Source organism: Salvia miltiorrhiza, chromosome 6, assembly GCF_028751815.1.
Source record: "Salvia miltiorrhiza cultivar Shanhuang (shh) chromosome 6, IMPLAD_Smil_shh, whole genome shotgun sequence".
In the NCBI taxonomy this organism is placed as follows: Eukaryota; Viridiplantae; Streptophyta; class Magnoliopsida; order Lamiales; family Lamiaceae; genus Salvia; species Salvia miltiorrhiza.
Window position 1 is genome coordinate 35339778 of NC_080392.1, and position 72089 is coordinate 35411866.

At 38.9% G+C, this 72089-nt stretch overlaps 3 protein-coding genes and 2 long non-coding RNA genes across 5 annotated transcripts; 3 read left to right on the forward strand and 2 right to left on the reverse strand.

Moving 5' to 3' along the window:
* Nucleotides 1-757: 757 nt before the first annotated feature.
* LOC130989259 (uncharacterized) lies at nucleotides 758-1407 on the reverse strand. Its single transcript, XR_009090547.1, has 2 exons — nucleotides 1371-1407; nucleotides 758-1150 (listed from the first exon to the last, which is right to left on the reverse strand). It is a non-coding gene; the product is annotated as an uncharacterized LOC130989259 (long non-coding RNA).
* Nucleotides 1408-28730: 27323 nt separating this feature from the next.
* On the forward strand, nucleotides 28731-34457 carry LOC130990826 (uncharacterized). The gene is given in 3 exon segments (XM_057915060.1): nucleotides 28731-29237; nucleotides 34180-34245; nucleotides 34338-34457. Coding segments are annotated over 3 exon segments (693 nt in total).
* An 830-nt stretch (nucleotides 34458-35287) lies between these two features.
* LOC130990827 (60S ribosomal protein L31-like) lies at nucleotides 35288-36682 on the forward strand. Its single transcript, XM_057915061.1, has 3 exons — nucleotides 35288-35390; nucleotides 35602-35653; nucleotides 36313-36682. Exons 1-3 carry the CDS (start codon nucleotides 35288-35290, stop codon nucleotides 36590-36592), a joined length of 435 nt encoding a protein of 144 aa, XP_057771044.1. The 3' UTR covers nucleotides 36593-36682.
* Nucleotides 36683-54662: 17980 nt separating this feature from the next.
* On the reverse strand, nucleotides 54663-55629 carry LOC130989260 (uncharacterized). The gene is made up of 2 exons (XR_009090548.1): nucleotides 55525-55629; nucleotides 54663-54932 (listed from the first exon to the last, which is right to left on the reverse strand). It is a non-coding gene; the product is annotated as an uncharacterized LOC130989260 (long non-coding RNA).
* Nucleotides 55630-63716: 8087 nt separating this feature from the next.
* On the forward strand, nucleotides 63717-65788 carry LOC130989261 (24-methylenesterol C-methyltransferase 2-like). Its single transcript, XM_057913217.1, has 2 exons — nucleotides 63717-64400; nucleotides 65010-65788. Exons 1-2 carry the CDS (start codon nucleotides 63924-63926, stop codon nucleotides 65613-65615), a joined length of 1083 nt encoding a protein of 360 aa, XP_057769200.1. The 5' UTR covers nucleotides 63717-63923; the 3' UTR covers nucleotides 65616-65788.
* Nucleotides 65789-72089: the final 6301 nt, after the last annotated feature.

Here is a 72089-nt window from a genome sequence, read left to right on the forward strand (position 1 = left end):
AAAATGTCCTCTCTTATTATACAAAGCATTCTATGCCCTATTATTTAAGTACCCTTTGATTTGATGGGTTTGCTTGGTTTTTTGTGAAAGTCTTACACATTTGATCGATTTGACAGCTATCAATCATAAAAGTCAACGATTTGACAGCTATCAGTCAAAAGTACATATGACCAGTGGGTGGTTAGATCATGTGTCTGGCCGGGCAGACACATAATTTCACCGGCCGGACACATGATTTTATCGGTCGGACACATGTCTGACCGATAAAATCATGTGTTCGGCCCGTGAAAAAATGTGTCCGGCCGGGCGGACACATAATTTCACCGGTCGGACACATGATTTTATTGGTCGGACACATGTCTGACCGATAAAATCATGTGTCCGGCCGGACACATGATCCGACCGATAAAATTATGTGTCCGGCCGGCCGGACACATGATCTAGCCACCCACCGATCATATGTACTCTTGACTGATAGCTGTCAAATCGTTGACTTTTATGACCGATGGCTGTCAAATCAGTCAAATGTGTAAGACTTTCACAAAAAACCAAGCAAACCCATCAACATCAAAGGGTAAATTAGGCACTTCACATATTTAGGGCATAGAATGCCTTCTATGATAAGAGATGACATTTTTCAAAAAACACATAAGGGATGGGGCATTTTTGCCCATTAACACTTTTCTTAAATGGGAAGGTAAATTTTTGACAGAGTACGTCTCAATAAATTTCTTGAATAATTGAAGTTTAATGTTACCAACAGAGAGAACAAAATTACTGCATAGTATATTCAATAAATTCACAATCAATACATATGTTTTGATAAATGCACACAGAATTGAACACTCTTAACGATTTGCTAGAATTCTATAAAAATACATTTGTGACAACCCTAGCTATTTTACAACACACAAATTTGAAACTAATATACACACGAATTAACAATTAATCATCAGAAGGTTTAACTTTTCCTTTATCTTTGTGGTCATTATAAACCTTAACAAGATTGTTTGAAGCTTTCTCTCCCAACTCAACATATTTCTTGACCGCCATTGCTGTGATCTTTCCTTTTTTAGTAAAACCACTACCTCCCTTCTTTCCTCCATTGCTGCTCCCTTCGTTGTTGGGATTCATCTTCAGCCTCTCAAATCTACAAACACAAAATAAAATAATATCGAAGAATTATAGGTAAATAAATTAAATTTTACTCTAGCATAAGTGGTGCAACTCATAAACGAGACACAATGTTCAAAGTCAATGACAAAATCATAGCAACTCAAGACAAAGTGATGGATTATATATTAAATCACCCAAACTGAAACAAGCAATATTAATAGGAGGTAAATTTGAAAATCAAGACAATATCTTACTCTAATGAGATTTATTCGATTGATTGATTTTTTTCTTGTGTTTGGTGTATATCTTTGAAGCTAGATTACCATATATGTATTTATAAGAGCACTGCAAAGTACCCCTACTCTTTTGTTTTAATCTTTCTTCTTTTCTTCATTTTCCTACTAATTTCTATGCGATTTCCGACATTTCAAAAATATAGAAAAAATAATTTGATTATTTATGTATTTAGATATGTGTGAATGTGTGGTACGGTACGTGTCCAATTCAAGCTTTGTTATAATTGTTGTATTTTTCTAAGTTAATAATGTGAAATTCCCTGCATGCAGCGTGCAACCAATTAATCTTGAGAATTTTGAATTGCATTATACAAAAAATGTATTCACCTACACATCTCTTGTGTTTTTGCACATGTGTGTCTGAGAGAGAGACATTAACTTTTCACACATACCCACACACATCACAGTTTCCACGAATTTGAAAGGAAATCATAAAAAAAAAGAGGTCTCGAACATGGACAAACATTATCAGTATCGTGGATGTTTTTCCACCTAAATGGAGTTATTACAAATTATTATTAGAAATAATCCTAAGGCCTACTAAGCTCTTTTATGAATCGCTAGATGCAATGTTAGAGTTTTTTTTTAATGGATACACATTTCAAAAAAGAAGAGGTTATGTAAATGAATCAAGCTACTCAGGAACTATTCGAATATTTTTTGTAAGCGTCTATCACTTTTAATCTTTTTTTTTTTTTTTTTGAAACAGAACTTTTAACCTTTCTTGTGTGCACTTTCGCTACCATTTCTACGTGATTTGACGACATTACATAAATATGGGTCGATGTTGCATGCAAAGACAAATTAATTTGATTTTATGAGTATCTAATTGTGTGTGAACATGTGTGTGGTATATTCCATTATCTTGGTTCTGATTTTCTTAGCTAATAATGTGAAATTACCTGTAGGGTGAAGTGCAATCTTTTGGTTTTTAAACTATTGCATCGCATTGTACGAAAATGTTGATAAGTACACATCTCTTGTGCTGTGTTGAGAGGGAGAGATTAACATTTTATATATGGTGAAAAAATAATACATCTTTCATCCACGAAAAGTGGGGCATAATTATTATTTTGACGTTCACGAAAAGTGGGACATTTTTTTTTTAGTATATGACCTCATATTTTATTCTTATATTTTATCTTTACAAATACCCCTTATTTACAAAAAAAAAAGAAAAAGAAAAGAAACTCACTTTTAATTTAATCACAGTTATTTATTCCATACAATGGTGAGACATTTTCTTCACTACATAAAAAAAAAAAAAAAAAAAAAAAAAAAAAAAAAAAAAAACTACCACTTTATTAAAATATGTGTCCAAAAAATATGCCCTATTTTTTATGGATGATGATGGAAGTACTTCAAAATTCACAGCTTTTATGAATTTTGAAAAAAAATCCCATAACTTAAGACCTTGGAGGTCTTGGACTCTCGACATGACGAGTACTATCGTTATCATGAATGCTATTTTCCCCTTAATATATAGAAAATTGCTTTAATTAATGGAATATTGCTTATAATACTCATATAATTTGATAATTCATATGTTAAAGTTACCCATTTTATAAAAGTATATTAAAAATACTTTAAATTACATGGACACCGCCAACGTTTCATCCATTTCATCACAAGGATTGAAGACTCTGTTCATGTTATTTACCGTGAATTCGGCTACGAATTTTACTTAGGATTAATAGTTGAAAAATTCATATACTTTATAAATTTTGATCTTTTTCATGATGTTTAAATTGTCGAAAAATTCATATTTTTAATTATATAATTACAGAAAATATCATCTATGATCTATCCATCGTGGGCAAGTATAATGTGTCCACTACTGATGTGGCAATCTTAATTAGAATAAGATATGCTAATTCACTTTTTTTTTAATTAAAATTACAACATCAGTGGTGGACATGTTATGAATGCCCATGATGAATAGGTGATCGATTCTGTAAATAATTAATCACTATCTTCTCTCTCGCTCTGTTGATTTTACTTTTAGGTGGTGTGTGTTTGAAGATAGGTCTGATATTTGTTTGGTGTTATTGTTAACTTTGTGTGTTTCATGTCTGGAAACAGGGGACAAAGATCGCAAAATTAAGAAGAGACCTCAATAATTCAATGAGTTGGCATGGAATAGCAACAGACAATTTTCTTATTATATTTGTCTTAAACAAAATCTTTTGTAAGAAAACAAACCAAAAAAAAAAATCTTTTATAAATACTAATTTTCTCCAAAATATTCTCAATTGAGGGTGAAAAGAGCTTATAAGTTTTCCTTTTAGCTACATTCTTATGCATGCAAATAACTTCATGTATTATTTTTTTCATATTAAAATAATACTTCATCCGTTCACAAAAGAACTCCATATCTTTCTTTTTTGAGATATCCAAAAAAAACTTCCTACCTATTTTTGGACTATACCCCAATATTAATTACTTTTCACTTATAATTACTTACTTTTCACTTTTTCACAATTCCCAATATTAATTATAACACATTTTCACCACTCTCAATACACTCAATAACTTTTTCTCCATTCTCAATATACTCAACAATTTTTTTCTTAAAACTCGTGTCACTTCCTATCACATTGGAAGTGGACAAGAATCTAGTGAATGAGTGCATCACTCACTTGATTCAGGCAGGGGAAGAAGAGAGCATGCAGGACATGATGATATAGCTGGGGTTTGAACATGAGGTGCTAGGCAGAGCACATGCATCCCAGAAATGAAGGGAAAATGCTGATTTTTGTAAAGTTTTTGTAAAGCCTTTGCAAAGCCATGGAAGATGCTGATTTTTGTAAAGTGTTTGTAATGCACACAAGGCTCTAGTGAAGATGGTTATTTTTGTAAAGCCTTTGCAAAGGAAGGGAAGATGCTGATTTTTGTAAAGTGTTTGTAATGCACACTATGAATGCAGAATATTGCAACCAACACAACCATACAAGCCTTGCCAAACACTTTAATACTGATTCACAAAATGGGCTACACAGATCGGCAGCCGCAAACACAGCTCATCAAGTTAGAATCACAGCTGTGTTTACTGGCCAAGATTGCAACTCATTTAAATTTGGAAATTTTTTTAGCATCACAGATGCAAAAAACACAAAAAAATCTCATCATCTTAGCCAAATAAATCCAATAAAACATATGCTCTTGCCAATTTAACATGCATACAATTTAGGGAATCACCCATCAAAAATTTAACAGAGCATCACCCATCAAAAATTCAGTAAGGGAATCACCCATCATCAACACATCACAGATGCTACATCAAGCAAGAAAAAGAAAAGTCCACCCATTTCAACATGGGAAAATAGATTACGGTGAATCGGTCTACAATGCATTGAAATTGGTAGGAAGGTGGAGCTTTCTACCAATGCATTGAAACCAGGGGGCTTAGCCCACTGGCCACCGGATCCTCACTTAAGTGAAGTGACCCGGGTTCGATCCCTCTTGGGAGCGAATTGGAGATTGGAGATATAAGGTGGATTTTGGTGAATGGAGAGATAAGGTGGTTCTTGGAGTGGATGGGGAACTAATTGCTAACTTTTAACATGACTTTGCCCGATCAAAAAAAAAAGGAAGGCGGAGCTTTCATTCTCGCCTCTTCCTCTGCGCCAGTCACCGCCTCTTCCTCTTCTTCAACCACCACGGCCTCCGGCAACTCGCTCTCCGGCAAATTCGAAGGTCTTCGGCCCTCTCGAACTGCCTTCCTCACTTTCTGTCGAACCATCTTCCTTCGATCTCTTCGAAAACGACATGGAATATAGCCATCGAGATGCTCAGAGAACTCAGATCTATTGGGTACTTGAGAGTCCGACACATATCTGCCGCTCAGAGGCCCGATTTTATCCGAATCAACCAACAATGGCTCAGATTTTGCACAAATCCGGAGGGACGTTCGAGTATACATCACGATGGCTAGGGTTTGGTGGTTGTCACAGAGGTGGGTTGCGGTTGAGGGGAGAAGAGGCGGAAGGGAAGAGTTACAGCTAGGATTTCGTAGTTGAGAGAGAGATTGAGGCGGAAGGGAAGTCTGGAGAATAAGTTTTTTTAGGGTTTTAATTAGGGGTGTATATCCCCTTTAATCAATACTTAACAATTTTAATTAGAGCCCTAATTATTTCTAAATAAAGACTGGGCCTATTGGACTGGGACAACCCAAAAAGAAAAACGAGCCTATTGGAGTGGAACGTAATGAGTAGTATTTAGTGTGTTAAGTGTGGTAGGTGAAAAAATAAAAATGTGAATAAATGATTTTTTTTTTGCCATATAAGAAAATGACTCAAGATTCGTAGACGGCCGAAAAAGAAAAGTGACTCAAGATTCGTGGGACGGAGGAAATATTAAAATAAGTTAAAATATTTTTTTATGAACATATCAGAATGACAAATTAGATCATCTTTTTGTGGACAGTATGGTACATGTTTGTTGGTTATTGGGGGATAACTTGACTTTAACCAAGACAAAAGGAAACACATCAGTTGTGGTAACTACTTTAAAGTCTAAACAACCAAATTTATTGTATTTCCCTAATCGGAAAATAATGGATAATGGTTATTGTCTTGAAAATTTTTCGCATGTTCTCTCTCTCTCTCTCGTAAATGATGTGTCGGGGTTGTTGTGCGCGCACAACCCCTACATTAATTCACCTATGATTGGAAATTTTTTTAAAAAATATTTTAAATTTTAATTTATTTAAAAAAATTAGTTTAAATTTAAAAAGAATTTATTTAGTTTTATGGTTATCTTCATATTGCAGTTTTTTTGTAATCTTTTAATAATTTATGTTAATAGTTAAAGCCAAAGAGAAATAAAATTACTCACGGTATATTAATTCACATTTGTCCAATGTCCAAAATTACATGAAACTAAACCTCATCATCAGCTAGCTAGCTACCAATGATCAGTTTCTATAATTATTACATTGATATTTTTGACGAACCCTATTTAAAAACAAGAGGTTAAGGAATACATAATGTGCACGTTTATATATATATATAAACGCACTCAAGATCCTTTGGTCGAGACCATGTCTCTAAAAATGAATCTTACCTACGTATAGTATTTAATTTCAGCTTTTCAAATATGAAATAAAATATGGAATCAAGTGTGGATAAAATTAAGCATCATCAGATGGTTTGATTTTTCCCTTGTCTTTGTGCTCCTTATAAACCTTGACAGCGGTTTTGACAGCACTCTTTCCAAGATCTCTCATTTTCTCAACCGCCATTGTTTTCACACTCTTCCCCTTTATAGGAATGATGAAGAGTAATATATGTAGAGCGGAGGAATCTCTTTGCCAGTGGAGTCACGGGGAGCAGCGAGGTAGATTTCATCAAAAGAATCGTACTCGCTGGAAGAATCATCCTCACCAGAGGAAGCGCATTCGCCAGAGGAACCATCATCGCCAGAGGAAGCGCACTCGCCAGAGGAACCATCCTCGCCAGAGGAATCATACTCGCCAGAGGAACCATTCTCACCAGAGGAATCTCACTCACCAGATGAATCTCGCTCGCCAGAGAAGTCACTTTCACCAGAGGAGTCTCGCTCACCAGAGAAGTCACTTTCGCCAGAAGGAATCAACAAAAGTGCGGTGAAATCTCCCGCGTAAAGACGAATTTACCATCATACCCTCGACCACGCAAGGCGCATGCGTGGGCACTGATTTTACTATTTTGCCCTCCCATGTAATCTATAAATAAACTAGGAGCTCGTGCATTGTAACCTACGTTATCTCAAATTCTCAATACAGCAATAGTTTTTCTCTTGAGTTCCTGCATTCCGACTGTTTTCTTTGTCTCTTTCGTTCAATCACACTAGGTATAGTCTACGTTTACTGCTCTTTAGTCTAGGTGTTGGTTCCTTGTTTCACCAACTGGCGCCGTCTGTGGGAAAATAACTGATTTAGGATGTGAGTTTGTGGTCGCCGGCGCATGCAGATCTGAAATTCCGATCGGGTTTGCGTGTGCCGGCACCGTTTGAGCCGATAATTCGGGCACCCAGATGAGTTCGATCCGTTAATTACGTTTTTCGGGCTGATTTGCTTTTAATCTTCTGCGATCTGTGTTTAGTTACATTTTTTGATGCATGGGGAAAGGTGGTGAAGGTTGTAAATCGTGAATTGGGGGGTTTTGTGGTTATTTACCGATTGATCGGTTTAATTGTAGGCGAATGCAGGGTTTCTTCGTAGAATTGGGGTTTTACTTACAGATCTGATGTTTATACCGGTGGATTGTGGGGTATCTATTTTTGGTTGTGTTAGGTTTTTGCTGTTGATTTACGGGTTTCGCACCAGTGAAAAGTTGTTTAGTACTATGTTTCTGTCATCTTGGGTTTTTGCTGTTGATTTACGGGTTTTGCACCGGTAGTATGTTGATTAACACTCCATTTTTGTTGTGTTGGGCTTGTGCTGTTGATTTGCGGCTGTTTTCCGTTTAAGGGTGATAATTATCGGTGTGTTCCATGTTTTTACGGCTAAATCTTCGTTTTATCCCCTGTTTAACGCGTTCTGTTAGTAATCCGGCTGATTGCTGTGATGATTTTGCCGTTTTTGGGTTTGGTGGTTATTTTACTGCACGATCGTGGTAATTATGGGCTGTGAATGTTCGTTTTTCCTGCATAATTCTCATTCTCTATCATGCCTAACGTATTGCGCTAACAAGTTTCTTGGTGGTTGCTCTGTTTATGTCTATCTTTGGGTCTCTTACTTTGGTTCTCTTGACACTCGGTTTCTTCTGCCGGATTTTAATACGAGTTCACAGGGGAAACTTCTGTTATTCGGGCTCTGTTATTTCAATTTATGCCCTGGGTTTATTTCCCAGTGTATAGAGTTATCTTGAGGGGAACTTTTAACGGCCTCTGCGCCAGTGTTCGGGATTTCATATTTCGGCAATTTCAATCAGTAAAGGAGGATCTACTCTTTCGTCGTCTGGATTTTTTCTCACTCTGTTCATGTGTAGGTACCATGGGATCTTCTGATGCTCACCGCACCTTGGAAAAGGAATTCGACTCCGCTGCTCTCACTACTGAGGTGCCTACCTCACTGTTCAACGGCCTGCAGGGCAACACCACCTTCACTGTGCCACCAGGTTTTCCGGCTATCCCAGCCACTCCGCTGACAGGGTTAACAGGCAACTTCCAGAGATCTGCTCTGGTGACACCGGGATCAGACATACCAGGCTTGGCCCCCACGTCTGGTGGTGGGCAACTCAACTTTGGGCTGACGGAACAGATGCTGGCGCTGCTTCACTACTCTGCCGTGCGTCAGGCACTGGGGACTCCCCTGTTGTCCACCGCCCCCGCTGTAACTCCCCTGGTAGGAGCGATCAATCTGCAGGGCATTGAGGCCCCACCTCCCGCTGCTCAGGAGGCAAACAATCCGGTAATCAACAAACAGGCTGCGGCAATTGGGGAAATACAGAAGCTACCCACCGAGAGGGCACAGGAGAGAGGGCCAGAGGGGAGTCGAGTTCGGCTCAATAGCGTTGTCATGAAGGAGAGGGTTGACGAGTCTGATAGTCAGTCCATCTCCCCCGTGTTCGAGGAGGAGAGGCCGAGGCAGTGGCGGATCCAGGATTTATTATTAGGGGGGACGAATTTTATTGAAGTACGACGTTTGAAAATATCTATACGGGGGTTCGGGGGCAGAAGCTCCCGAGTTAAATTTTTTTAAGCATTCCGTCAATTAATTTTTATATCCAACCAGAATCTTAATGGGTTTATAATTAGAATCAGTCACTTAATATACTCCCTCCGTCCCAACGAAAACGGTGCACTTCTTTTCGACACGGTATTTAAAGAGAATAAAATTGTAATGAAAACCGTATAAAGGTGTGTGGGACCATATTATTTGTAGTGTAAAATTATTATCAAAAAGGAAATGCACCACTTTCGTTGGGACGGCTCAAAAAGGAATACGCACCGCTTTCGTTGGAACAGAGGGAGTAGTAAATAGTTGTTCGCAATTTTAATTGAATGACAAGTACATTAAAAGCATATAAACACCTACTTCTATACGCTTTTTGAAAAAATGTTTTATCTTAAAAAAAACTAATTTCATTATTAATAATTCATAATTTCTTTAACTCGAGGATTAACTCAAATTCAATATTAAAAATTTATTAATTAGAAAGGAAAATAAGACAAAAATAACACAAACTTGACAAACTAATAGAACAAATAACTGTAAACTGTTAAACAATTAACGTGGATATTATAATTATTAAAATATTGTATTATATTTTTGTATATATATATATATAGTAAAAAAATATAAAAAAAATTGGGGGTACAATTGTACCCCCTTGCATCCATGTAGATCCGCCCCTAGGCCGAGGGAGAAAGCGCGACTGAAGGACCAGGTGTCGCAACTGAAGCACCAGCTTGAGGATCTGGAGGAATCACTGAGGGAGAAATCTCGGAGGGACGATAGAGGGCAGAGGTCAGGGAAATCGAACAGAGCAGAGAAGTCGTACTGGGCAGAGAGGTCCCATCGTTCAGAGAAATCACGTTACATAGAAAGGTCAGAGGGACGGGAGCCGGAGTACTCCTCTGGCAGACCAGGGCACAAGGGTCACAAGCGCCACCACGCTCACGACTCCCCAAAGGAAAGACAGGAACATGGGAGGTACAAGGAGGATAAAAGGGCCAAGACGTCAAGGTTCCACCCCATCAATAACCGCAGTCCGTTCTCCGACGACATTCTGGCGGATACTTTGCCCAGAAGCTACAAACCTATTTCGTTGGACTATGATGGTACCACTGATCCAGAGGTACATCTCAACCGATTCGAGGGACTGGTTACTCTACACATGTATACAGAGGGCATCAAATGCCGCATATTCTCCACCACATTGACCGGCCCCGCTCAGCTGTGGTTTGGGACGCTTGCCCCAAATTCCATCCATTCGTTTGAGGACTTACGAGTACGTTTTCTGAGACAGTTCGCGAGCTCGCGAAGGGTTGGGAAATCAGCCATCTCGCTGATGGACATTAAACAAGATCAGAACGAAACTTTGCGGGAATATACTGCCAGGTTCAATCTCGCCGCTCTGGAGGTGCCAGAGGCGGAATCCCAAATCAAGAATTGTGCCTATGTCAGAGGGCTAAAGCCAGGGCTCTTCTTTGATGAGCTGCAAATCAGACCGGCTAGGGACTTCGACGATATCATGTCTAGACTACCGGGATACTTATAGTTGGAGGATGCCAGGATGGCAAGGAAAGCTGAAAATGACAAACACAAGGCTAAAAAAGCCGAGAAAACACACTACAAGAAAACACGCGTTTAACGACCGAAATTAACGACCGAAATTTTCGGTCGTTAATTTTGCGGCCTTAACGACCGATTTACGACCGTTTAACGACCGATTTTATTTTTTATTTATTTTTATTTTTTAACGACTGAAAATTCGGTCGCTAATTATTTTTTTAATATTTTAATATTTAATTTTTCTTAACGACCGAATTTTCGGTCGTAAAAATTATTTTTTTATATTTTAATTATTTTTTTAATTTTAACGACCGAAAATTCGGTCGTTAATATATATTTTTTTTATTAAAAAATTATTTTTTTAAAAAAAAAAAAAAAAATTTTAAAAAAAATTATTTTTTTTAACGACCGAATTATTCGGTCGTTAATATTATTTTTTATTTTTTTAAATTTTTTTTATTTTTTTAATATTTTTTAAATAAAAAAAAATATTTTTTTAATCATTTTTTTTAAAGACCGAATTTTTCGGTCGTTAAAATTATTTTTATTTATTTTTTATTTTTTTATTTATTTTTTATTTATTTTAATTTTTTTATTTTTTTATTTTATTTATTAACGACCGAATAATCGGTCGTTAATTTTATTTTTTCAATTTTAAAAATTTTAAATTTCGTTTTTGTTTTTTGATTATATATAAATATATATATAAATATTTAATTGTTTTTTATTAATTTTCTATTTAATTATTATTTTCAAATTATAGAGAATATTTTGAAATGATTGTTATTTTCATAATATTATTCTATAAAAATAGATAATATTTATTATTAATAAAAATGCGATATTATTTGCAAATAATAATAAATTATTAGATTTATTATAATAAATTATTAGACTTATTATAATAAATTATTAGACTTATTATAATAAATTATTAGACTAATTAGATTTTCTAAATTATTAGATTCATTATTTTCAAAATATTAATAATTTTATTATTTTAAAATAATAAAATTATTTTTCAAATATTAATTTTATTAATATTGATTATTTGATTTAATATTGATTTTGTTGTATATTTGATTGTTATTTTTCATACTCATATTTTCTTTTCTTTTTTTTAATTACGATAATATTAAGTTTTTATTATTTTAAATTCGATCGTATATTTATCGTCAATGTTTCGTCGACACCACAAATCTTAGTTATTATCTCGACATATTCGATCGTATATTTATTAATATTATTATTTTAAAATAATAAAATTATTTTTCAAATATTAATTTTATTAATATTGATTATTTGATTTAATATTGATTTTGTTGTATATTTGATTGTTATTTTTCATACTCATATTTTCTTTTCTTTTTTTTAATTACGATAATATTAAGTTTTTATTATTTTAAATTCGATCGTATATTTATCGTCAATGTTTCGTCGACACCACAAATCTTAGTTATTATCTCGACATATTATAAGGTTATGAATGATTAATGATATTTTATATTGAATTAGAGTTTAAATGAATTAATAGGTACTATATATATCAATAATACGAGTGTTCCCTATTGGTGACTACTCGAAAAGAACTTCAAGGTTAAGCGTGCTTGACTTAGAGCACAAGTAAGATGGGTGACCTACTGGGAAGTTCGTCAAATGGTATGCAATTAAGGTCAAAATACATTATAAATACACTAAAAATACTTCTGGGATACAAAAAAAAAATATATATTTTTTTCGAAAAAAAAAACTATTTTTTTTTATTAATTTTTAACGACCGAATTTTCGATCGTTAAAAATAAAATTTCGGTCGTTATTTTAAAAAAATAAAAAAAAATAATTTTTTTATTTTTATTTTTATTTTTTTTCTCTTTTTAACGACCGAAATTTCGGTCGTTAAAAATAAAAAATCGGTCGTTAAATTTAACGACCGAAAAAACGGTCGTTAAAACTCGGGCGACGATGCAAACAACGATCGAAAAAAATGGTCGTTAAATCGATCGTTAAAAATATTAACGACCGATTTTTGGGTTTTAACGACCGAAATTTCGGTCGTTAGAGCCGCATTTTCTTGTAGTGACACCAGAGAGGCAGCAACATCAGGATAGGGCCCTTTCAGAGGATTACCCCCGTGGGTACCTCCCACCCAGGCAGAGGGACCACACCGCCAACAACGCACTGTGAATGAAGTTACTCGTTTCGACGAGTACACCCCTTTGAACAAGACGTCGGAGGAGATCTTCCATCTGATCAATAATCAACCGTTTTTCAAGGCGCCTGGGACTTACCGAGATGGGCAGCCCCAACAGGGACCTAACAACAAACTATGCGAGTATCACAATGCCTATGGGCATTTTACCAAACATTGCGGGCATTTGAAGCATCAGTTGGAGCTTTTGGTGCGGACAGGTAACCTGGATCAATTTATAGTCCGAAGGAACGAAACCCAGGCACAGAGGCCAGAACAGAGGCATGTTACTTAGATGACACGACAATTTGTAGACCGAATACTCTTTTTCCCCACAGAGGTTTTAACAAGGTTCGGGGCCATGATATCAATAAAATTGGATACATGGTTCTAGGGAATTCCCTGGTGTTGTCTAGTTCATTTTTTATTATCGTTTTTTCAAATTGCATATTTTACTTAACATGTTCATGCAGAGGCATTGCACATGTCACCAGAGGGGGGGAGTAGGGTGTATACCCGTAGTCCCCAATTTACAAATTCAAAATTGCTTCTGAGCAAGTTAAGGGAAAAGCAGAGGGATGCTATCGTAAGCCGCAAAAGTTGGTTGCACCCCCAGGGTCTTCCATGCTCCGCGCAGAGGGATGCTATCGTAAACCGCGAAAGTTGGTTGCACCCCCAGGGTCTTCCATGCTCCGCGCAGAGGGATCATGTTGTCACCAGAGCAGAGGGATGCTATCGTAAGCCGTGAAAGTTGGTTGCACCCCCAGGGTCTTCCATGCTCCGCGCAGAGGGATGCTATCGTAAGCCGCGAAAGTTGGTTGCACCCTCAGGGTCTTCCATGCTCCGCGCAGAGGGATCATGTTGTCACCAGAGCAGAGGGATGCTATCGTAAGCCGCGAAAGTTGGTTGCACCCCCAGGGTCTTCCATGCTCAGCGCAGAGGGATGTTATCGTAAGCCGCAAAAGTTGGTCGCGCCTTCCGGGCCTTCCATGCTCCGCGCAGAGGTTACTACTTAATCGTAAGCCGCGAAAGTTGGTTGCGCCGGCCAGGCCCTCCATGCTCCGCACAGAGTGTTCTCTTAACCGTAAGCCACGAAAGTTGGTTGCACCCCCCGGGTCCTCCATGCTCCGTGCAGGGTACTATTTCTGTTCAACCGTAAGCCACGAAAGTTGGTTGCACCCCCCGGGTCTTCCATGCTCCGTGCAGGGTATTATTCCTGTTCAACCGTAAGCCACGAAAGTTGGTTGCACCCCCCGGGTCTTCCATGCTCCGTGCAGGGTACTATTTCTGTTCAACCGTAAGCCACGAAAGTTGGTTGCACCCCCTGGGTCTTCCATGCTCCGTGCAGGGTATTATTCATGTTCAACCGTAAGCCACGAAAGTTGGTTGCACCCCCCGGGTCTTCCATGCTCCGTGCAGGGTATTATTCATGTTCAACCGTAAGCCACGAAAGTTGGTTGCACCCCCCGGGTCTTCCATGCTCCGTGCAGGGTATTATTTATGTTTAATCGTAAGCCGCGAAAGTTGGTTGCACCCCCCGGGTCCTCCATGCTCCGCGCAGAGGGTTACTATCTAATCGTAAGCCGCGAAAGTTGGTTGCACCCCCCGGGTCCTCCGTGCTCCGCGCAGAGTGTGCAAGCTTGGATGGGAAGCAGCGAAGGAATGCTTGGATGGGAAGCAGCAAAGGAATGCTTGGATGGGAAGCAGCAGCGAAATCCTCGCCAGAGGAGTCAGCAAAAATCCTCGCTAGAGGAGTCAGCGAAATCCTCGCCAGAGGAGTCAGCGAAAATCCTCGCCAGAGGAGTCAGCGAAATCCTCGCTAGAGGAGTTAGCGAAAATCCTCGCCAGAGGAGTCAGCGAAATCCTCGCCAGAGGAGTCAGCGAAATCCTCGATAGAGGAGTCAGCAAAATCCTCGACAAAGGAATCAGCGGAATCCTCAAACAGAAAACAGGGAAATCCCAGAGAAGAAGATCAGAGAAACGCTTGGAACGAGCACCACAGGCTAAACCAAAGACGTTCCCAGCAGAGGAATCACTCAGATTTCAACAAAGACAGAAATCAACATCAACATCAAAAATATACACCACAGTTGGAGATCTGGGAATGCAAGCTCAACATCAACAAGCAACAAAAATAACATAAAGCATGAAGGAAAGCAGGATCAGTACAGAAGATCTAAAGGCGAGGCAAGCAGGGAAGAAACTTCATTTAAAAGTGCCAAGGAGGCAGAGCTGTACATCAAACGCTAAAAATAAGTACTAAGTTTTTACAAATTAAAAAGTTACAAAAGTATTCGTAGTGACAGAAGGGAGATCGGGGCCATCAAGAGGGCGGAACGGAGGAGCCTTGAGCAGGAGCAGAGGAAGCTGGAGCAGAGGCAGAGGAAACCGGGGGAGGGACATCACTTGCAGAGACCTGGCCAGAAGAGGCTCCCTTTGTAAACACCTGCAGCGGGCCAGCATCCCTCACCTTAGGGAGACGGGCTTCCACGTCCAAAAGCTTCACAGCTTCTTGCACATATGATTTTTCGTCTCTATACAGGGCAAAAAGCTGATCCACCGCGGAGGAAGAGGAAGCAGAATCTTCGAAGGTTGAGGCCGCCAGACCAGAGGGCAGGGGAGGCTCCATGCTGTATTGAGAAAATACCCGGGTGTTGCTACCAGTTGGATCCCGCAGCCGGTTCACAAAGCCCACCAGGGAAGCAGAGAAGGCAGGCATATACATCGGAACAGCAGGCAATGAGTCAGACCCGACCCCAAAGGCAAAATAGGGAAGGACCTTCTCCAATACCGGATACCACCACTCCGGCTTCTTCGGGGAAGCCTCAGTGATCCCCATCAGCTTGTTCACGTCTTCATCCTTGATGTTCTCCATCAAGGCCGGCAGGTTTAGGGCATCAATTTGCTCCGGGGCCGCCCCCGCCATCTCCAACGCCTTTGTAGCGGACTGCTTTATCACATAGGCGAAGAGGGGCCTGAAGTCCTCTAGATACTCTGGAGTTTGCTTAAAGGCCGCCAAGGTGCCCTCCAACATCATCCCCAGGAAGTGCTGGCCTTGTGGAGACAAGAAATACTCCAGACGCTGGTCCCGTGCCCCCAGGACATAACCACGGTGCTGAGCCTCCACGCAAGTTTTCCTCCAGCCACGCTTGGCCTCCTTATAGTCATCCTCATACCTCGCCTTGAATTTGGCAAGGCTCTCGTGACTCTCCTTCATCACCCTCACCAGTTCAGAGGCCAAGGAGGCCTTCTCCACCTCTGCCTGGGCCAGTTGAGCCTTCAGCTCGGCAACCTCCACCTCAGCTTTGTTGAGACGCTCCACCACGCCGGCCACGTTATCATCACGCTTAGCCACCTCCGCTTGTTCTTTTTCTCTCTCCTTCTCCAATGCATCGTAATCTCGGATGCACTGAATGGCCCCCCAGAGTCGGGACTCCACCTGCAAGAAGTAAAGCGAGTACTGTCAGACCAGAGAAATAACTTTTGCCAGAAGAATGGTTTTAGTTAGAGAAATGGCTTTTCGCCAGAAAAATCAAGAGGTTAGTAATTTAATCTTCAAACAAAAATACAAAGTGCAGGATACCTGAAGAGCCAACTGGCCAAGATGGCTGGTCAGAGTCTCTCGTTTCCATTTCTCCACCACCTCCTTGTCCTTCGGATGGACACGGGCAGATAGGGCTTCAAAAAACTGCTGCCCCGATAGACGCGCAATCGGACCAGGAATGGCCACATCTGGCTCCTCTGCGGGAGGGGCTGCAACCTTGCCTTTGCCCTTTTTGCTAGCAGAGGAGAGAGTCCTCGAACCACCAGCAGACTTCTTCGCTGAATCTACAGACTTGCCGGCCTTCTTTAGGCTCTCCTGTTTCTCTTTTTCGCCCAAGGAGATCAGGCTCCTCTTCCTTTTCTTTGTGATGTCTTGGGCCGAGTCTGGGGAGGGGACTTCATCAGTAATGTCCACAACAGGGACATCTTCTTCACCAGCACCGGATACCCCACCGGCGCCAGAACGTCTGCGCCTATGAATAAGGCCACTGACATCAACCTCCGGATCCTCTGAGCTGAATGTGCGCAGGGCCTCCACATTCTTCCCCTTATCAGGGCGAAAGCCCTGGGAGGGGATGACCATCCCAGAAGTCGCTGTCACCGGGTGAGAGGTGTCCACCTCGGGCATGGTTGGTTGTTCTGAAGGGTCCGTACGGGAAGCAGAGCCTCCCGAGCCACGTTTCCCGCTGTGAGTGGAAGAAACAGCGGCAGCTAGATTGAGCTCACACTTGGTCCTCCAAGCTATGTCTGCAAATAAAAAATTCTACACTGTTAGAATCAGGGTAACCAAAGTCAATATATTTTCTAACACATTTTTTTTTACCTATTGATGCCTTTGGATACAGGGGAAATAAGCCATTAGCTGCCAAAGCCGAATTGTTTTCGGCAAGGTATCTACAGGATAGGGGCTCGACACCATTCATGGCATTGAGTCGGGCTATAACCCCTAGGTCAAACTCAGAGGGGGCGCCCGGAGAAGCTGGCTTATAGGTGGTCCGAGGGCTGTGCCATTCCAGCTCCAGAGCGCCATGATCGCGCCAGGAGCCAATAAGGGTGCGCACATAACAATATTAGTTTAAAAAACCTTTGTCAAAAGAATTTAAGGAAGAAAGGAAGGTAGTAGGATATTTTTGAAGACCAACAAAACTATACAAAGGGCTGCCTTGCATGCGGAGAGATTGGGTCTGGAAAAATAATTTGGCGGTGTTTCCAACACCGTGGGCGCGGCACAAAATGTGGAAGGCGTATAGTCTCCGGATGGCAGAGGGGGTAATCTGGTAAAAGGGAATGCGGTAATGGTTGGAGACATCAACCAGGAGAGCAGGGGGAGGAAGCCTTAGGCCAGCATCTATCTGGGCTTGCCAGATGGCCACGGTTTTATGATCACGAAGTTTTTCTGGGGGCGTAGAGGCTTTGGAGAAGGCTATGAATTCTAAGCCTTCGGGACGACGACACTTGCTCCTCATCTTTTCCATCGCCGCGACACTGAGGCGAGATTCGGGAACAGACTTCGGAGGTTGGGGTGCCTTTTTAGTTCTCTTTTTAGACCTGGAGGGACTTGGAGTAGCCTGAGAATCGTATGAGGCGGAGGGGGAAGGAAGGTTTACGGGATCCTGGGGCTGGGGAGAGGAAGACGAAGAACCTTGGGGAGAAGGAGAGGGCGACCGCGAGGGTTGGGGAACGGAAGTGGAGGCCATTGTCAGAATTTTTAAATCCTAGGGTTTCTAACACGCTCAATCAGAGCACCAACAAATCTCAAAACTACTTACACTAAACACAAAATATCGGGAGAGGAGGATACGCGAGTTACCTAGGTCAGAGAAAAATCGACGGTAAAGACTGGAACGGAAGGGTCATAGAAAATACGCCGGAACAGGGAGAGAGTCGCCGGAAATCGCAGATGAAGGAATTCAGAAAAAATTGGAGAAGATGAATAGTGGAAAATAAAAATTCAAATCGACTAAGTAAAGCGTACGCGGGCAACTACCAACATGCAGGATGAACGACACGTAGCATCCGGGAAATAATCGACGGTCGAGGATTTCTACGGGGAGGCGAAAGGACGCGAAGGCTGAAAAAGTAACCTTGGGATACGGAAAAAGCACTGTAGAAAGAGCAGGCATTTAATGCTGGTGACGTCATCCACGCGGGCGAATCCTCTGACTAGTTGCACCATTCCAGAGCGAACTGGTCAGACCAGAGGGGGGAGTAGCAAAAATTCCAAAGAAAAATTTACAGGGCTTACCTTCGCTTTCTTACAATATTAAGAACTTTTATGTCTTCATGATTTGCAGGGATCAAGGAAAACAGCACAGCGCTGGTTTTAACATTACTTCGCTGGTTGAACACGATGAATACCCAGTTTGGATAATTTTTTTAAATAAATATTTTAAATTTTAATTTAATTAAAAAATTTAGTTTAAATTTAAAAAGAATTTATTTAGTTTTATGGTTTTCTTCATATTGCAGTTTTTTTGTAATCTTTTAATAATTTATGTTAATAGTTAAAGCCAAAGATAAATAAAATTACTCACGGTATATTAATTCACATTTGTCCAATGTCCAAAATTACATGAAACTAAACCTCATCATCAGCTAGCTAGCTACCAATGATCAGTTTCTATAATTATTACATTGATATTTTTGACGAACCCTATTTAAAAACAAGAGGTTAAGGAATACATAATGTGCACGTTTATATATATATAAACGCAGTCAAGATCCTTTGGTCGAGACCATGTCTCTAAAAATGAATCTTACCTACGTATAGTATTTAATTTCAGCTTTTCAAATATGAAATAAAATATGGAATCAAGTGTGGATAAAATTAAGCATCATCAGATGGTTTGATTTTTCCCTTGTCTTTGTGCTCCTTATAAACCTTGACAGCGGTTTTGACAGCACTTTTTCCAAGATCTCTCATTTTCTCAACCGCCATTGTTTTCACACTCTTCCCCTTTATAGGAATGATGAGGAGTAATATATGTAGAGCGGAGGAATCTCTTTGCCAGTGGAGTCACGGGGAGCAGCGAGGTAGATTTCATCAAAAGAATCGTACTCGCTGGAAGAATCATCCTCACCAGAGGAAGCGCATTCGCCAGAGGAACCATCCTCGCCAGAGGAACCATCCTCGCCAGAGGAATCATACTCGCCAGAGGAACCATTCTCACCAGAGGAATCTCACTCACCAGATGAATCTCGCTCGCCAGAGAAGTCACTTTCACCAGAGGAGTCTCGCTCACCAGAGAAGTCACTTTCGCCAGAAGGAATAAACAAAAGCGCGGTGAAATCTCCCGCGTAAAGATGAATTTACCATCATACCCTCGACCACGCAAGGCGCATGCGTGGGCACTGATTTTACTATTTTGCCCTCCCATGTAATCTATAAATAAACTAGGAGCTCGTGCATTGTAACCTACGTTATCTCAAATTCTCAATACAGCAATAGTTTTTCTCTTGAGTTCCTGCATTCCGACTGTTTTCTTTGTCTCTTCCGTTCAATCATACTAGGTATAGTCTACGTTTACTGCTCTTTAGTCTAGGTGTTGGTTCCTTGTTTCACCAAGGAATAACACTACTTCCTCCATTGCTCCTGCTCCCGCTCCCTTCTTCATTGCGATTCATCTTCAACCTTTATTTTCTGCAAATATATATATATATATATATATATATATGTGTGTGTGTGTGTGTGTGTGTGTGTGTGTGATATTGATTCTAAAGTATCTAAAGATCTCTCTTGTTTGATTCTTTTTGTTTGTGTTTGGTGTGTCCTTGAAGCTGGATTATGGTGTATTTATAATGGAGTGCTACCCTTCTCTATTTTTTCTTTTTCATAAAAAAATGGGCAATTTCGATGCTACTTTCTACGTGATTTCAAGTGAGAAAGGAGCAATCTAGCTCGTAATTTTTCAAAGATATCAATGTTGTAGGAAGAAATTGATTTGATTATATTATACTCCATCCGTCCCCAAAATAAGTTCCTCTTTGGGGACAGCACGAGTTTTAAGGAAAAATGGTAAAGTATATTGATAGTGGATAAAAATATGTTATACTCCCTCCGTCCCAGCTTTTTGTATCCACTTTTAGTACTACTAAAAGTGGATACAAAAAGCTGGGACGGAGGGAGTAATTAGTATTGGGAGTGGTGGAAAAGTGTTATAATTAGTATTGTGAGTGGTGAAAAAGTGAAAAGTAAGAATAAATAAAGTATTATTAGTGGTGGGGTAGTTGTCCAAAAATGGAAAGAAAGAAAGAGGAATTTATTTGGGGGACGTCCCAAAAAAGAAAAAGAGGAACTTATTTCAGGGACGGAGGGAGTAATATAATTAATGAATTGCTTTTTAATTAATGTGAGGTTTTGATGATTTCAAGCTTTGTTATTGTATATTTCGTTGTTGGTAATGCGAAATTCCCCGGTGCTACCTTGTGATGTTCGAAATTGCATCCACCACGCCTTACACTGTACGATCAACATAGCCTTGTTTTGTTGGATTACAAAGATTTCTCCTTGTTTTGATTTTTGGTTGGGTATGAATATAATTGTGTGGTTTTTTACTTAATTTGTTGTTATTCCGGCGGCAGCGCGGATGAATACGATAGTTGCTGCTTAAGGAAGAGGACGCGCGGATGCCCAACTAATTTCTTGGATTCTACTCTAATTTTTTATTGCTTCAAATAATTTAAATCATTATTTTTAGTTTATGCTTTCACAAGAAATCAACCATTTTAACCAAAAGTCCAAAAGTTAAATGCTGCTGTGTTTTTGTCTAAATTGAGTCTGAGATGACTTTAATGTTACAGCACCCTAACCAAAACTTAATTTTGCTAATAAATAATAAAAAAAAATCAAATTTTATTTTCTAAATCCAACTTACTTAATATATTTCTCTCCAGCGAGGAGGGGGGGTGGGGGGAGAGGATAAGGAAGGCAGGCAGAATAAGAGGCGAATGACTGTTAACAAAGTGGTGGACGAGATTGCAAAATCCACATCGGCGGCGGCTGCTGGAGTGCAGCCCCGCCGGGATCAATGAGTTGTCTTGTTTGGAATGCGCGTGGTCTGGGAAATTCACGCGCATTCCACGAGTTCCCCGGCAGCTTGTGGCCGATTATTCCTCTGGGATCGTTTTTGTGTGTGAAACGAAACTCGTATCTAGCCAATGCACATGGTGGAAAAATACTTTGGGTTATGAAGGGATGCTGGTGGTGGATGCGAGAGGGCGGAAAGGAGGCTTGTTTCTTTTATGGAAGGAGAATTACTCGGTTAACATTATCTCTTACTCTCAGGGACACATTGATTGCTATGTTTCCCATGAGGATTTTAATTGGAGGTTTACGGGATTCTACGGGAACCCAGAAGTTCAACAAAGATGTTTCTCATGGGATTTGTTATGGAGGCTGAGCGATCATGTGCCTGCTGAAGAGATGGCGTGGTTAGTTGGAGAGGATTTCAATGAAATTCTTTCGGAGGCGGATAAACAAGGAGGAAAAAGTAGAGCTCCTTGTCAGATGAATAGCTTTCGGGATGCTTTATATTACAACAGGCTTCAAGAAATTGCGAGACCAGATAAGTCTTTCATGTGGATGAACAATCGAGCTGCAGATCCAATTTTTGAGCGGCTGGACAGGTTTGTTGGGAATGAGCGTTGGAATTCTGAGTTTCCTAACTGCACAACTATTGATTTGGATTTCTTCGGGTCGGACCATCGACATGTCTTGTGCCAGATGAACCTAAGGGATAGCAGTTAATTAAGTACGGAAAGGGAAGATTTCATTTTGAGGACAAATGGTTCATGGATAAGGAATTTGTGCCGGATTTCTTATGTCAGTGGTCATCCCTCCATTCTGTGGGCGATGCAACGAGAAGACTACGTCACTGTGCGGAGTTCTTTAAAGTCTGGTCGAAGAGCAAGTTTGATAAACTTGGGAAACGAATTGTGGATATGAGGAAGAAAAGAGAGCGGTTTTTGAAGGGTGATGGAGGAAAGACGAGCGGGCAGGAGGTGTTGGAGTTGAGCAGGAAAATCGAACAAGCAGTGGAGGCTGAAGCCTATCACTGGAAACAACGGGCGAGGGTAAATTGGTTGGTGAATGGCGATCGCAACATGGGTGCTTTTCATAAACAGGCGTCTAAGAGGCGGAAAAAGAATAGTATTAAAGCCCTTAAGAATGAAGTTGGCGAATTGGTGGAGGAGGAGCAGGAGAAAGCGCAGATTATTAAGAATTATTTTTAAAAGTTGTTCACTACAAACAGGCCAGATCGTGAGGAAATTGAGGCTGTTGTTAGTAACATTGAGGAAAGACTTTCGGAGGAGGACCAGAATTCTTTGGATCGCCCTTATGAAGCTGATGAAGTTAAAAGAGCTGTTTTTGAAATGCATCCAACCAAAGCACCTGGTCCGGATGGTTTCAACGCTCGTTTTTTCCAAAGATTTTGGCCGACGAAAATTTTGTCACGAGGGAGGTGTTGGATGCGCTGAACGGGAAGGTGGATTTGAAAGAATAGAATGGGACTTTAATTACTCTTATTCCGAAGGTTGAGAAATCAAGCACGGTGGCGGAGTTTCGACCCTTGAGCTTGTGTAACACGCTGTATAAAATTGTGTAACATGCGTTTGGTGCTTGGAAGAGTGATTGATGAGACTCATGAGTGCTTTTCTGAAAGGCAGACTGATCACGGACAATGTGTTAATCAGTTTTGAATGCCAGCATTGGATTCGGAGTCGGAAGAGTGGGAAAAAGGGATATGCAGCGCTTAAGCTGGATATGAGCAAAGCGTATGATAGAGTGGAATAGGATTACTTGGAGGCGGTGTTGAGAAAGATGAAGTTTCCGGACAGATTATGCTCTTTGATTATGAGTTGTGTTCGGTCGGTTTCTTTCTCGTTCCTTCTTAATAGAGCGGTGTATGGAGAGATTACTCCTACACGGGGCTTGCGGCAGGGTGACCCGTTGTCCCCGTTTCTTTTCGTTATTTGTGCCCAAGGGTTCTCATCGTTGTTCAATTATTTTGAGAAGAGAAAGATGTTATGTGGAGTCCCAATCATCCCAAAAGAGCTTAGTATTAATCATCTTTTCTTTGCCGATGACAACCTTATTTTCTTTCAGGCGGAAAAGGAACAAGCTGAGGTGGTGAAACGCATTGTGAGTTATTACCAACGGGCCTCAGGACAACTTATTAATATGGACAAATCGTCCATTACTTACAGCCCGAACACAACAAAAGAGAGCGAAGTGGAGGTGGGTAGGGTGTTAGGAGTGAAGGCGGGAGATGGGATTCAAAGATACCTTGGCTTGCCAGCTTTCTCTAAGGCAAAAAAGGCTTCAATTTGGATATTTGAAAGATAGAATGGAAAAGAGAGTACAAACGTGGAGCCAACGAGATTTCTGTGCAAGGGGAAAAGAAGTCCTCATTAAGTCGGTGGTGCAAGCAGTGCCGATTTATGCAATGCAATGTTTTCGTTTACCGGATTTGATTTGCGACGACATGCATAGGATTTGTGCGGCGTTTTGGTGGGGTGATAAGGAGAATGAAAGGCATTTGCATTGGAAGAGATGGGATAAATTGTGTATACCCAAAGACAAAGGAGGGATGGGCCTCCGTGATTTTAAAGTCTTTAATAAGGCTTTGGTGGCGAAGCGAATGCTGACTAGGCCGGATTCTCTGGTCACAAGGGTTTTTTGTGCGAAATATTTTAAAGATGGAGATCTTATGAATGCACCAGTCCCTACTCGTGCCTCATATGTGTGGAGATCCATGGCATGGAGCCGAGAGATCATAAAAGATGGTATGGGATGGAAGATGGGCAATGGACATAACATTTGCATTTTTGAGGATAACTGGGTTATGGGGCTGCATGGGGAGTTAGAGGGACGTGGAATGATGGGGGAAAGATCGAAGGTGGTGGAGCTGTTGAATGACCAGCGGGATTGGGATGAGCATAAGGTTGTTCGGGCGTTTTGGCCTCATGAAGTGGAAAGAATCTGGAAACTCCGATCGGGGCGATTCATGAGGAAGATAGGAGGTATTAGAAACATTCTCATGATGAAAACTTTATTGTGAAGTCGGCATATTTGATGGCCATGGGATATTACACGATGTCGGATAATAGTAGCAGGGAGGATCGTAAGAAATGGGGAAGGTTGGTGTGGAACACTATGATTCCACCAAAGGTCAAGATTTTTGTGTGGAGGGCGCCTCATAATATCATTCCGGCGATGGCGAATTTAAGGCAACATCACGTTCCGACAGAAGGAAACTGCGAGTTGTGTTACAGTCACTGAGGTACTACTGAACATATGCTTCTTTTTGTTCGAGAATAGCAGGTATTTGGAAGGGGACTCCATTCTGGGATGTTTTGAAAAGGCGAAGGGTATGAAGCTGATTGATATTGCTGAAATTGTGGTGGAGGTAGTGAAGAAAGATGATTATAATTTATGGTTGGGGTTATGTGTGTAGTTTGCGCCATAAGGCAGATGAGCATAACCATATGCCCGCTGTTGAAGAATGTCGGGCTGCGCTGGAAGCGTTTGAGGCTTCTAAACCGATAGCAGGTGTTGATCGTTGGCTGGGGATGAAGCTTGGGAAGAGAGAATGGGTGAAACCGAGGAGAGGTCGGTTTAGAGTGGACGTTAATTCTCGGTATGATTTGGAAAGAAGGGAGTATGCGGGAATCATTGTGTGTGATTTTGAAGGCAGAATTCTAGTTGCAGCTGCGAAAAAAACTTCGGCGACGACGAGCTCTATGATGGCGGAGGTGATGGCCGTGGTTCATGGCATTATTTTGTGCGCTGAAAAGGAGATAGCGCCGGTTGAGATTTTCACGGATTCTGTTCTTGCGGCGAGAGCGATGATGGATGAGGAGGAGTCAGCCCGATGTTTACCGGAAGATATTCAAGACATTCTTAAGGTGGCTCGACAGAATATGTTGATTGATGTTTACCATGTTTATCGTGAGGCGATCCCTTGCTCTTTTTGCTGGTAGATCACAGGTTTCTCAGCGTTGGTCTTGTAATTTCCCGGTGTGGCTTTGCGACATTGCCGCTGCTAATACAAGTTTGTTTCCTTCCCCTCAAAAAAAATATATTTCTCTCCTGCAGAATCCGTAACTTTCTACAGATAATTGATAGTTCACATCGCTAAAATAAGGTAAAAATAAAATACACAATATAATCGCAAGCATTTCTGCGTTTAACCTCTTGGTTGAGAATATTATGTCTTGGAAAAATTAATAATACTAACAGATACTGCTATAGCATAAGCTTGACTTTAATTTTATCTTATTGTTTCTTGTATAAATGGAACGCTAGTAAGAAACCGTATCCTACTTAGGTTTTATCAGTTAGTGTTATGAGATTGTCGTTTTTTTTAAGTAACACGTTGATGTATACTGTATTATGATTCTAATAAAATTATTATTTATTTTCTTAAAATTTTATTTATGAATTTAAAATTTATTAGTATTTGGAGCCCTGAAACATGCATGTCTCACTCTTGGGCGTCCCCAACCCTTCCAATCAGCATAGTCTGATTAACATAATTAGGAAATTTGATCAAAGTAGTGAAATTTTCATTCTTTCATTTTCTATTTTAAATTCCTAAATATCACGCTAATAAATCTATATTATTATCATTTACATATATAATTAGAATTGCCTATATACTACGTATGTGTAGAAATAATAAAATCATATGGATTTTTTTTTTACGCAAAACATAGAATATATCCATGATCCATATATTGATCAGTTTCAAGTTTTTGTTTTTTTATTTGTTTTTTTTTTTCTTCATTCTGTTTTGCGCCTAAAACTTAACTAAAAGATCTTAATCTGAAAAAACAAATCAATAATTAAATAAAGTGAAACCCCAAGTTTGATTTTGTTCGAAACATGAAAATAAATGTTGCATTTTTCTTTCCTTCCTTCCTTTGAACAAAGAGAATTAAAATCCATGCATAAATAAGTTGATATGGCCAATGCATATTAATTTCCGGAAATCTATAATATTTTCAACATATATCGTTATGCTCTTCCATAGCATATATACATGGCTAGATACATATGGATTACGAAATGTTAAGCCAATATATAGGTACACAATTAAATTCCAAAGTTAATATATACTACATGTATTTAGGTATACAATGATAAATTTACAACAAACTCAGTATGACGTGTTACTAATTACACAACAAATCTTGGCACCTCTAATCAGCATCCACAAATGAAGTAATAATTAATCTTGGATCACAAAAAATAAAAAACTTATTGGCATATATTTGATGATGATGAAGAGTCACTACTTTCCCTTGTTCTTAACAGCAGATTTGATAACTTTGAGCGCAGCTATTCCAATCTTCTTCCCCATCATTGTCGAAACCTTGGGCATCTTTTTCGGAAAAATACTTCCCTTGTTTCCTCCGTAGCTCGAACTCATCTTCGCTAGGTAGCTCTTGATATATTGATTCCTCAAATGTGTGTTTGGTGGTGTTTCATTGAAGATAGGTTTCGTAGTATTTATAGGGATTGAGATTTGGGGTTCGTTAATTTTTCTTGAAATATTCATATTTTGTGCGTTCCCGCTAATTAATTTCTGTGTGGTTTCAAGGAAGAAAGAGGAGATGTTGCTATTGATTTTCCGATGATCATATATATTTTGTGTTTGTATAAGTAAAAACACAAAAGTGATAATTTACATTTGTGTGGTTTATATGGACCTCGCTTGTGTATGTGTGTGTTTAATTATACATATTTTGTGTATTAATGTGTGTATATTTGGGTGACGAGAGTTGAATGAGTTGGCGCGTGAGACTAATTCGCAGGTTAGTTTGGTCGTGTCTGGAAACAGGGCACGAACAAAAGACTGGTCGTCCAACGCGCGGACTACATTTTCTCACAATATTGGACTTTGTCTTTAATTAACAAAATCGTTCCACCTCAAAAATATTCTCAATTGAGGACTGTCTTTATCTATATATACATGCATATTCTTATTCATGCAATTAAGTTCCTACATTGTCTTCCTATTACACGATACTAGTATTTGCATATATCCATATAATGCCTTGGAAAATTGATATAATGCCTCGGAATATTGAAAATAAAATAAAATAAAATAAATAAAGAAGATTTCAGAATTATAAAATTTGATATAATGAAAAGTTAAGAAATAATAAAATAATAAAAAGAATTAAAAAATAAATTTATTAAAGAAGATGAGAGAGGAGAGAGAATTTAAAATTTTAGTATTTAAACATATATATTTTTTACATTTTAATTTGACATGCATATTAAATATTTTATAATTAATGGGGTTTCACAATTTTGGAAAGAAATAAAATAAAAATAAGAAGTTAAAGAAAAAGAAAAAAGAAAAAAAGATGTTTTACAAATAATTAACCTTTAATTTTACACAAAAATTTGGGTACAACCGGGTTGACCCGCACTCAGACCCTGACCCGCATCTTGATCCAAATCCGCATCCTGACCAAAATCGTGTAAATGACACTATTCGGTTATACAAATGACACTGCATATAATTTACATTATTCGGTTATATAAATGACACTGTAACATTTTAAAATGTTATAGTGTCATTTTCAATCTTATAGTATCATTTACAATCTTATAATGTCAATTATAGGAAGTGTCATTTATATTTTTGAATAGTGTCAATTATACACAACGTCATTTACAATGTTATAGTGTCATTTATATGCAGTGTTATTTGTATAACAGAACAATGTCAATTACAGACAGTGTCATTTGTATAACCAAATAGTGTCATTTACACGATTTGAGTCAAGATACAAGTTCGAATCAGAATGCGGGTTAGGGTCTGGGTGCGCGGGTGTTATACGGTACACCCAATTGTACTCAAGACTACCTCTTAATTTTATTATAAGTACAAAATTGTCATTCAATTTTCAAATTAATTTGAAATTGATTTCAAATTGGAAGTTATCATTTTAATATAGGGGTAATTGTCTGTAAATCCATAACGTTTAAACGGAATTGGTTTTTGCTCTTATTTTAAAAAATCCGCCTCTAAATACATAATCTTTCATTTTTGTCTTGTTTTGTCAGGCGATCAATTTTTTATTGCGCTGAAAATGACACGGTGACAGCCGAAAATTGACACCTAAGCATATTATTGACACATGAAAAAAAATAATTAAAAGAAAAACAAAAAAAATCACCTTCTTCTTCCCCTTTCCCCTACCCCCCTTGCCGCCACCCTCTACCGCCGGCGTCGCCCCTGCCGCCGTCGCCACCACCACCGGCGCTACCCTCTGCCGTCGGCGACCCCCACCCCGCGCCCTATACAACACTCTCCATCTCCCAACAAAACACACACACACATGGAACACCATGCGTCGCTCACAACCATCGTCGCCCTCAAAACGACGAGCGGCTCCCCCTCAATTTCGCGCAAAGTGTATTCGTCCCGCCAGATTTGCGGACGCTGCATTTTCTCCCCCCGCATCAACGGCGGCCGCCTCGAGATTAACGGGTCCAGCATCCGAGGGGGCCAAGTTTGAGATCTACATGGGGGATCTGAAGTTGCTCAAGGGCATTTTCAGGAAATTCGATTAGAGCAACGACTGGGGAATGGAATGCAAGTGCGTGTTGTTGGAGATGGGAATGGGGTTGACCGGGCTCTTGAGCCAAAAGGTGGAGATGGTGGCGCCGGTGCAAGGGAGAAGAAGGTGTTGCGAGCTGGTGGAAATCCCGGAGGTGAGGGATGAGGTGGGATTCGGTGCCTGCTGCAGCAGCAAATGCAGTGGAGTGGAGGGGAATGGCGATGGCGGCGGAGATGGTGAGATGAAGGTGGATCTGGAGGGGGTGAATTCGCCGGTGGATGTGGGGATTTGGATGGTTTGTTGTTGCCGGAAAACTAGAGAGTGGCAGACGACTGCAAGCGCCGGTGGTGGTGGCGGTGGTAGGGGCGGCGTCAGCGGCAGAGAGTGGCGGCGAAGGGTGGGGGGTGGGAAATTAGGGTTTGGGAGTGGGGAGAGGTTGGGGAAGATGATGATGTGATTTTTGTTTTTGTTTTTTTTTATTATTATTATTATTACTTCCACATGTCAATATATATGCTTAGAGCATCCGCAATGGGCTTACTTGATAGCCTACTTGATAGTGGGGACCACATTGAGTAAGTAGTGCTGCATTGGGGTTACTTGATAGCCTACTTGATTGTAGTTTTCATTTTTATGTTTTTCATTTAAATTAATTTTACTCAAATTTAAATAACATATTTTTCTAATAGTTAAAAACGCCATTAAACTAAAACATCATTAAAAATTACATAAAAATTAAAAACACCTAAAACATCATTAAAAATTACATAAAAATTAAAAACACCTAAAACATCATTAAAAATTACATAAAAATTAAAAACACCTAAAACATCATTAAAATTACATAACTAAAATCCTAGTCTAGACTACGACGCTTGAGCACGTCGGCGACCATGGACGCATGCAATGCCCTTTGTGCGTCCGTCATGTGCGTCGTATCTGTGTTGAGGAGCTGCATATCGAGCTCCCTCTCCTTGACATCGTTCCTCCTGGTGTACTGGGCGGTGAATGCCCTCATCTGTTGGTCGGACCTGTCCAACCTCTCCACTATTTCGGGTGGAGGCTCCGAGCTCATCTGCGATGCCGACGCATTCCCTTTCCCCTCCGCCGCTTTCGCCGCCGCCTTCGCCGCCTTGTTGCCAATAGGCCGGGAAGAGGAGATCTCCTCGCCCGACGCCGAGGTGGTAAAGCCGCCCTCTTCCGTAGTCTTTGTCCTCTTGGAGGCATACACGTCTCCGGCGAGGTACATCGACTTGAACTTGGGATTGTTCCGGAGAACTTTCCACGCGTTCCAAAAGTTGAATGCGGCCTTTTGTGGGCTTCGCTGCTTGAAGAGGATTTGGGCCTTGTCACGGAGCATATCGTCCACCCAAATAGATTCCCAGAGACGCACATCCGCGCTCACTCGGGCCCAGTGGCCTTGAATTTGCCGAATTTTAAGCTCGACACCGATGATGGGGTTGACACGGTCGCGAATCCGTCCCCAATACGCCTCCCTCTTTTGATCCGTCCCACGGATGGCGTCGTTCGTCTCTTTGGCCCAAACTTGGACGATGAGATCCGTATGCTCGGGAAGATAAGTATGACGGAGCCTTCCTTCCGCCGCTGGCTTGTCGTGCTTGATTTTGTGGGCGATTTCCTTCCTCCGGCCGCCTTTCTTTGGTTTGGAGGCACTTTCCTCGGCACTTGCTGGGGCATCCTCGGCACTTGCTGGGGTCTCCTCCAAGTTGATCCCCCCATATTGGAGTCATAATCGGCGAAGAGATCGGGGCACCAATTAGGATCATAGTAAGGGTTGTGTGGATCCATGAAGAAAGAAAATATGAGGAGTGGAAGAAAGAAAATTGTAGATGAAGAAGATGTGTGGAGAATAAATGGAAGAGAAGGGTTTTTAAAGAGAAGAAGATGAAAAAAAAAAAATTAAACGATCAAGGCAAGAATTCCAAGAAAATAACAGTCAATTTTTTTCAAAATTCAATTTTTTTTTTAATTCAGGCGCGTGCATTGCACGCGCCATACAATCCCTTCCTCCGTGCATACTCGAACACTCGAGCAAGCCTCGAGTAAGGGCACCCCGCAATGCCTTACTCGAGTATAGCGATCGAGTAGAGCGTTGCGGGTTCTCTTAGGTGTCAATTTCGACTGTCACTGTGCCAACGAGACAAAAATGAAAGGTTATGTATTTAGAGACAAATTTTTTAAAATATGAACAAAAACCAATTCCGTGTAAACGTTATGGATTTACATGCAATTACCCCCTTTAATATATTACTAGCATTTGCGCCCATGCAATGCACAAAAAAATATTTTAAATTTTTATATTTATATAATTATTTTTATATTTGCTTTGTAGCATTATGTTATCATTTTTATTTTTTGTGTATGCATGTATTATAATTATATTGAATATATCAAAGAACGAAAAAATTGAAGGGAAAAAAATATTATTAATAGTTTTGTGGTCTCTATTTTGTTAATAAAATAATAATAAAAGTTTAGGGATATTACATTACGTCTACCTATAATAAAAGATGTATAGGAAACATCATGATATATTTTTATTAAGAGTTAATTGCTTGTAAATTCACGAACTTTCGTTATCTTCTAGCTTTTACCATGATATTTTTTAAAGATAATCAATTAATCCATCAATTAAAAATTCATTCTTAATGTTCCAAATAGGTATAATTATCTTCAAATTAAAGTCGAGCTGAACATCGAGATTACCAGGCCGATGGCGCGATTATATAAGGCTAGGATCGTTTCACTTGTAAGACGGTCACACATCTTAATTTTAATTTAGGGATAATTATTCTCGTGGAAACATTAAGAATAAATTTCCAGTTTTGAGGATAATTAAATTTGTCAATTTTAAATGTCGTGAAAAAAATAAAAATTTGATAAAAGTTCGTGAATTTATACAATGAGTTAATTGTGTGTAATATCATGAACTTTGCTCAAAATTCATTTTCCCCATGAACTTTAAAAAATCCAAATTATATCAAATACTTTGATATCTGTTCAAATTGCCCATGATTTAATTCTTGATTATTCAAAATTGACCCCCATTAAATTTGAAATATTCAGAATTGACTCATTCACAAAATAAATTACACAATAACTTCACCTTTTGAACTTATATATCAAAATACCCTAATGAATTTGTTCTTTTATAATTATAAAACATACACATCACACTCTCTCACGCTCTCAACTAAAATCGTATCAGATTATATTTTTATTGAGGAATTATATTATATTTAATTTATTTAATAATGAATTCTACGTGGGAAGAGACTTCAAAGAAAAATTATAGATCCGGATAATTATCCGAAATGTAATGTATACAGGCATCGGCGGAGCCAGACGGGGGCAGTGGGGTCACTGGACACCCCTGGAAATTTTCAAAATATCTAGGGGTATTTTTTTCATTTAACATATATTAATAAAAATTATAGTTTCTATTCTAATTTTTAACATGAAATAATATAACAATTTTTACATATGTATATTATGAGTTCTTTTTAGTACTATATTCTTTATTTTTATTTTTTGGTGTTTATACGGAATTAGGTTTTACTCCCTCCGTCCACGAAAGAATTTCCTATCTTTTCTTTTTGGGACATCCACAAAAAAACTTCTTACCTATTTTTGGACTATATCCCACCACTTATAATTACTTACTTTTCACTTTTTCACAACTCCCAATATTAATTATAACACATTTTCACCACTCCCAATACACTCAACAACTTTTTCTTCACTCTCAATACACTCAACAACCTTTTTCTTAAAACTTGTGTCACTCCCTCCTAAAAGTTCTTTCATGGACGGAGGGAGTATTTTTTTTTTTTTGCCAATTATGAGTTCTTTCTCAGAATATACTTATAAATGTTATTGTAATAATGAAGCTATTATAGAGAGGCTCTACGACATGAAAGATAGCAAAGAATACTCATGACATTATCACGAGTATTGAGTTTTATCAAAAACACATCCTAAAGTTAATATTGAAGTGATACAGAAGCATGTTGGACCTTATTTTATAATTTTATTATAGCTTTATAATTATATAAAACTTATGAGAGTAATTTTGTCTGAATAATATCATGTTGGAGTTCTTTTATTATTTTGTACAAATATTGAACATATGTGGGGTCTTTTTATAATTTTATATGAATGTATGGTAGGTTTGTAATTATCACAAAAGTTGACATGAGGAGTTTGAACAGTTTTGAAAGTATTGATAATTTGTGGATTTTTTTAAAGTTTGTGGGAAAAATGAATTTTAAGCAAAGTTCATGATATTACACATTCATTTGGAATATAAATATCAAATAAATGGTGTAAAATATTCTTTTTTTTATATATTATTAAAGAAAATTTTTCATCCATATAATAAATCAAAATTACAAACTATAAAATAAATAAATAAGAAATTTAAAAATAAAAAATAAAAACTAAAAATCAAAAGATTTCGATTTTTATAGAATAAGAAAATAATAAGGAGAAAAAAAATACGTGGTAAGAAAGAGAAAATAATTTTGGATAAAACTTTTATTTTGTATAATCTTAAATTATATTTTCACATAATATATTATCAAATTAAAATTCTTACCATGACGTTCTACTGAATATTTTATTATTAGTTAAATTGCATTATTTATTAAGAAAATGAAAAACTGAAGATAAATAGAGATAGAACATCGATCTATTATTATTATTATTATTATTATTATTATTATTAAAAAAAAAAACACCCATCATCATTCTTTTTGAACCCTAATTCCCCTTCTCCATGCATCTTCAATTCCAGAGTTTGGGGACACAACAACAGATTCAAGAAATGGTATTATGGAAGATGATTTCACCCTACATTTCTTTTTTATGGTGAAATATTGAATGATTTTTGTTGGTGTGATTACTGAACTTCATATTTATGCGTAAAATTGCTGAAATGACGTCTGAAATTGTCGCCGAAATCATGTTTATTTAAATATATCTGCATCTCCCGATTACTACATTCTCGCATAGCCTCAGCGCCTCCGCGCGTTGCCTTTCACCGACGAGGCGCGTATACACAAAAATCTTACAGAGGCGCACATTCCAGCGATTTTCACAACATTGAAGTTATATAGTCTGTGGCATTTGATGAATGAATAGTTGAAGACTTGTGGAGAGTAGATTTATATACTCAGTGCGCTGCCCATCTCTTGAAGGACATTCTTTTGTTTCAGACAACTCTTAATGACTCTTTTCTTGCTGACCTTGATGAACTGTCTGATAATGAAGATGATCTTCTGGTAAGTATTTCAGAGGGTATTGCTTGGCGTTGTTCATCTTCACTTAGCACTTCATGTTTTCTCTTTTTGCTATTTTCTTGGCGTGGCCCTAGTTTCATGGAGTAGTACTTTTCTTTGAGGAAGCAGATAATGACAATGCTGAGCACATGGAAGAAGATATAGATGGTGATTTAGCTGATATAGAAGCACTTAACTATGATGATATATCTTGAATCACTTGTTCATCACCCAGTTGATTATGCTGGGGTTAAAAAGAGTGTTAATAGGCAAAAATGCCCTTTTCTTATAAACACTTGTAAAAATGCCCTTTTTTGTAAGTGAAAAAGGGCATTTTTACAAGTGTTTATAAGAAAAGGGCATTTTTGCAAATGCCTCAAAAAAAGATTGGTAATGAAATGGACGTGACGCTTGTTGATCTTCAAGGACTTTTACCATCTGCCATTTATTATTATGGTTGTTTCTGTAACAGTATCAACTATCAACTACTAGTGGCAGGCCTCTTCCTTGCATAAGATCAACACGCTTGCTAGATTTGGCTTTATTCGAACTAGCAGCATGCACCAAATTCTATTTTCCGATGTCATACACACAAAATGTATTTGCCCTATTCAATTCAAAATACCAACCAAAGGACTATATATTATAATCATAAATTTTTTTTATATCAATAATTTCATTTACATTTACTGAATATATATGATTATTTTAGAAAAAATATATCATTACATATTAAGAAATGAAAAATAACTTATACTAATTGGGGCTTATAAATTCATCAATATAATAACCTTGCATTAATTAATAGCCTATTAATTCATCAACATAACCTGTGACTGTGATAAATAAATATTACCACCATTAATAGATGAAGTTTTGGCGGAAAAAGTTTTATATATATAAGACAAAGATATAAAAATAGATTTAGCACAAGATTCAGAAAGGGGCCACTATACAATAGGCCCAAATAAAATCAATTATCCCTAGGCCCATTGACTCAAGTAATATATTCTGAGCTTTGCAGCTTCTAGGTTCAGCAGCAACAATGGTGGAGAAGATTAACAAGCCAAGGAAAGAGGAGGTCGTCTCCACGGATGGTACTAATCCTTCTCTCTCTAGCCGTTATATCGAATCTGCGTTTGGTTTAGGTATTCTATTACTAAGGCAGCCTCTAGGTTTATAGATGAGAGGACTCTCTGGACGAGATTGGTCTAGGGGAGAAATGTTGGGAGAAGGTGGCTTGAAAGAGCCATTTGCTTTCTTCTTTCATTATCTTTTGAATCTGGACTTGTTTGATTCCTTTCATACTGGTATTTTATCATATTTTCATTATTTGCTTGTGATCGTGTATGCCTGAAGGTGATGAAATGTGCTCTTCTTTAAAAGATTGTAATTTGAAATGGTTTAAGTGGTTCATTATTTTTTTTTTCTCTCTCTTTTTGCTTATTAATGTTAAGAATATATTTTGGTATTTGTGATCAAGTCTTCCTCTTTATAGATATAATAATATGTACTTGAAAGAATTGTCAATTTGAATTAGTTATAGATTGCTTGTTGAGTTTCTATGGAGGCCTAGGGGAACTGTTATTGTAGAAGAATGGTTTGTTCTGTATTTGCTTATTTCGTCGGAATATCTGTGTTTTGATTTTAATTTTGGACCAAATTTACTTCAATTAGATGATCTGCTCTAAATTACTCCATGTTTGTTATAGTTGAAGTGAAACTTTGATTCTGTAACTTTATGTTGCTGCAAGTAGATATCGTTATATGCTAGTCTACATTTCTTTTGTTAATGATGATGATGATATACTATTCTAACCATTGCTTCTAGTTGAAGCAGTTTAGCTGTGATCCAAGTAATGTGTATGTTTGTATGGGAAGTCAACTTCTTGTTGAAATAGGTTAGGTGTGATCAAAGAGTGTTCATGAGTTCTAAACAAACCAAATTCTAGTTGAAGTAATTAACCTGTGATCTGAAGAGTGTTCATGTGTAGTTTGAAATGCTATTGTAAATGATTGTTATGTTGTTGACATATACTGAAGCTGACCTGTGTGAGGATTTTTATGCAGTACCTTCAAGAAGAAGGCACCGAATGCCATCAAGGAAATTAGGAAATTTGCCCAAAAGGCCATGGGAACAAATGACGTAAGGGTTGATGTCAAGTTGAATAAACACATATGGAGCCGTGGAATCCGGAGCGTGCCAAGAAGGATCCGTGTTCGCATTGCACGCAAGAGAAACGACGATGAAGATGCCAAAGACGAGCTCTACTCTTTGGTCACTGTTGCAGAAATTCCAGAGGGAGGGTTGAAGGGATTGGGAACCCAAGTCATTGAAGAAGAAGAATGAAAATTTTATTTTGCAAGTAATATTTAAATAGTTTATCTTTGTCGAGACAGTTCTCGTATTCCTTTAGAAGTAAATGAGTTAGTTTTCTTACTTACATTTTGTTCGTATTGCATATGTGTACATAAATATATAATGTGTAATGTATGCTAAATGCAGATATTGGAATAGTTTTTGTATTTATTGGATTAATGCAGCTGACATATAGCAATGGCGACGGTAGAGAAGATCTAATGCTTTTTGCGAACGGATGATGAATGATGAGTTCATCGGTATGGATGAAATCATTGTAGTGAAAAATCTATGGGATTAAGGGAAAAGTTAAAAGTGAATAATGTTTTATTTTATGTATCTTATTGCATTCATTTGCACACTGTCTAAAATTTTGTTTATCTACTTTCTTAAAGAAAAAAGAAAATATCAAGATATAACGATGAAGTGTATTATACTTGGGCCTTGTTTGATATAGCAAATAAGGCTTGGATAGGGCTAGGAATGTCAATGGCGGGTTTTAGTAATTTCATTTCATTTTTAATTATTTTAAACTTAAGTTTGACATGTGTTTTTGTATGAAACATACATCATCATCATCATCATCATTATTATTATTATTATTATTATTATTATTATTATTATTATTATTATTTTTAATCAAAACATAAAAAGTATTTTTTTGAATAAAAAAAAATATATTTTTAAATAAAATATTATCAACTTTATATAAGCAATAGTCTAATATATGGATTGAAATTGATGAAACACATTACATAATCATATATAATAAGATTCTACGTATTTATTCTATATAATTTGTTCTCCCATAATTCTATTTTATACATTTTCATTTCTTATTTATTGTACATCAACAATTACACTAACTAATTGATTTTTATATACTAAAAATATTGGATCCAGATCATTAAAAAATGTGTTGAGCTAAAGTAACTATTTATAGTATAACTAATACAATAAAAAATATAATTTATGAAATTTATAGATATATATTTTTATGATGAAATAATATTATTTTTAAATGATAATTGATATGATTACAGTTTAACTATGTATATAAAAATAATACTATGTGAAGTTTATGCTAAATTTTATGGACTCCTTAATAATATTTAGTCTTAACATAATTAAATATTAATTAATTCAAACGTATAAGTTCTATAAAGTTAAAGAGATAAAAAAAAATATAGAATTACAAATACTTAAATCTATAAGAAAAAAGTGTATATCCTATAGGACTATATATATATAGGGAAAAGTTCTATTTAACTGCGATTTTATAAAAAGAAAAAAGAAAAAATCTAAAAAAACCCTTGAAAGCACAAGAAAAGCAGACTAAGGGCCGAGCCTCATTAAAACCTTTTTACGGAAAACCCAAAGGGAAAAACTGTAAAAAGGAAAAAGAGCACTCATCTATAAAACGAAAAAAGAACAAAGGAAAGAGCGGAAGAGAAAGTTTCCGGAACTCCGGCCTAACCATCGTCCCCAAACAATCCCAGCTCTAATCCCACGAAAACCAAAACCCAAAAAGCTCGGAAGGCAAAAAAGGCCGGTGAGACGCCGTCGCCAATGCCAACCAGAAAAGAGCCCCAACCAAAAGATGGGGGGGTATACGGCCGGTTATACGCCGTCGCCATAAGCACCCCCACAACCAACAACCCAACCAAACCCCACAGAGAAGACCGAAGGAAGGGAGGTACACGGTCGGTTATACCCCGTCGCCGTAAGCACCCCTCTGCCTTAAACTAAGCCAAAAGAAGACGGCTCCACCCAACTAAACGTCACAGAGGAGTAAACAGCAAGGGTAGATATACGGCCGGTTATATGCCGTCGCCGCAAACCCCCCCTGCCTACCAAAAGCTTTGATCTCTACCAAGACCTCTGAGCTCTGATCTGACCAATGAGTATCTGGACTCTGCTCAGGCATTGGGACACTGTTCTGGCATTTGAGCAGCTCTGCTCTGAACTCTTCAATTAACTTCGTGTTTTTCGTTCTGGCATCAGCGCTGACCATTGCGATGCACAACTCTAGTCTCTGCTCTGGCACCTGAGCTACTCTGTTCTGTCCATTGTGCTGCTCTGCCATAGACTCTGCTCTGACCTCTTGGGTGTTCTGCTCTGGTCTCTGCTCTGACATTTTGTGCTGCTCTGACATAGTCTCTGCTCTGTCCGTGTGAGCTGCTCTGCTCCATTCTCTGCTCAGCCCTCTGGTCTGACCTTTTGTGCTGCTCTGTCATGGTCTCTGCTATGCCCGTATGAGCTGCTCTGCTCCAGTCTCGGCTTTGCCGTTGAGCTGCTCTGCTCTGCCGCTTAGCTGCTCTGCTCTGCCCTCTAAACTGCTCTGCCTTAGTCGCTGCTCTGACCTTAGAGTAGTGAAGCTCTGGCCTCTACCCATTGAAAAGTTCTACTCTGGTCTCATAACTTAACACGAACAGTGCTATGCGTAGACATGTCAAGAGACACCACATGTTTAATCTCATCCAAGGCGTAAGGCCACCAACCTTCGTTACGATCCAAGTTGGCCATCAAATCAGCCGACTTGTTGCCTTCCCGATAAATATGTGAGACTTAAAATTGAAAGTCTTCAAGAAGCCTTAAAGAATTCTTCCAGGCCGCCAGAAAGCGCCAAGGCACATCGACCGACCGAGTCTGAAGAAGACGCACAATATAAGTCGAATCAGCTTCAAGCCAGAGATGCCGCCAATCGTGATGGTGAGCTATATCAATAGCATGGATAACAGCGAGGAGTTCAGCCTCAAAAGCAAACCCATTGCCCCATTTAAAGTGGAAACAACCTCGAACCCAGCCCCATTTATCTCTAAACACCCCGCCCGCAGCGATAATGCCTGGGGCACCCATCGCTGAGCCATCAGTGTTTACTTTAATCCACCTGCCCACCGGTGGCCACCAATGAACTTCAATCATCATCGGGGGTGGTCGAGCCCGATTCGCCACCCCAATGCGACGAAGAATAAGGTAGTCATTCCAAGAGTTATTGGAATAACCAAGACGAGAAAACTGAGAATCCATCTCTTTGAAATTGACTTTAAGGAAACTCAAAATCATCCTCGGATGAAACTCCTTCTCATTGAAGGTGGCTTGATTGCGGCAGTCCCAAATTTTCCAAACCATATTAATAACCACTACTTTCCAAAAAGCCGACACCAAGGGACTAAACTCCACATTCCACGAGGAAACTAAAAAGTTGTGAATATCCGAACACTTCTCCAAATCTTGCTTATCAAACCAAGTCAGAATCTCCATCCAAGACGAACGTGTTGGGAACCTTGTGGAATATCCTAACCCTTGTTTTGATGATACCAAAATTCATAGGACTTATATGTAATAGACTAGAATCATTTTGAACTCAAGTGTTAGAGTTCGTTTCTAGTTTAGTTGCGGTGTCGAAGACTGAAGACTGAAAACTGAAGAACGAAAACTGAAGACTGAAGACTGCAGTTACCAACTGAAGTATCAGTTGAAGAATCAGTTGAAGACTGATTATTAATGCGCGCAAAGGATTGATACTAAAGTCAAGTATCAGTTGAACATTCCTCCTAGGACTGATCTTCCAACGTTCAGAGGAAGCCACGTACGCACAAGTACAACCGCATTAAATGCAGAGATATCAGAATATCTTATCTCTGCAGAGGTCATTCCTATCTGGTGGTTACTTTTCAGAGATGTCACATCTTCTGTCCATCAAAGAGAGCCGTTTCCACACAGACAAGGAACCTCGAAGATTGAAGCCTCGGCCCAAATTCGAATTGCTCTCCAACGGAAGAAATCTTGAGGACGATTTACGCCAACGGATCTATTCAAGAGTTCTCCTACAAATAGCGCTCGAGGATCACTTCAACCTTCACCGATTCAACGACATAAGGTGAAGCTCTGCCGAAATTGCTACTCAGCCTAAAGCTTAACCGCCCCCAAGCTTGAATCGAAGAAGAGAATTTCAAAGCCAAAATCAGTCACTGCTGATTACATACATTCTCTTAGACCCTAGGCATATATCTGTTTACCCAGAAGCCAAAGGTCAAACTTGCTTCAAAGAACTTGTTCTTTGTAAGTATAGTTGGCACTCGTTTAAACCTCTCCCCCATAAGAGTGTTTGAGTGGTTCGGAGTTCAGGAAGGTACTCTGAACTCTGAGTGAAAAGTCTGAGCACGAGGTGTGCTTAGCAGGGAAATCCTACGCGAGGTGTGTGGGTGCTGAAGAAGGGTTTTCTTTAGTTTACGGTTGTGTGCACCAGGCAAGCACACGGGTACGGTTTGCAGTGCACCAGTGAAGCACTTGCGGAGTGGATTGTTGGTCTGATCAACCAGCCGTGGATGTAGGAAAGGGTTTTTCCGAACCACGTAAAAGTCTCTGTGTTGTTTACAGCTTTCAGTTTTACATTCTTACTTGTGCTATTTCTATTGATAAAACTGAACACTGACTAACAGCAAAGAGAAACCTTAATCCAACAACCTGCTCCACCGAGGCTATTACGAAACGAAGTTTAATTTCCGCTGCGTATGATATCAATCTGATTGAACTATCCTCTGATAGTAAGGAAGAGTGATATCATCTCTATCTTAGCAAACACGACTGAAGCCCTTACTTGGATCAGTTAAGTTCCAGCAACTTAACTGATATCTCATTACTGAAGAGCTTTCAGTATCAGTCGTCAACCCTGTTGGTCAAAACTGATTTCAGTAAAACAGGAGTCCTTGTTTGTATATAAAGTTTCGTTTCAATCTCTGACTGAGATCCCTCTGATTGAGGTCAGTAGATTGTTGTAAAAATAGCCTATAGGTGTATTCCCCCCCCCCATACACCTATTCGAGACCCCCCCGGACCTAACAATTGGTATCAGAGCAGGTTGTTCGCAAGAACTATCTGCCTCTGACTAGATTCTATTTGAACTAGATCCTTTGTCTTAAAGGTCTCGAAAAAGTTTTACTCTTTCTTTTTGTGCTTGCTACTTGCCCTATCTGCTGTTATCTGTTCTCTCTTTTTTGATGGAGACTAACCACAGCAGATTATCTTCTCTACCTATGTTCAGTATTGAAAAATACGAGATATGGAAGTTTCGGCTTGAAAGCTTCCTCACCGCCCAACATTGCCGAATGTGGGAAGTCATCACTAGCGGACCAATCACCATCACCGAAACAATCAAAAGGATTCCTGCTGATCTCCGACAAGATCCTTACGATGAGGTCCAGCCCAAGTCAAAGGCAGACTTCACCACAGAAGAAAGGAAGCAAGATGAGTTAGACAACCTCGCCAAAAGCATCATCTCCGGCACCGTTCCTGACAAGCATGTCATGAAGATCATCAAGTGCGGAACTGCAAAGGAGATGTGGGACATTCTGGAAAGAATGTGCGTAGGTTCTGAGGAAATCAAGGAGAATAAGCTATCCATATCTTGCCAGAAGTTCGACTCTTTCCTCATGCTCAAGAATGAATCTGTTGAGGAAATGGAACTTAGATTCAACCAAATCTTGAATGAAGTTCAATCCATTTCCAAAGACAAATACACTCAACGAGAAATCAACCTGAAGATTCTTCGAGCACTGCCACGTGGAGAATGGCAGATCTACTCAGTCGCTCATCAACATAAGCCAGGATTCAGTCAGCTCCCGACAAACAAGCTTTTCTCCGATCTCATGGCAAATGAGTTCGACCTTCTGAGAAATCTTGGTAACAAGAAGGCTGGAGGATCAGACGAAGATGGTCCATCAACCTCAAGAGGAGTTGCACTGAAGGCCTCAACCAGAGAAGGCAAGAAGCAGATCAAGGAGCCAACGGAACTCAACCCAGAGGATTTCTTCAGTCAATATGCCTTGTTGACTGAAAGATTCAACAAGATGGAGTCCAAGTTCCGGAAGTATAGAAGGTTCCACAAGCAGCACTACAAAGGAAAAGAAAGAGAAGGGAACTCCAGACATTTCACAGATCGAAGCGGAGAAAGGAAGTCTGCCGCTTACGACATCAAAGATATAGAATGCTTTGGATGTAGAAAAAAAGGGCACTTTCGACATGAATGCCCTGATCTGACTCCAGCCGAGCGCAGAGAACTGAAAGCTAGGAAAGATCGTAGCTTTTCGAAGAAGAAAGCGATGGTTGCTGACGATGCTGACTCTTCCAAAGACACATCAGAATCATCCGACTTCGACAGTTCCAGCTCAGATGATGAGAGTCGAGCCCTGATGGCCAATGAATCAGAAAGTGTGGCTGACAACAGCTACGATAATGGAATGAATGGCTCAGAGGTAAACTCTCACTCAAAAACTCCATTTACTGATAACTTCCTGATGCTTTCAGGAGACCACTCAGAATCTGGAGATAGCTCATCCGATGAAACTGACGAGTTTGATCAGCTCATGACTGATCACTGTCAGCTGAGGAAAATGTTCGAAGATCTCCTCAAGCAGAATCAGAAAATGGACAAGGAGATCAATGATGAACGAGCTAAGAATCAGACAATCATCTACTTTCCGGATGAAACTTGTCTTGATCAGCTAATCATGGAGAACAGCCGACTGGAAGAAGAGCTCAGAATCTCCAACTCAGAATGTGAAAGAGCATCTCATGAAATCAAGAGGCTCAATCACAAGCTGGAAGAAACAGTCAAGAACTGCATGATGCAGTCTCTCATGATGAGCAACTTTCCATCGAAAGGACTGGTCAACAGCATCGGAGGAAAGGTTGCAGCTGTCAAAGGAAAGAGTATCATGATCAACTCAAAGGACGACCCTTCTGAAATCACAACCTCAGAAGAATCAAGAGATCATGATAGGATGAAGTTCGCAAGCGCAGACTGATGGCTAGATCAAATGTTCCACCTCCGAGAAACTACAGACGAGCTAAGGAGGCCCCCAACCAGATCATTCTATTGAAAATGCTGGAAAGCAGATTTCAGTCGAAGATCCGGGAAGGAACATCAGGAGTCAAGAAGAATCTTCCTCACCCATCCAGGGGGAAGAAAAGCCACATCAGTCAGAAACTGACATCCTCAGTTCAGTTTCAGAAGGAACAACATCCATGGAGATCAAGCAATGCTGAGTCCAGTCGAGCCATGCCACTTCCTCGACGACAAACTACTGGACTTCAGACAAATCTCCAAAAGTCTGCAAAGACTAAAGTATCTCAAGGAAGATACTTTGCCGAGCAAAGAAGACCTCAACCACTCATCAGACAGAACTGCTACAAGAGTGAGGCCTTCAAAAGGATTTCTCAACAGAAGAATGTTCATGTGCCAACTGAAGCGCCAACGACGTCAATCAGACAATCAACAAAGCGCAAGAGACCAGCCAGACCGATTCTGAAGCAGATATGGGTTCCAAAAGGAACTCGAGCTAACATCGAAGGACCCAAAGCTTGATTGGGTGCCTGAAGCAACTCTTCCTTGCAGGTCAATGTCAGGAAACACAAAAAGAAGGAAGAGGCCAAAGCTTCAATCAGAACGTGGTATCTGGACAGTGGCTGTTCGAAGCACATGACGGGCTACAAAGAATATCTATCTCAATATGTTGAGAAAGCTGGATCCAAAGTTGCATTCGGAGACAACTCAATCGGAGAAACAAAAGGCTACGGTGTGCTCAACATGGGTAACGCCAGTATCAGTAATGTTAGCTTTGTTTCTGGTCTTAAACATAATCTGTTGTCTGTGAGTCAATTTTGTGACAGTAGTTTCACAGTGAAGATCAAGAAGGATGAATTCACTGTTAGAAACAATCAAAAGAAGGTAGTTCTGAAAGGATTCAGACAAGGGAGTCTCTACGTCGTTTCTTGGGAAGACAGCCCTCCAGAAACATGCCTCATCAGCAAGAGCAGCTCGGAGCTCAATTGGCTATGGCACAAGAGACTCAACCATCTCAACTTCAAGACGATCAACAAACTTGCTAAACATCAACTGGTAGAAGGCCTTCCTTCTATTGTGTTCCAGAAGAAGCAAGAATGTGAAGCATGCCTAAGAGGAAAGCAGACGCGGATGTCATTCAAGTCAAAGTCAGGACACTCCTCTGAAAGGATTCTGCATCTACTTCACATGATCTGTTTGGCCCGATCACTCCAAGAAGCTACAATGGTAGGAAGTATACCTTAGTAGTCGTTGATGATTATTCACGATATACTTGGGTCATATTTCTCTTCAAGAAGAAAGAGACACTGGAGGAACTGCCAAAGCTGCTGAGAAGACTGAGCGTTGAAAAGGAAGTCAACATCATCAGCATCAGATCAGATCGTGGGACTGAGTTCCTCAATACTGTCATTCGTAAGTATTGTGATGAACAAGGAATCAGTCATCAAACTTCTGCAGCAAGAACTCCACAGCAGAACGGAGTTGCAGAAAGAAGAAACCGGTCTATAAAGGAAGCAGCAAGGACGATGCTAGCCGAGTCAAAACTCCCCTTGAAGTTTTGGGCCGAAGCAGTCAACAACGCATGCTACACGCAGAATCGCTCCTTCCTCACTCAGAGACATGGAAGAACTCCATACGAGTTATGGAAGAACAGAAAGCCATCGATTGCCTACTTTCGTGCTTGCGGTTCTAAGTGTTTCATACACAACAATGATAAGAAGAGGTTGAACACTTTTGATAGCAAGGCTGATCCAGGAGTCTTCCTTGGATACTCTGGAACAGAACGTTCAAGCAAAGTCTATCGAGTGTTTAATACTCAAACTCTTTGTGTTGAAGAAACACCTCATGTGATCTTTGATGAGTCTACAGATGGTTTCAGGAAACAAGACGCTGAAAAGTATGTTCAGATCGCTGAAGGTTCCAAAGCTGAAATCCACAACACCGAGCCCTCTACTGTCTTGATATGGGAACCTGGCAAAGATGAAGATGCTGAGATGCTTCAGTATCAGAAGATCAACCAAAGGTCTGAAGTTCAGACTGGAGCCAATGCAGACGGCATCAGTCAAGGGGGAACTCCAGTTGCTGAAGTTCGAGTTGAACGCGCAGAAGCCGCCCCAGCTCAACTCTCCCCTGCTCCAGAAGGTGCTCAACACCCCAGAGCAATTCTGACCGAAGAAGCCCCACCTTCCCCTAAAGAGATCAAGAAGTATCGAAGATGGTTTGAACTCCACTCAAAGGAGAATATCATTGGAGAACCATCAGATGGCGTCAAGACTCGGAGATCAATGTGCAACCTCGTCTTCGACATCAATCAGAACTGCATCAACGAAGATAAGAATTTCAGCTGTTTTTTATCAACTACAGAGCCCAAGGATATTGAAGAAGCTCTGAAGTCTACTCAGTGGGTCATCGCATTGCTAGAAGAACTCAATGAATTCAACCGGAATTCAGTTTGGGAGCTTGTGGATCGACCAGACGATGCAAAGGTGATTGGCTTGAAATGGATTTTCAAGAACAAGGAAGACGAAGAAGGAAACGTTGTGAGAAACAAAGCAAGGCTAGTGGCTAAAGGATACAGTCAAGAAGAAGGAATCGACTACGACGAGACGTTCGCCCCAGTTGCCAGATTGGAAGCAGTCAGACTCTTCTTAGCCTTCGCAACTCACAAAGGTTTCAAGGTACACCAAATGGATGTCAAGTGTGCATTTCTCAATGGAGTGCTCACAGATGAAGTCTATGTAGAACAACCTCCAGGGTTTGAGGTTGCTGGACCAGAAAAGGTGTACAAGCTGAAGAAAGCGCTCTATGGGTTGAAGCAAGCACCAAGAGCGTGGTATGATACTCTCTCAGAGTATCTTGTTGAACAAGGCTTCAAAAAGGGATCTGTGGACAGAACTTTGTTCACTCTCAAAGAAGGAGAAGATCTCTTGCTTGTTCAGATTTATGTCGATGACATAATCTTCGGATCCAAATCCGAACGCATGTGCAAGAAGTTTGCTGACATCATGACCAACAAGTTTCAAATGTCCATGATGGGAGAAATGAATTTCTTTCTCGGATTGCAAGTCAAGCAAACCAACGAAGGAATATTGATCAGCCAGTCCAAGTATGCCAAGGAGCTGATAGCTAAGTTCGGTATTCAACACATGAAGTCAGTCAAGATCCCAATGAACACAAACTGGGAATTTGATCTAGGTTCAGAAGGAAACTCTGTTTCTTCGAAGAAGTACAGAGAAATTATTGGATCTTTGTTGTATTTGACTGCGAGCAGACCAGATATCGCATTTGCAGTCGGGGTATGTGCAAGATATCAATCAGATCCTAAGGACGCTCATTTGGATGCAGCAAAGCGGATTCTGAGATATCTCAAAGGCACGCCCAATTTAGGATTGTGGTATCCAGCAGACGACGAAATCAAGCTCACCGGATATTCAGATTCAGACTTCGGTGGATGCAAGCTTGATCGCAAATCAACCTCCGGAACATGTCAATTCCTAGGCAACAAGCTCATATCTTGGTTTTCAAAGAAGCAGACTTCAGTCGCCACCTCTACAACTGAAGCTGAATATGTTGCTGCCAGAAGCTGCTGCTCACAAATCCTGTGGTTAGTCCATCAACTAAAGGACTATGGGATCGACGAAAAGGAAGTTCCTATCTATTGCGACAGCTCCAGTGCTATTGCAATCTCCGAGAATCCAGTTCACCACACCAGAGTAAAGCATATCGAAATTCGACATCACTTCATTCGTGATCATGTCGAAAAGAAGAATGTCTCTGTGGAATGGATTCTCACTGCTATTCAGAGAGCGGACCTGCTGACCAAGGCTCTTCCAGAAGAGAGGTTCAATGATCTATGTGCAAAGATCGGCCTCATCAACCCTGAAGAGTGATGCTGTGTTTGAAGATCTTCTCAAACAGTCATGCTGACTGGTGGTCAACCTATTGCTGCTTCTACGATCGCCGACGTGGAATGCAATGAGTCCGAATGCTCATCTGAAGAAGAAGTCATTCTGATGATTCAACCAGGATCACGTGGTATCAACTGACTACAATGTTCAGTTGATCAGTAAGTATTTTAAAATAATGCTTACCCTTTCAAAATCAGTTATTTCAGTTATGAGCTTCAAGTTTTTAGTTCAAAATCTTTTCTCTAACTGATCAGTTTCTTTCAAAAACTTTAACTGATTGTTGGAATTGTTGAAAAATGGAATATCCGAGAAGGACAAGATTTTTATAAAGTGAAAATCTGTTTTGATTGAACTTGTCCTGATCTTATTGCCAAAAATCCTTCCAACCTTTTTGCCTCTGCAATAAAATTTCTTGAAAAGCTCATTGACATGACAGAATGCAATGATGTCTTTCAACTTTTTAGAAAACACAGTCCCTCGCAGTGACGGCGAACGCGCATTTTCTCTTCAATTGCATTTTAGGCACAGTTTTCGAAAAACCTTTTCATCTTCTTACATGGTTCAAATCTTGTCTATTTATACCATGCTGTCTTCACAGTTTTTCTGCATCAACTAACAACTCTCCACAGCCTTCATTGTGAGAAAAATTTTCAATTGATTCAAAAGTTGCAGAGAAAATTTGTTCCGACTAAATGAGAAATCTATGACTGCAAAGTCATGGAGTGGAAGAATGACGCTCACATTCTTGGTCTTCACCGGACCCTTCCACTTGATCTCAACGTCTCTCCGGCGTCAAAGTTTGCTCTACCCTCACTTGTATCCAGTGAATCGAGTGTCTTCCATCCTTATGCCCGGTGCATTGGTTTGTAGTACCTGTCTGAAAAAGGACAGACTTCATCGTCTTCATCAAAAGGCCTCTCGCCTTTTGTGAAGCTTCAATGCGGAGCAACAACAATGAGCAGGAACTCATTGTCAGCCGGCGCTATGTCAACAGTGAGACCCTCACAATCTCCACTGAATTGACAACCCCTCACCTCTCAAACCCTCTGCTTCTCTTCTTTTTCCTCGTCATCTGTTTCTTCTTCCTAACCTCCTTCTAAGCCTTCGCCTTCTGCATCCCCAATGACCCCAATATCTTCCTCCTGCGAAATTACCTTCGCATGGTTTTCGCTTCCTTCTTAGGTTCGTCCTTCTTTTTGATGTTGCCAAAAAGGGGGAAAGAAGAACAATCTAATGAACTTAAGTCGGTTAAGCAACATGATCATCCTAGTTCATCTGATGATCATGAGGAAGATTCGCCAAGAGGACAAGACCTCAATTCAACGGAACACAAGTGAGAGTGGAACAAGCTTAGGAACATGAAGACACGAAGACAGAAGATGGAGATCAAGAAGTTCAAGGCGCAACCAAGCAGACTACTGGAGTCCATGGGTTTTTCCCATGATGTTTTTGTTTTTCTTTTTACTCCAATGTAAGTCTTGCTCTGTACCTCGACTGATGGCTTATCAGTCTTTATTAATGAAATGAACTTCTTATTGATCTCAACCTGAAGACAATGACTCTTTGTCCAGGCTCTGATTATGGTTTTTCTGTCTTCTTTGTGTTCTATTTTTAGAACTGTTTTCGTTCTTGCTCTAAGTACAAGTTTTTAGGTTCTATTGTTAAGGGGGAATTGTTTTCACCCCTTGTTTAGAACTTGTACTGTGAGTTCAGTCTTTTTGCTGTCTAGAACTGCTGTGTGGTTTTGGCATCATCAAAAATGGGGAAATTGTTGGGAACCTTGTGGAATATCCTAACCCTTGTTTTGAAGATACCAAAATTCATAGGACTTATATGTAATAGACTAGAATCATTTTGAACTCAAGTGTTAGAGTTCGTTTCTAGTTTAGTTGCGGTGTCGAAGACTGAAGACTGAAGACTGAAGAACGAAGACTGAAGACTGAAGACTGCAGTTACCAACTGAAGTATCAGTTGAAGAATCAGTTGAAGACTGATTATTAATGCGCGCAAAGGACTGATACTAAAGTCAAGTATTAGTTGAACATTCCTCCTAGGACTGATCTTCCAACGTTCAGAGGAAGCCACGTACGCACAAGTACAACCGCATTAAATGCAGAGATCTCAGAATATCTTATCTCTGCAGAGGTCATTCCTATTTGGTGGTTACTTTTCAGAGATGTCACATCTCCTGTCCATCAAAGAGAGCCGTTTCCACACAAACAAGGAACCTCGAAGATTGAAGCCTCAGCCCAAATTCGAATTGCTCTCCAACGGAAGAAATCTTGAGGACGATTTACGCCAACGGATCTATTCAAGAGTTCTCCTACAAATAGCGCTCGAGGATCACTTCAACCTTCACCGATTCAACGACATAAGCTGAAGCTCTGCCGAAATTGCTACTCAGCCTAAAGCTTAACCGCCCCCAAGCTTGAATCGAAGAAGAGAATTCCAAAGCCAAAATCAGTCACTGCTGATTACATACATTCTCTTAGACCCTAGGCATATATCTGTTTACCCAGAAGCCAAAGGTCAAACTTGCTTCAAAGAACTTGTTCTTTGTAGTATAGTTGGCACTTGTTCTTTGTAGTATAGTTGGTACTCTGAACTCTGAGTGAAAAGTCTGAGCACGAGGTGTGCTTAGCAGGGAAATCCTACGCGAGGTGTGTGGGTGCTGAAGAAGGGTTTTCTTCAGTTTACGGTTGTGTGCACCAGGCAAGCATACGGGTACGATTTGCAGTGCACCAGTGAAGCACTTGCGGAGTGGATTGTTGGTCTGATCAACCAGCCGTGGATGTAGGAAAGGGTTTTTCCGAACCACGTAAAAGTCTCTGTGTTGTTTACAACTTTCAGTTTTACATTCTTGCTTGTGCTATTTCTATTGATAAAACTGAACACTGACTAACAGCAAAGAGAAACCTTAATCCAACAACCTGCTCCACCGAGGCTATTACGAAACGAAGTTTAATTTCCGCTGCGTATGATATCAATCTGACTGAACTATCCTCTGATAGTAAGGAAGAGTGATATCATCTCTATCTTAGCAAACACGACTGAAGCCCTTACTTGGATCAATTAAGTTCCAGCAACTTAACTGATATCTCATTACTGAAGAGCTTTCAGTATCAGTCGTCAACCCTGTTGGTCAAAACTGATTTCAGTAAAACATGAGTCCTTGTTTGCATATAAAGTTTCGTTTCAATCTCTGACTGAGATCCCTCTGATTGAGGTCAGTAGATTGTTGTAAAAATAGCCTATAGGTGTATTCCCCTCCCCCCCCCCATACACCTATTCGAGACCCCCCCGGACCTAACAGAACGAATACCAGAGTAATCCCAAAACAGGTGCGTCAAATTCTCCTCAGCCCTACCGCATAAAATACAACGATTCGGGCCCTGAATCCCCCTTCTGCCAAGGCTATCCAACGTTGGCATTTTGGAGTGAATAATTCTCCAACAAATCAAAGATCTGCGATCTGGAATGAATCGCTCCCAAAGCCACGACCCCCAACAGACTTTGGGAAAAGACTGACTAATCTCAGCATAGGCTAAAGCCGAGGTGACCTTGCCTGTAGCCGAAGGCTTCCAATATCGCGCGTCTTCATCCTCACCAATCGGGAAGAGAAGCATATCCACCACCACATCCGGGAACCGAACCACAAAGTCTTCCGTGAAATGCTATATTCCATCAAAGTAGTAATCATCAACAGACTGGTTCAAGAACATGTGCATGAAATCGGGAATTCCCAGTTTATCCACCAGCTTATATCTCAGCCAATCATCACGCCAGAATAACGTACTCGCACCAGTACTAATGAACGAAAAAGAATTCTCCACCATATTGTCAACCAAATCACGAGTGCTCATCCAAAAAGGAGAAGACGCCAAAGCCCATTTGGCATGACCGAACTTATCCAAATACCTAGTACGAAGAACAGCAAAAGCAAAATCCTTTCCATCAATAAGGCGCCAAGCAGTTTTCATCAGAAAACTCCGATTCATGTTGGAAAACGATCTAACTCCCAAGCCTCATTCCACCTGCGGGGCGCAAACCCTAGACCATTTAACCAGACAGAACGGTTTTTGATAAACGTTAAGGGAAAAGTTCTATTGAGAAAGACAAATATTTAAAGAAGTGAGAACAAATTTGGTCCATTAGATTTACATCATTCAACGAACATGATTAAATCTCTATTTGATCCATTTTATATGATATAAGGACATAAGTGTATTTCATTAGAATACGTAGCGTATGAGATCCCCCAATATCCGGTAGCTATTTGACTTGTTTCTTTGTATTTTTAGAATTGTTTGAAGAATACCCCATATATATATTAACTTATTAGATAGGGAGTGGTTCAAGAAAGAATCACTAAATAAAAAAAATGGATAACCATTTTCAACCATTCGATCATCAAGATCTACAGTGGATGCATCATCTTATTGGATGAATGAAGATCCTGGGTTCGAATCCTGAAGGGAGAATTTTATTTTTTATTTTTTTGAGTGCATTAATTTTAACAGCGAATGCATTAATTTTTACAGTGGATGCATTAGATTTGATGGTTCTCACAAATAATATAATTTTCTCTATAACCACACCATATATATACATACATATATATATATATATATGGGACGAAGGGAGTAGTTAATAACATATACTATTTTTTTTTTGAAACTCAAAGGGAGAGATTTTATTGATGGCATGTGTAAACACAAATTTTATTGTATTCAATAAATGAAATAAAAAATATGTACAAATTCAAAATATATGGATTAATGAATTTGTTGCGGGTTGCGATCCTCTACTTGAAATTCTGATTATTCTCTTCGAATTTTATAAAATCTTTGGAGGGAAATATAATTTTTTGATCTCCTTTAACTTGAATGATGACTTAATTTTGATTTGATGATGTCAATTCAGAGGGCTTTCACCTTATTTTTGTATCAAATGTTGACTTGAATGATTTTGATGAAGAACGCATTGATTTCATTGACTAGGATGATTTTGATGAAGAACACGTTGATTTCCTTATAAAACACCCTTATTGTTGGAGAAGACTTCGTAGTAGTGAATTTCTTCTTCAATGCTTGTGCTCTTCAAATGATTTCTGGTGTCTTTTGACTTATCCAATGATCTCTATTTATAGGTGCATAATGGAGTGGGTTTGTGGGCTTTGGCCTATCATATTGGGCTTTTAGGGCTGAGGTGACGCAATTTGATTGACACCTCATGATTTGTGTTTATCTATATAAATATTTAATATTTTATATAGATTTGACACATGTCAATTTCTGATTGGTCAACAAATCCACATAATCAAATACTACCTTTGTCCCACTTCAATTGGCACACTTGCCTTTTTTGTTTGTCCCACTTCAATTAACACTTTCCAAAAATAGCATGTGGTCCCTACCTTCTCTACACACATTAAACAAATGGTCCCCACCCACTTTACACACCCAATCCTTTATTCTTAATCTCCGTCCCCAAAGTAAAAGTGTCAATTGAAGTGGGACGGATGGAGTATCAATTAGTGCTAGAAAACTAAACTGTTAGGTCCCTTGGCATCCGGTAAGCCAAGTAGTTGTTGTTTAGTACCAGGAAACTAAACTAGGTAGGTTACCTTGGTACCGTCAAACCAAGCGGGAGTTCAGATTAAAGGTTCTGACTCCAGTTACCTTAGCATTAGCTGATTGGACACGACAGTGTCAGGGCGTGCTAAGTGTTAAAACCAATTCAGTTGGATTGGTAGGTTTGTTGTGCACCTCTAAGCATAAGCCCAGAGAAGTTTGTCAAACAAATTATTTGGCTGTGGATGTAGGGGAGATGTCTCCGAACCACGTTAAAAGTCCTTGTGTTCTTTACTTGCTTTAAGTTATTTCCTTTGTCTGTGCTGAACTGATGTCAACTGAACTGGATTAACTGAAAAGTGTAACTAAAGATTTTACAAGTGACAAATATTTTCTAAAGGCTATTCGCACTAAGTTTAAATTCTACTGCTGAGTTATTAATCGTACTGACGATTGTTAGTCAGAGAGATTAATAACTCTACTCTGTTTACAAACTAAGACTGAAGCCTTATTTGGATATCAGTTAAGCCCAGCGCTCAACTAATGTCAATCCACTGAAGAATCTTCAGTATCAGTCTCAACCTATTTCGAACTAAAATCTGGTTTAGTTTGTTGACTGCTTTGTGAAAAATAGCCCACTAGTATATTCTCCCCCCCCATACACCAGTCAGTCAACCCTCTGGGGCCCCAACAATTGGTATCAGAGCAGGTTGTTCACAAGAACAAACTGGTCTGACCTAGTTCTTACCGAACTAGATCCTATAAGAGGGTTGTCTGTGTTTTCAAAAAATTTCTCTTCCAATGTGCTCTGTGTTTCCCCTTTTTCTCTTGTCCTTCTCCTCTCTTTTCTCATGGCCAGGATCAATGAAGACTCTGGAAGCAGCTACATCAACATCTTCTTCCATGGAGTCAAGTTTGAGTTCTCTTTGTCCTAAGAGTATGGTGCGTCAGTACTTTGGCACCAAAAAGGAAAGTTAGCGTACTGGAAAGGAAGATCTTCAAATCTGATGCATTTAATGCCATTGCAGGAGCACTTAATGCAGATCTCTGGGCTTCAGTCTGAAGAGAAAAGTTGACTGATAAAGGTTCAACAATCAGTTGTGCTCTTATCTTATACTTGATCAATCATTGACTTCAGTAAGGTTGTCCTTTGAATCTCCAGTATCTTTCCTCAGTTGATCAGTCTTTAGTCGAGCTTTGATCTTCAAGGTCTTTAGTCTTCAATTTCTTCGGTCTTTGCTATCGATGAACTACAACTATCGGTTACATTCATTCTAGTTAAAAGACTAGAATCTAAGGGTTTTGGGATCAAAATGAAGTCTAATCTAGAGAAAATAAATCTAAGGGTTTTGGGATCATTAAAACTGGAATTAGATATTTTTTCTATTTTCCAAAATTTCCCCCTTTTTGATGATGCCAAAACCTTACAAAGGTTATGAAGGTAGACATGCAAACATAATATGAAGAAGATTTAACTAAGGGGAGTGTATTCGTTATGGAATTTGATGGATTTCTATGGATTTTAAAAGTCTGGGTGTATTCGTTCAAGACTTTTAAAAGTCTGCAGAAATCTGGGTGTATTCGTTCAAGACTTTTAAAAGTGTCACACCCCAATTCTTGAAATAATAACTATAATTGGTGTACGACTAATCATTAAAATGAACAAGGGAAAAACCTTGTGAAATCCGAATTGAAGGGATAACAATCGGGCATCGCCCCTTTAGATGAAGAAAGACAAGTATCCAATTGATACAAATCAGTCAACAAACATGACAAACGTCAGGATCACAAGTTTAGTTTCATGCTTCAGATAACCAACATTCCTTAATCAAAATACTTGAGAGTCAAAAGTCTAGGCTCAACAAAAGATATCGTTTAGAGTTATAACATAAAGGTCTTAAGTCAAGAGAACGAAAGACAGATAAAGGCTAGTACTACAGCGAAAGTCAAAACACGGAGTTGAACCCTAGCCTCAGCTCTCCCCATCAACACCAGCCATCAACCTGAAAAACATTTGAAAATATTTGGGCTAAGTACTAATGTACTTAGTGGGCTGCAACTTTTAAAACATTTCACAATTCGTAAGAGCAGTTTATCCAATTATTCATGACATAACTTAGAAGGTTTTAAAGTAAAGGAACTTCTAAGCATGTTAAAATATTTTATTTTATTAGCGCGCTGTTGTCACACTCTGTTCTGTTACTCGCTGTGATCCCGGACCTTTTAGCCACCGACGGATCACTCATTCCCATGGTACTTGCCCTGAGGACGTAACTCAGACAAGTTAAATTGACCTCGGGACGCTACTCAGGCAGTCTTTACATGATACATGCTCCGGAACACATCCAGCCGAGCACCCTTATAACGCATCTTGCATGAATTAGTGCCCAATGGAGATCAACCCACCGAAACAACTAATAAGTGTACATAATTCTCAAATAACGTGTTAGGCCATAAGAGAACCTCGATCGATCCATGAATTGCGAGCCTTAAACATAACAGAGCGCACAAAAACATTTATTGGATAAACAATTTTCATTTCATGAAATATTTAGAGCTTAATAACTCAATCATACATTTGGAAAGTAAGCCCACCTGATCCTTAGTGTGGAAGAGAGGTGATCTTAAGCTGTGGCACCGTCCTACGGACCAATTCCTACAAGACGAGTTCTTAACTCTTAGCACATATCATGGATAACGAAAACCGTTGTTTACTTAGGGTCTCTAGGTCAACCTATTCCCGAACTTACAACGCATAATCGGACTAGGGATTATGCATTTACATACATTAGCTTATCTTGATGCCTTATCTAGGTTAACTCACTCATTTTCATGAAAACTTTGCACAAAATATGTCCCAAACTCGTCATGCACATATACATAATATTTCATGAAACATCCTTTAAAACCAACTTTCAAACTTAGAAAATAATCCAACAACTTGAGCTCTTAAGGGGCTATTTTGCAACAGACACCAAATCTGCCTCAGATCTCTAAATGAGACTCCAAAGGACATTCTGGAAACTAGGCATTTCAAGGATCATTCTCCAATTTGAATCTAATGAAACGGAGTTCAAACGAGCAAGATATGCCCACTCAAAGATGGGTACTTAACAAGCAAAAATCTGGAAATTTCAGATTTCCAGATTAGAACCAAGTCAATGGGCCTTCTTTAAAAATTCATATCTCCCATTACAAAAGGCCACTGGGAACTCCAAGGGTCAATCCGAAAACTAGGGAGAGAGTGTAACACTCTCCAGTTGAATTTACCCCAAGAAGATTCATGGTTTAGGAGATATTAACATCCAAAGTTCAGTGCACAAAAAGAGTTCAAGTTCGGCAGATTCAAAGTTTAAATCAGAAAAACCACTTTAGGCTTCATCAAAAATTCTACAAATGAACAAATAAGTTACTAACATGTCAATGAATATTCAGTAGAAAAATGGGCTTGAAAATCAAAGATTTAGGTTGGCCTTTTCCACCTCAAAGTCGTAGGTTTGTAAAACCTACTGGATGGTACAAAGAATAAGAACTAGATTTCAAGAATTTATACCGGTTGTTTTCCTTACTCAAAAATGGTGAGGCCGATACCAAAAGAAAGATACGGGAGTCTAGAGAGACATATTCAAGTTTCAAAGGTTTTCACCGATTGAAACTTGACTTATGGCCTCCCAAAGATTGTTTACCAGAAATGCATTCCAGACAGGCAGTGATGTTCAAAAATTCATAAATAAAACATACGTGCTCCAAATATTCTGAAATTTTACCATAGTATAGAAAACATATTAAACACGATACACAATTAATTTGAGAATTTTTGGGCACCGTTTGGATGGCTGGAATCGCCTTGCAAAACACTGCCGGAGCAGTGTAGCTATGGCAGATTCGCTGCTTTACCACATGCACGGTTTTTCACCCAATAAACTCTACCAAAATAAACATCCAAAACCATAAAACATATCCTCACACAATATAGCACACATATGTGTAAAAATCCATGGTCTTAAAGTATTTTCAGTTGAGAAGACAAAAGAAAACTCACCCTCGAAGCACAACCTTCACTCTCCCTTGCTTTGATACTTCTCTTGGGGCTTCAAGGGCTTCTATGGAGTGTGATAATGGTGGGAGAAAAGTTGTGAGAGTGGGGGAAAAGAGGAGGGACGAAAATGAAGAGAGGTGGAGAGAGTGAGAGCTTTTCTTGCCTTGGTATTTTTCTTGGAGTGAAATTGAGTGAGTGGGAAGAGTTATCAGCCAACTCTTGGCTTTAGGAATGGGTGGGGCACGAAATTTAGGGTAGGGTAGAGGGGGGTGGCTTCCACCAATGCATGGATGCATTGGAGGTCACATTCTACTAGTTCCCATGCACTTTTAATCATTATGTTGGCAAAAATAATAGAATAAGGGTGGCTGATCACATGTGGGCTTGGGCTTGAAAACTGGGCTGATATTTAACTAAATAATGGGGCCTAAAATAGGCCCAAGGCTTGTCCAAAAATCGGCCCACCCTTCGGCCCTTTCTACGAGCCTGTTCTCGCTCAAACCCGTTTTAAAAACAAACACGTATTAAACTAAATATGCACTTTGCTTTTCATACATTGAAATAAAAAGTATGCATGTATATACATAATGATTTAAATCAACATCACACGGAAATATAAAATAATCATCTTCTTATCTTCCATTTTTCTTAAGAGAAAACCTAGGCATCAAGACTCATTAAATCATCGCGAGGATAATTATTCTGTTTAATCGGGAATTAGGGACCTATCACATCCTAATAATATCAATATGATATTATGAATCCTAGGATCAAAAATTCGGGGTATTACAAAAAGTCCATATAAATCTGGGTGTATTCGTTCAAAACTTTTTAAAATCCATACAAATCTAGGTGTATTCGTTATTCCATTGACTTAAAATCCGGAATGACTTTCATAGATTTCATCCAAAAAATACACACGACGAAATCCGGCCAAGAACCACGAGAATTGAAATCCATGAAGTTTTAAGCGAGCACTGAGTTCCAGCGCCCGCGGCCAAGAAGCCAGCGAGCGCTGGAACTCAGCAATCGTTGAGACTCCCACCCCCTCTCAATTTCTACACACTAATAGCTCTCATTCGAAGAAAATCTCATTCGAAGAGGAATTGGTGTTAAATTCGAAGAGGAATTTCAAAATCTCGTTGTAGAAGATGAGGGCTTCTGCAACAGCTCTCATTCCAAGAGGAATTGGTGTTAAATTCGGTACTCTGACTCATCCATTCTCTCTCTACCCTTCTTATCTGCGTAATGTCGGTTTACAAGGTACGAGACATTTCTCATCTATGCTCCGAGTAGATTTCAATTGTTTAAACGACATACATTTCGCTTGTTTCCTGTTTCGTGAAATGATGAGAGTTAGGCCACGACCTTGTATTTCCATGTTCGCCAAACTGCTGAATGCTGTTGTGAAGATGGAAGAATACACGACTGCCCTATACATGTTCAACGAAATGCGTCAATTAGGTGCACCTATAGATTTGTACACGGTGAATATCGCCATCAATTGTTATTGCCTTGTGAAGAGGGTGAACTTTGGATTTGCTATGTTGGGCTGCATCTTCAAGCTCGGTTACGAACCAGATGCGGTGACTTTGGATTTGCTATGTTCTTACATCATAAATGCTCGCTGGAACCCAGCGGTTGCTGGGTTTCCAGCGGTGCTGGGACTCCACGGGCGCTGGTTTCATGGAATTCAATTCCAAAATTATCCCGTAAAGTCTTTGAAAATCAGTGAAAATCGGGGTGAAATCCAACCACGAATTCTTTGAAAGTCGTCTGGAATCTATGTGAATTCCATGGAATTTAAATTCCATGGACTTTTTAAAGTCTGTGAAAATCCACAACGAATACACCCCCCTAAAACTAAATTCAAATAGCAGCAAATAAAATTCAAGAGGAAAAATCAAATAATAAAAAAGACTGATCCCAGGGTAGTAATTTCATTAACTAAATCCACATAATTAATCTATTAATCCTATTAACCAGTTTAATTCAGTTATGATGAGAGATCACTTAATTAATCAATTACTCTCGCTAGAGCAGCAACGATCGTAGATTAGTAAATTCTCTATCTCCGCTAGGTCTTAAGAAAATCTGCTAATTCCTAAAAGCACATAAGAATAGCTCTCTATGATCCACCAATCTCCGCTAGGTCTCAAGGTTAAGATCATATCATGCATTCCTGAAACCGTTAAAATGTTATCTCCGCTAGGTCTCAAACTGAATAGCTAAACATGCAAACTATTAGCTAGATAATTCACAAGAATTCAAGCACCAGGAATTATGAATCATAAACTGGAAGGCAAATAGGTACTAACAAATTAATCACATGAATTCAATTAACTATTTACAAACCCTAGAATTAGAATAAGAACTAAGCCAGACATACTGAAATAAAACAGAAACATAATTAAAAAGAACGCAATTGTAAAAATTGAATTATATAAAACCAGAAATAAAACGATTGTAACGATCTTGAATCTTCAATCCTTGCAGAAATTCAATCCAAGCTCTAAAAACTAGAAAGAAATAAAAAAATAAAAGCTATGTAACTGAAAAAATAAAGTTGGGAATCCTAAATAGGTCAAAAGAAGACCTATATAAAATGCCAGGGTAAAAAAATAGAGTTTGAAACCCAAAGAACTCTAAAAATCGAAAAATCTCGCAAATTCGCCCAACTCGGCGACCAACTCGATGACCGCCGAGTGGGTCGCCATTTTTGTGCTAAAAAACCCCAAAAACGGCGCCCGCCGTTTCTCCAGAGCGAAGCATGAAAACAAGACAGAAAAATCAGCAACCAACTCGGCGGGCGCCGTTTTCCTTCACAAAAAGAGCTGAAATCGGTGACCTAACTCCCGATCGCCGTTTCTGGACTACTACGCGCGACGTTTTTATTTCGGCCATATCTTCCTCATCTGAACTTCGATTTGTAATCCGTTTACGCTCACGAACTCCTCTCGAGACGAACTACAACTTCTATTTGAGAATATATTTCCAAATTCAATCTTAAGATTTCTGTAAAATCCATCAAAGTTCAAGAAAATATCATATTTCACAAGATAAATCAATATACACACAAAACAACTATCAAACACTCAATTTCCTATAAAAGTAATATCATATGAACATTAAAAACCATGGAAACATGAGTGTTATCAAGGACAAGGACGCCCAGGAATGAAGGCACTCTGCGATTCATCAATCACAGGTGTAGCCGAAGCTTGTTTGCCAACACCTTCGCCATCAATTTATAAGTAATATTACACAAACTGATAGGCCTAAAGTCTTTCACCTCCTTCGGCTTTTTGATCTTTGGAATCAACACAATAAGTGTTTTGTTCCATTGCTTGATACCAGCTCGACCGTTAAGGACATTGAGCACTTCACGTGTTACACCATCACCAATCTCCCCCCACAATTTTTGGAAGAAAAGTGGAGGACATCCATCGGTGTCGGGTGCCTTATGTGGATGTATTTGGAATAGCGCTTTTCGGACTTTCTTACTCGTGAATTCTGCCTCAAGCTCTTCTCGTTAACTCTCGCCTAAGTATACTGAACATGTCTCGACATCCTCATCATATGAGCTGTCTCGGACCTGCTAGACGCAAATAAATTTGCAAAATACTCATCAACAACCACAACTATCTCGCTCACCATCTGTCATCTTCAAATAAGAAATCGAATTCTTTTCTTTACGATGGCTAGAGAACGCATGAAAAAATTTTGTGTTCTTGTCCCAAGGCCCAACCAGTTAGCACGGGATCTGTGCTTCGAGTGGGTCTCCTCCGCTGATGTAAGAATTTGAATCCGCTTATTTATTTGTGAAACTTGTTTGAATTACTGCGTTGGAAGTTCCTGCAATTCCTTTGTAGGCGATTAAAACTTTCCTTTAGACCATCGGCGAGAGGTTGGCGGCCCATATTAGTGTATTGCACAAGTAGAGATGTCAATCGGGCCAGCCCACCGGGTTTCGGGCCAGCCCTATCGGGTTTCGGGTTAATCGGGTGTGGGCTAATCGGGCTGAGGATTTTGTCGGGTTATAACTTTTCAACCCTAACCCTAAACGTTCGGGTTTCGGGCTAGTCGACTTAAATGCGTAAAATAAAATAATCATTTGTATTTTGTTATTTTTAATGATCTGATGTATAATGTATAAAATATACATGGAAATCAAAAATATAAATTATATAGCAAGCATGAAATGCAAAAATATAAGATATTGAAAAAAAACATCAAGATTGCATAACATATAAAATAAGTTGGTAATAATAAAATGATCAACTTTGTTAACGAAAAAATAATAAAATATCCAACAATAGTTTGAATTCATAGAAGCAAAGCATCTCAAAAATACAAAAAAGTGAAATGATGAGACTTTATAATATTTTGTCATTTTTTTATTTTTATATCTAAATATTTAATATTAAGTATTCGGATTTCGGGCTAGCCCATCGAGTTAGTCGGGCCGGCCCTATCGGGTGCCGGGCTATTTGGTTACGGGCTAATCGAATTGTAACTTTTATCGAGTTAAAAATATTCAACCCTAACCCTCTCGATGACGGATTAATCGGGTCAGTCCACGAATTTCGTGCTAGATTGACATTCCTATGCACAAGCATATCAGCTGCGAAATGCTTGTCCAGAAACTATTTTTGCCCATTCCCCGGAGCCGCTTCGATTGGTGTGGGTCCAGAGTTTGCACCGAGTGTACAATAAAAAACGCTTTATTAGATAGGAAGCGATCAAGTTTAAGAAACTTCCCCCTTCCTGTAAACTACTTATAATTAACTCATAAGAATTATTTATTTTTATGCTTAAAAGTATAAATGTTGTGCACTCCAACTAATAAAGTGCTTACAAAGTTGAATAAATGCATCAAACTTTAAAAACAAGTCAAAGAAAAGGCAAACTACGTTGTACAACAGAGTGTAAATATCACAAATTTAATAATTATTGCCACAAAATAGGAGTTCATCTAACTCGAAAGTGTATAAACTCAAAACTCATCTTATCAAGTAAATGAAATTAATATTCTTATTTCATGCACAATGAGGTAATTTATAATAATTATTGATTAAATATATATCGGCATAAAATTTGACTTACTTTTCATTTGATAATCTCGTGCTCTTTGTAGATTCGTAGTCATCCTTAAATCTAGAATATCAATTTAAATCCATATTAACGTTTTACTGATTTATTTGTGTATTTTTTTTACACGATTTATTTGTCAAATTGGAATCTATCCGTATGGATCGGATCCCATCTAACTCCGTCTTATTTATTTAATTTAAATTTTCTCAATTTCGACGCACGACAGATATGTCAAACAAAGATTCCTATTTATTTAATTCATAAATATCTCTCCTTTAACTACCCGACAAATCACTACGAATCATTAATATTAGTCTACACCACAGCCTGCCATATTAAGGTAATTTAATGCATTAATTATATCATTATTCCCGATTTAAATCGTAAGAAACTATGACAATGACGCAAAACGAGCTTCTTCTATTTTACTATACTTCAAAAAAATGAATAAAATAAATTTTGATTTTATATCATTTATCAAATTAATAATATTAATAATATTTTTTAAGATATTATATAAAATAATTATATATTGTAGATTTGTGGTATACATTTACGATCTAGTATATACTTTTTTTTTTGATCAGGAAAAAAGAGATGTATTGCCATGGAGCATTGGTACCAGAGGTACCGAAAGCCAAATAAAGAGTACATGCAAATAAAAAAAGTGTACTAGTATTTGAGAAAAATTTATCTTAAATCTTTAGATTATCACTGACCAAGTCAATACTTAAATGGCACCGTTATATGAATCGAATAAAAAACGCTTTTCCTTTTACATTTATGATTTCGTAACTCTAAGAATTTAGTAATTATTTTCTGAATAATTTTAAAGTTATTTACCGGCTGCTGAATTTATAAAATGAACTATTTTTGAAGCCAAAAAGAGGGAAGAATTATTATTGAATTATTATTTGCAGTCAATATTGAATTATGTTTTTTTTAAGAAGTGTTTCATACTTTGTCATTTTTTTTTTCAAGTCTCATATTTTGGAGTACAAGAATAGGTTACCTTGCTTTCAAGAATGTTTCGTACTCTAAAAATTATACTAAGAAAAAACTGTTCTTCTAATATTTACTTAAAACAAATCACAATATTTTGTACTCCATCCGTCTCATTTCGATAGATTCATTTCTTTTGGACACGGATATTAAAAAAATTCACTTTTTAATAATAAAGTGGTAGTAAAGTGATGTGATCCACACTAATTAAATACAATTTTTTTACACAAAAAAAAATGAGCTTACTGAAATTAGATATTTCAAAAAGAAAAATAAGCATATTGAAATGAGAGCAGCAGTGAAAAAGTTTCTATTTAAGACAGGAGCTGTTCCAATCTCTCAAACGTTTGCTCGTAATCACTGTCTAAATTATTGTCCCACATTATTAGGGCCATAGTCTGACATTTTCTTTTCCTCTTCATTTAGTTGAATCAGGTCGGCAAAATCGTGTTGAAAAATTACAGACTTAAAGTTCAATTATCCCAATAAGTAAGTCAAAACTCATACAAATAAATGTATTTACTAACTCGAAATAAAAGAGAATTAATTCGCTAATGTTCATTAATAGTGAATTTTAAGATAAATACTGTTCATTAAAATTTTCGAAGTTAATCCATAGGGATACCGAATTCGGGCAGATAGAGTTTCTAGCTTAATTAAACCCTAATTAGGAGCTCGAATAAAAATCCGTTGTAAGTTCCCCAATCTAGTACGGAAGCGACGTGTCAGAACGCGATTGAGCGGCCCACCAACACATGCCCACACCAAATCGAAATCCCACCACCCATCTCCACACAATAAATCCCATCTACACCAACACCGCACCACCCGCACTCTCTCACTCCTCTCTCTCTCTACAATGGATTCCCTCACTCTTTTCTCCACCGCCGCCATCGTCCTCGCCGGCGGCCTCTACTGGTTCGTCTGCGTCCTCGGCTCCGCCGAGCAGAAGGGGAAGCGCGCCGTCCACCTCTCCGGCGGCTCAATCGCGGCGGAGAAAGTCCAGGACACGTACAAGCAGTACTGGTCCTTCTTCCGCCGCCCCAAGGAGATCGAGACGGCGGAAAAGGTCCCCGCCTTCGTCGACACCTTCTACAACCTCGTCACCGACATCTACGAGTGGGGCTGGGGCCAGTCATTCCACTTCTCCCCCGCCGTGCCTGGGAAATCCCACCGTGATGCCACACGCCTCCACGAGGAGATGGCGGTGGATCTCCTCAACGTCGGCCCGGGAAAACGTATCCTCGACGCCGGCTGCGGAGTCGGCGGCCCGATGCGCGCCATCGCAGCCCATTCCGGCGCCAACGTCGTCGGCATCACCATCAATGAGTACCAGGTGAGGGGCGGAGCCAAGCAAACACGACCAATTTTGATTTTAATTATTATATTTGGATTTTTTTTTCAACTTTTTAGTTTTAATTATATTTCAATCGATCTCAATCCTTACAGTTTATTTGTAAATTTTTTTTTCTGCAAAAAGAGTTAAGAAATTTCTGGCAGTTTATTTGTAATTTTTTTTTTCTGCAAAAGAGTTAGAAATTTCTTGTTCTAGATTGATGACATAGCATGTCAGAAGTTTATTTGCAATTTATTTTTCAAAAAATTTAGAAATTTTCGATTTCAGATTGATGACATAGTCACATAGCAAGCTTATTTATGAATTTTCTTTGAAAAAACCGAAAATTAGGTGCCGGAAATTTAGGTTCGTTGATAAACTTGAAAATATTTTGAAAGGCATTAGAATCAAAAATTAAGTTTGCTGATAAATTTGAAAATATTCTAAAAATTTAGATATAAAATTGATATTTTAAAGATATTCATACAGAAATTCTAATCGTCCATCCAAATTTATAATTCAATAAAAAAAATACTACTCCATATAATTTCTTGTTTTTATTTGTGAACTTTTAGCTCAATTTTGAAAATTCTAGCTTGGTTTGGGCAGGTGAAGCGCGCCCGCGCACACAACAAGAAAGCCGGACTGGACAGCCTCTGCGAGGTCGTGTGCGGCAACTTCCTCGAGATGCCGTTCGAGGACTCGAGCTTCGACGGCGCGTACTCGATCGAGGCGACCTGCCACGCGCCGAAGCTCGAAGAAGTCTACGCCGAGATCTACCGCGTTTTGAAGCCCGGGGCGCTCTACGTTTCGTACGAGTGGGTGACGACGGAGCTCTTCCGTGGCGACGACGCGGAGCACCGCGAGGTGATCCAGGGGATCGAGCGGGGCGACGCGCTCCCGGGATTGAGGCACTACAGCGACATCGCCGCCGCCGCGAGCAAGGTAGGGTTTGAGGTCCTTCAGGAGAAGGATCTAGCGAAGCCGCCGTCGCAGCCGTGGTGGACGCGGCTGAAGATGGGGAGGATCGCCTACTGGAGGAACCACATCCTCGTCACGATCCTCGCGTTCATCGGAATCGCGCCCAAAGGCGTCGTCGACGTGCACGAGATGCTCTTCGTGACGGCGGATTATCTCACCAGAGGCGGCGAGAGCGGGATCTTCACGCCGATGCACATGATTCTCTGCAGAAAGCCTGAGAGTAAGTCTGATTAGGGTTCATGTTTGTACTGTAATTTTCGCGGGGATTTCTTCTCTTCTGCGCTCTTGCTGTTTTTTTTTGGGGGTCGTTTTTTTTTGTTATCTACTTAATTATGGGTTTAATTTATCATTTTGTTTTGCTTATTGAATTTAATTTGAATGAATAGCGTTATAATTTCTTAGAGTTATATCTTGTTCATTTATTTTTCACTGAGTTAGTTGGATTTAGTGATATGTGGGAGAGGAAAATTATGTGATACTGTATTTCAAATTTGAGCTACATCTGATTTCTTGGGATTTTTTCATCCAAATATATGAGAATGTAGTTTGAAAATTGTGATTTAGTAATGGTAACTTGCTTTCGTTTGTGATTATTTTTTTGGGGATAGGAAAATTATGTGAAATTTGAGCTACATTTGTAGTTTGAAATTTTAGGACTTGCTTTTATATGTGTGTGTATATAGATGATTTTTATGGGAGAGGAAAATTATGTGAATTTTTTTCTTGGGTTTTAAATTTTTTTGTCCAAATTTTGAGAAATTAATACTATATGTATATGTAATGTAGCAAATATTGAGAATATAGTTTGAAATTTAATGCAGCAGCTGCTAACACTGGCAAGTAAATCAGAATGTCCTTTTCCCCAAAGAGGAGCTGCTCCTTTGAGTTTTTTTGCTTTTGTTTTTTTTGGTAACTAGTGAATTCAGATATGGTACTATAAGTAGCATTTAATTTTTAAGTTAAATTAGTTTGTTGGTATTTAAAGCACCCAGAAATTTTAGGTGTTGAAGAAGAAGATTGGGTGTGTCGACAGGGGCACGTGACGATGAGTCATGTGAGGTCCATTTCGTGGTCCTCTCCTCCTAAATATCTGATGCAAATTAAAATATTTTTCTTGTGCTGTCATGTGCATTTTTTCCTCTTTTCTTTTCGGGGGTTTTTTAGTTTTCTTTTCTTGGTAGATTCTTGATGCGAATCATATTATTAATATTCAAGAGATAATAATGGGAATCAACGTGATCATTTCTTGATGTGTAGCGAAATATAATCATTGCAAAATGAGTTATAATGTTTCTTATATATTTTTTGGGAATAGTTGTGATGTAAAGAGTTAAGCAAAGAGGACTTGTGTTGAATAATCGATGTATTTAATTATTACTCATTTTTTTGGAAAAATCGAATATTTTTTATGTGAAGAGATCCGATTTACATGTGCTCTTCTTTTAGCAGATCTCTATGCGTTTTCTTTGTTGTAAAGGTGTGGTAGATGAGATCCATCTTCATTTCTTTATTGATTCCTGCATATTACATATATATCTAAAGTGAAGTGAATATTGAAAAAAAAAAATTGATGACTATATTATTGTTTTGCTTATTTACTGATCTGGTTGGGATATTCGGACAACTGAATTAGGATTAGGACAAGAGATCGGATCTGAGCAGATGCTGTTTGGAGTTTAGTCCTCAGAATTTCTGTGTGTGTGTGTGTGTGTGTGTGTGTGTGTGTGAGAGAGAGAGAGAGAGAGAGGGGGGGTTTAAGTAAGGGGTTTAAAGGGACAAAGGCCTCGTGGGAAGTGTAAGAAATGTCTTCATTTGAATCTGGTTTGTTTGTCTGTCTGTCATGTGCCTGTTTTTTGCTCTTCTGTTTTTGTTGTTTATTGTACACATCCTTTTTAAGTTCTTCTTAAGCTAGGTTAGGATTGTAAATAAATTAAGCCACTTTCAAATTTGTTAAAGAAACTCAATAAATAAATAAATTAAACTTAAACTTGATAGTATTCGGATAGTTAATTTTTGAATATGTTCATTAAGTAATTTAACTTGAAACTATGTTCTAATTTTTAGTATTCATTTGTGAATGACACGAATTTTAATAAAGTGATTAGGTGTGTTGTGAATGAAAAAGGTCCTATTTTTTAGAGCATCAGCAGTGGGGGTGAATTGATAGAGGGGGGACCACATTGGGTCAGTGAAGCTGCAGTGGGATGACATGGTAGCTGACCTGGTTTTTTTAGTTTTGATTATTGTATTTTTCATTTAATTTTAATTGCAGAAATTTAAATAACACAATTGACTTCAAATTAAACTTCATTTAATTTTAAAAATCCAAAAGATTACATTTAAAAAAAAAAAAAAACTAAAGACATAATTTAAAATTACTTAATTAAAAACTAAAAACATAAAATCATAAAAATCTCCAGCTTCTCTCATCCTAGCGATGATCTTCGCGCAACGCTGCTTGTGGAGGGCGAGGGTTTATGGACTCATGTCGTCGGTCTTCATGAATAAAATTCGGTCGTCGTGCATCTTCTGCTTGAGTTCGTTGGACTTGGCAACCTCGGCCATCATTTGTTTGATGTTCTCGTCCGACGTGTTCATCCTCTCCACGTATTCGGGTGGAGGCCCGGAGCTTTGCGACGCCTTTCCTTTCCCCTTCGCCACTCTCGTTGCCGCTTTCGCCGCCTTGTTTCCAGTCGGCCGGGAAGACGTGATCTCCTCGCCCGACGCCGAGGTACTGAAGTCCCCTATCTCCGACGTCTTCGTCCTCTTGGAGGAATGGACGTCGCCCTCAAGGTACCTGGACTTGAACCTCCGGTTGATCCAGAACAGCCTCCATGCATTCCAGTAGTTGAAGGCGCCGCTAGTTGGGCTCCTTGCTTCGAAGATGACTTGGGCCTTTTGTTGGAGCATGTCGTCGGAGTAGCCGGAAGGCCACTTCGCGCAAACCTCCACCCAAACATTCTCCCACAACTTCACTTCCTGGCCCACTCGGGAGAAGTGTCCCTTTATTTGGCGGGGCTTAAAGCCGAGGCCGAGGAGGGCGTTCACACGCTCTAGAATCCGGCTCCAGTATGCCTCGCCTTTTTTATCGACACCTTGGATGTAGTCGTTTTTCTCCTCCGCCCAAATACGGACAATAAGGTCCGTTTCCTCGGGGGTGTATGTGTGTCGAATGGTCCTTCCCTCCTCCGGCTCTCTCTCCGACGCCTTCTCTTTGAAGGTCATAGCCTTCCGCCGCCCGCATTTCTTTGGCTTCGATGCACTGTGGGCGGCCGGTGGGTCATCTTCTTCGCTTGGACGAGGCTCTTCCTCCAAGTTAATACCGGTTAAATCGGGGTGGTACTCGCCGGAGAGGTCAGGTACCCAATTTGGATCGTACCAATTAAGATTGTGTGGATCCATTTTTTCTTTCTTTTGTGAGAGAAATAGAGAGAAGAACAAGAAGATGAGAAGTGAAGAAGAAGGAGAAGAAGAGGAGATTTTATAGAAGAGGAAAAAAAGAAAAAAAAACAAAAAAAAAAAAAATCGGTCAATTGACCGGAAAATGGGAAAGAAACAAAAAAAGCAACGGTCCAATGCATGCCAACGTCCATATTTTTCAAAATTCAAATTATATATTTAAATCGGTGCATGCGCCCGCCTTTTTGCCCCTCGTGTCTGCCCCGTTCTATCGGGACCGCCTCGTGTCGCCTTGTGCTGCAGTGGGCGACCCGATCTCGGGGGTGACTCGAGTCCCCCCTATTGGGTCGCCACTGCGGATGCTCTTATGTAAGTGTTAAAATAATTTAAGTGGAGTAAGGTCCCACCTACTTTTACTATAAATAGAAATGTAAAAGTAGAAAGAGTCAACTTGTGAGATAGTGATATTGAGTAATGAAATTCAATATTTGATCTCTCATCTGGAAAATACAAATTTTGGTCATTTTTTTATGTTTTAGGACTGTTTGCCCTTAATTAGGGTGGATCGAATTCGAATTTGCACGCAGGTTGAGCTTTGGTTCGGGTTGAGGTGTGCGGGTTACAATGGTACAGTTGGTACAAATGGGTAAATTCGTGTCAATTATGTCATTCATTAGGTACACTTGGCACAATTATGTCCATTTGTGCCAAAAGTGACTGAAGATTGAATGATGCTATAGTTGGTATAAATGGGAAAATTTGTGTCAATTGTGTCATTTATTAGGCACATTTGGTACAATTATGTCCATTTATTCCAAGAGAAAGGGCGCGAGAGAAAGATGCGTCTGCTGACTTTCCCATGACTATGGGGCAACGCGGCGTGAGTGAGAGCGGGCAAGGAGAGAAGGCACGGCCGTTAGCTTTCCAGTGGCCACAGCGCGACATGGTAGCGGAGCAGTGAGCAAGAGAAAGAAGAGGCGCGGGCAAGGGTATTTTAAATCAAAATTGTAAAAAAAATTGGTCATAATTTGTGTTTTTCATATGGGTGGCCGAAAATTGAATTTCATTGCTTAATATGGCTATATTGCATTCAAATAGAAATGAATACTAAAATGTGGGACGATCGGAAAAAGAAATATGGATACTAAAAGCTGGAACAAAAGAAGTATTTGTAGGTATAACTTATATTTATCTACTAAAATTAATTATAATTGTATTAAATCTTTAATTAACTCTGCTTGTTATAAGAAAAAATTAATATATTTATTATTTTGAATATAAATATAAATAACTTCAGAAAGATGATGAACCTCAAGATAATTGATAAACAAAGTTTGGAATTTAACTCGATGTTAAACAAATTAAACTTGAGCATATTATTATTTAGTTCGATTGAATTAAATTACACTTAAGAAGTGTGGTCGCTGTTACAAAAAAAATAAAATAATAAAAAATAAAAATAAAAAAAAAAATCATTATCTTTCAAGATTAGCATCTTTTATTTCCATTATTACAATTATTTTACTTAACTTTTGCATGGGGTTCACGAGATGGATATAAAAATGAAGTTTTTATGAAAAAAAAAATGAAATATTTAGAAGAAAATAAGGAACAGAAAGGTCAAGTAAAAAAGGAAATAATAAAAAATCTGTATATTCTATTGCAAGGTTAGGCTTCGAATTTCCTAAATGGGCTATTTGCTGTTGGACATGATCAACCGATAGGAAACCCCATATATAAGGCCTTCTGTCATATCACTTATTTCACGAAATAATTGACGAAAATTTAAGGCTTTTATATTTTGGAGTAATCAATTCCATAAATATTTAAGTTTTGGAAACATTATTTATTAATTAATATAATGGCGTCAAAAAATTGATTTCTAGTTCATACATGATGTGGTAATGAAAACAAGACCCGTTTAATTTATTTAGTATTCCTAATGTTACTTCAAAAAAAAAATTCATAATGTTTGATACGAAATTAGTGTAAACTAAATTGTGCTCCACATATTGAGAGAAACACAATAATAAAAAGTCGAAATCTTGAACAAGAAACAACACACAGATATAACGTGGTTCGATCTTGTGATCTACGTCCACGAACAGGTCAACTCTCCAGTATTTTATTGATGAACAATCGAGAAGAAAAACACAATTACAATAGCTAACTCTAGCAATGGAGATAACCAGTGGCGGAGCCAAGATTTTTTTTGGGGGGGAGGGCTGAACTGTTACGGGGGTTCGGGGGCGGTAGCCCTCGAATTTTTTTTTGGGGGGCATTCAATACGTTTTAGACATTTTTTACTAAAATACAAATATAATAATAATAATAACAACATTTTCATAGATAATATAGTTCAAAACAATTACTAAATTTTTTTTTGGGGGCATTCAATACATTTTAGACATTTTTTTACTAAAATACAAATATAATAATAATAATAATAATAATAATAATAATAATAATAATAATAATAATAATAATAATAATAATAATAATAATAATAATAATAATAATAATAATAATAATAATAATAATAATAATAATAATAATAATAATAATAACATTTTCATAGATAATATAGTTCAAAACATTTACTAAATTTTTTTTGGAGGCATTCAATACATTTTAGACATTTTTTACTAAAATACAAATACTATAATAATAATAATAACAACATTTTCATAGATAATATAGTTCAACATTTACTAAAAAAAAATTTGGGGGCATTCAATACATTTTAGACATTTTTTTACTAAAATACAAATATAATAATAATAATAACAACATTTTTAGACATATTATAATTTATTTATTTTTTTCAAAAGCCCCCCTCTGGCTACGCCCCTGGAGATAACTCTCAAAACTCATCAAGAATTCCTCTCCAAAACTCTCTCACGTAGCTATTTTTTTCCACTCGAAACTCATGTAATCAGCAGCCTAAAAACTAATGGAAAATTACACAAATATAAAATATAAAGATCCTACTATAAAACTAAATCAGAACCGTTGATAGAGGAAGCTTCAGATCCAAGCCACTCGCCAGAGAAAATCGTTGCTTGACTGTTGTATATAGGGGTGTGCAGCGGGTCGGACCCGGACTGGCCTGCCAAATTTGTTGGACCGAAATTTCTAAACAGTTGGACCGACCCGGACCGATCCTCGTGTGGACCGACCCGGGACCGGACCGAACCCGAGCAACGAGTCTGGTTCGGTCTAGGTCATACTCGTCGATAATCTAATTATTATTTTTTCATGTTTTGCACTTAATTTTCAGATCTAAAACTAAAGAAATACGATACCAAT

Bases quoted from the DNA above. Each gene is read 5' to 3' on its own strand.
- LOC130990827 (XM_057915061.1), top strand. From the start codon at position 35,288: ATGGTGGAGAAGATTAACAAGCCAAGGAAAGAGGAGGTCGTCTCCACG. The intron at 35,391-35,601 runs GTATTCTATTAC...GTATGCCTGAAG, and splicing joins CGAATCTGCGTTTGGTTTAG to GTGATGAAATGTGCTCTTCT. The intron at 35,654-36,312 runs GTTCATTATTTT...ATTTTTATGCAG, and splicing joins AATTTGAAATGGTTTAAGTG to TACCTTCAAGAAGAAGGCAC.
- LOC130989261 (XM_057913217.1), top strand. From the start codon at position 63,924: ATGGATTCCCTCACTCTTTTCTCCACCGCCGCCATCGTCCTCGCCGGC. The intron at 64,401-65,009 runs GTGAGGGGCGGA...TGGTTTGGGCAG, and splicing joins TCACCATCAATGAGTACCAG to GTGAAGCGCGCCCGCGCACA.